Genomic DNA, 72089 nt, shown 5'->3' on the forward strand with positions numbered 1-72089 from the left:
TAGCCTCATTGTCCCGGGATAACGTGTATAGAAGTGGTAAAGTCCTTTTTAATCATTTAAGAGAGTGAGTAGCTTAAAGGATCCTTCTGGTTTGGAAATAAGAACCAAGGTGTGATGGACCAGGAATGAGGACATACGATCAGCGAAATAGTCTGAACTGTAACACCACCTTTGTGGTTTGTTTGCCTGTGTAATTGGATTTACAAAAGACAGCTAAAAGATAGACTCTCTGAGCGCAGTTATGTAATGAAAAGACAAAATCAGACTATGCAATGCAAAGACCGAAATCCTCCAGAGAGAGACTATTTGGATGTAAGAGTTTATCCATGCCTGAATGAAGAAATAGTTTTTAGTGTGAACTTTTTATTTCAGTTGTCTTCTCTGTTTGTTTTCTATGGTATGTTTTTTTTTTTATTTGATTCAATAACCACGTTTACTTTGTTTTGTGTTTTTCTTTTATTGTGTTTTGGAGTTGAAATCTCAGGGAAGTAATCTGAATGGCATGCACTCACGATCTCTCTATTGGGCTGCGGTCGAAAAGTCAAAACATTACGTCCTAATGTCTTTTCCTAACCACTTTTCCTTGACCACGATGGAAAACGTCTTGAGGTCAAGGAAAGATGAGTTCAGAAGGACTCAGGAAAAGACAACCGCGGTGTTCAGAGAGTCCGACCGCACTTTCACTATAGGCGCCATAATTATGAAATATAAAATACAATGTTCTGAAGATGGACTACAAAAGGTGCTACCCCCCCCGTGCATTCTTAAATAGGTCTTTCAATGACAGGCTGCTTCACCCGCGGTGTGTGAAAGACAGATACCACAGGTCCTCCTGCTGCTGGAACACTCTATCAACATAAATTATAATAAAGGACCTAACGTAGACAACTGGTGAAAAACATCACTTCATTACCACGGTTGGAATTGAAATAAACAAAGGAATATATGATAAATATTGAGTTAATTGTTGGAGTTATGGAGAAGGTGTAGGACCATATACTTCTTCCAAATTCTTTTTGGACATGTAATATTTATTGATGTTGATTATTTGTTAATTGATTGTTTACTGTTCATGTTATTTGTTTTTTACAGAGGTATTTGTTACATGTTCAAAATAAATAATTAATTAAAAATAAAGTGAAACGAAATGGTTGTCACTGTCCACTCATATTTAACATGAATCCCAATTAGTGTATGAGAATATGAAAATAATATGCAAGATAAGCATATCGTTTGTTATTATGATGGTGCGTCGCTTTAAATGCTGCGGCCGCAAGGAATTGTGGGATGTTATTCTCTCGTTTCCTTTGGTAAAGGATGGTCCAGTGTATCCTATGCTAAAGGAGATAATAAAGGAAACATTGAAGCTCCTTTCCTTAACATTAAGAGAATTCAAACAGCTCTTGTCATGGCTGCTACTGAGGTACTTCTGGGTCATTTCACTCCGTTAGGAACCTTCCTAAGCAAAAAGGACTATTCGACCGCAGCCCAGGTGTTGTGTCTTCATATGAAACCCTGATGAGGACAGGCTAAGGTTGAAACCGGTCGTTTGTGGGGGATTTTAATTGTCATGAACCAGCCATATAACGACAAAACGCTTTTTATCAAAACTCCTCACATTCCTCCTCCTCTATGAGTGCCTGAAGTGTGAAGGAGTCAGAGAGTAGAGCAAGCGCCGATAAGTAAAGTCTGTCTGCGTTTGTGTGTGCATATCAATGTGTTTGCATCCTGTGTGTGAGCGATTGTTATTTCACAGACGGCGACGGACACACAGCTGGCTGCGCTCTGATGTGGAACACATGCGTTTTGCATTTAATCTGATTGCAGTGTGTGTGTTAGTGTGACTATGACTCAAAGGGAGAGACTTAGACCGGGACATAAAGGGTGACCCCGGCAGTGTGAAACACAACTTGACAGGACAACTGGGAGGGTATATTACCACAAAGTCACAATGTGTGTGTGTGTGTGTGTGTGTGTGTGTGTGTGTAGGTGTGTGTGCGTGCGAGACTCCTAATACTGAGCTTCTGGTCACCGCAGGGCGTCGTTCTCAGTACAGCGGCCTTATCTGAGCAGCAGTCTCATACAAACACACATCTGATTATTGAGCAGTTCATAACAGGACTTCAGAGCTGCTTCAAGCAGAGTGGGAAAGTACGAGCACAGGACTTCTCATCAGCGAGAGTCACCCCCCACACACACACGCACACACACCGGCAGACATAATAAATGATGAGAATAAGGTGGTGAGTGTGTTTGGTGAATTATCTGGTAAAGGCTGCCCTCCAGTGGACAAAATGAGCATGTTTTTCTTAAGGTACCATTTCTCCTTTTTGAATTGCCAACCAGACATGCTTTACATTAACGTTATTCACTTTTCTTATTCTGGATAATGAACATCAATTGGCATATTTATTCTGTAAAATGTAGAATTTTTTTGTTAATTTTAACTACAGTTGAGCTAGAGTGAAAAGGAAGTGAAATGTCATGTAACTCTGTTTGCCTTGGGACCCTTTAAAGTGAAGAAAAGTTCACTTGTGACCACTTGTCAAAGGTTACTTTATTTATTCCTTTGTACATTTCTTTTTTTTTTTTACATTTTTTAAAAATATAATCAGAAACATAGAAAAACATGACAATATCGAAACTAAGACTGGTTTCCAGATCTTCAGCACAGCCCTGTCACATTCCCATATAACAAAGCTGCACTGTGAATTATGTTTCAAGGGAAATGTATTTTACATACGTATATTACATTTGTTTTTGACATATCACAAATACGTTTCTAATGACAATCTTCGTAGACTAAACACAGGACTTTCAGGAAGCTGCTGTTCATGTGAAACCAAAAGTCAACATTCACTTATTTTAATATACTGTATATCTGTGGCTTAATAACGTAACAACCGTAGTCGCTTTAAACTAAACCATGATGTTTTTTACTAAATCTAACCAAGCAGTTTTGTTGCCTAAACATAAATGTGTAATTTTGTTGCCTTTTGTTTTGTTCCGATTTCATAGTCATTTAAAGCCAGATGTGTTTTTATTAAGCCCACAGTAGTTTAGTTGCATTTTTGGTTTCAATTCACAACGTTAACCACATATTTATAACTGTTTAAAACTGAGACTGTAATCCGTTTCCCTCTAAACGTAATTGAGAGTGCAGTTTAGTTGTATGAACATAATTTTGGAGGAGACATAGTTGCACAGAATAAAGTGTCATGTCAAATGAAAGATAAAGTATTTTATTTTATGAGCTGTAACTACTTCAAGCAAAGAGTGTCATTGTTTGCAGGCCTGACGAGGAGTAAGTATTCCAGTATTTCAGATACAGATACAGATAGCTTTATTTATCCCCGAAGGGCAATTCAATTTCTACAGTCCACCGAGACATATACACATTCATACTGCACAGTCATCAATGGCAGAGGGAACACAGTAGGTGGCATATCAGGAGGTGCAAGATCAATAAAAGTACAAGAATAAAATATTTGAAATAAAAACAATAAATATAAGAATAAAAACAAGACGAGATAAAAGAATAAAGGAATAAATAGAATAAAGTGCCAAGAGTATTACACATTACAAATTACATTCCACGAATGTACCTAAATGCAAATATTATATGGTTAGTGCAAAATAACTTTACATTCAAAGTAAATACTTTTTTTTTTTTTTTCATTCATTCAAGATAGTTACTCTGCGTTCAGCAGTTTAATGGCGGAAGGAATGAACGACTTGGAGTAGCGGTTTGTCTTTCTGTGAGGTGGCAGATAGCTCCGTCCTGAATGCATTAGTGTAAACTCACTGGACAGGATGTGGTCGTGATTCAAAATGTTTTTGGCCTTCTGGAGAACACGTTTCTCCCAGAGAGAGTTTAAGTCGCTTTGCTGCTGCTCCGATGATTCTGGAGCAGACTTTCACAATATTGTTTAGGCAATTCCTGTCCTTCATAGACAAACCGTTAAACCAGCAGATGAATGAAAAAGTTAACAGGCTCTCAATATAGGACAAGCAGACGGTACACAGGAGAGATCTACACACACCAAAGGAGTTGATTTTCCGCAGAAAATGGATTCTCTGTTGACTTCGCTTAACAATGGACTCAGTGTTTAAATTGAACTTGAGATGAGAGTCAAACACTGTGCCCAGGTACTTATAAGATAATTAAACTAGGAGCGGGATTAACCTTGTTTTTCCTAAAATCAATCACAAGTTCCTGAGTTTTTGAAACGTTGAGATCAAGGACATTTTTGTCACACCACTCAACAAAGGCAGGAAGAGCGCAGACATGATCTGCAGTGTCGTCTGAAAATTTCACTTATAAGCTGCTCTCCTTAGAAGACCTGCAGCTATCAGTGTACAAAATAAAAAGCAGTGGTGAAAGGACGCAACCTTTTGGAGAACCTGTGTTTGAGACCCAGGTATTAGACATAATACTGTTAACTAAAACTTGTTGTGTTCTGTCTGTTAAAAAGTTTAAAACCAATGTTAAAAGCTGGTGAGGTAGGTTAAAATAAGAGGCAAGCCTCTCAATCAGAATGTGAGGTTGCATATTATTAAAAGCTGAAGAAAAATCAGCGAATAAAAGTCTTACATGAGCTTTTGGTGTTTCCAGGTGTTTATGAACTTTGTCCAGGATAAAGAGTTTAGCGTCTTCCACTCCTTTACTAGTTTGATATGCAAACTGGAGTGAATCCAGTTTGCACTCCACCAGGGAAAGATCCTCTTCCTTTAAGATTTTCTCAAGGTTCTTCACTACTAGGGAAGTGAGTGCTACAGGTCTCAATTGGTTTTCTCTTTGGAAACAACCTTCTTCTCCTGAGGGTTGCCAGTGAAAAATATATTTTTCTTATTATTAATAGCAGATTTAAGATCTTTGGTTACCCATGGTTTGTTATTGGGAAAAATAACAACCTGTTTAGAGGGGATTACAGAATCAACACAAAAAGTAATGTAGGATGAGTAAGATCCTATAAGTTCATCATAAGTTTCATGGTACCATCATAATGCCAGTAGTACACATGTTTTAAGACATTTTAAACATTTGACTTTGGATTTTTTGTGTATTTATCTTCAAAGGTTTTCAACACAAGCAAATATCTGGGTTGGGACTATACCATGTTAATGGGACTATAGCCCCGTTTCCACCGCACAAACTTTCCCCCGGAACTAAGAAGCTTTTGAGAAACTGCATTTCGACTGCAGGGACCAGGGTCTAAATTAAGTTTCGGGGACATTTTCCAGGACCTTTTTACCCCACTGTGCCTCATTTTCAAACTCTATCGTTTGCCTTGAGTGAAAAATTGCTACGAGGTAAAAAAAAAGATGACCAGGACCAAGATCGGGCCGCGTAGTTGTCCCTCCATTGTTGCGTTCTTGAAGTCTGCTCTTCTTTGTTTACTTCCGGGAGTTTTCCCGCATGGACATTCTGACCAATTCGAGAGCAGTTTCTTTGCGCACCAATATTTTGGTCCGATTGTAAATGCTGCCGTGTGAACACAAACCAAACTCGAAGCAATATGCAGCATTGTAACAATTTGGTCCCTGATTCAGACCAGAGCAAACGAACTACAGGTGTGAAAACGCCTTTAACGTTTAACACTAGAAGGCTGTTTTCATATTTATCTGTTGAAGGAGGAAGCTTTTCTCTGCTAAAAAGCAACTTCAACGACAAAAATGCAGGTTTCTTTCTTACGAGTTATTTATGGCCACACATACAAACCCATGACCAATTTGATCAGATGACATTTGACACTTCCCCCCACAGTTTATCAAAGTCCAGTCAGTCACTGCTCAGAGGACCTAATGATGCACACCTGTTTTCACTTTCACTAACGAATCTACACCAACATCACAGCCAGAGCAACACATCACACAACACAACACCACAGCAGAGATGAGTCTTTATTCTGTTATTTTGTATAATTTGACTGAAAAGAAATGACAGAATAACTGAAACACTGGTCTGAAATTAATGATTTTAACACACACACTGTTCACCTGAGGGCGGGGCTCAACTCACTTTATTGTAAAAGGCTGGCAGCCTTCTAAAACAAAGGCTCTAGGTAACCATTAATTACGCTTCGTCCACACTGGGAACGTTAGGAGCATGTGGCGGCTGCGTTGGGTGTTCACACCAGCTGCGTGTCAGCAGCGTTTCTGCTGCTGCTCTCAGCCCTTTCTTTCTACATATAGTTTGCCCTTCATAATGGCCATTTCATTTCATTATAAATTTTATTTATATTTATTTTAGACAGAGAAAGGTTAAGAAACATGTGGTAATATGTAAATAATAGTAATAATCCATCATTAAAACCCCGTACTATATTCATTCATGGAGCTCTCCAAGTCACTGCATGTTCCACATCACTGTCCTGCACATATTTCGGAATAAAAGCCTTGTGGTAACAAATGAAGGAATTCTGTCCACAGAAAAAAAATTCTTGAGGGCTTTTATTTTGAAATGAAAGCAGGAAATGCTGATTTAAAAACAAGTCTTTACTTTTTTTCATCTGCGTAACATATTCTACAGATATAGACATTGAAACTGTAGTAATGTTGCTGATATGATGTAAATATACAGTCAATAGATCACCTTCACTGTCTGTGACATGAGAGACGCGCGTCTCACGCGGGAGGTGTGGCTGCTCTAACAGTACGTGTCTACAGGATCTGTCCTTTCCACGCTTCACTGTCTATGTAAGCAGCCGTGCAATGCATTCTGGTAGCTTGGCGGCGCGATTCGAAAAACGGAGCGTCAAGATTGCCGTTCCTCATTTGCATAAAGTTGAGGTCCAGGCTACTGTATGCAAATCACGGGCGTCCGACGCGACTCGCTGCCTCTCGAAACTCCCGAGAATCTTTTAAAATAAACGTTGTCGATCCAAAATAAAGACAGATTCAGCAACTGCGTGGCTTATTTCAAGCCTCAAATGTTTACAGAAACACATTCGGTGAACTATTTTCGTGAAATAAGAGAAGAAAGTTTCCAAACGAGCCTCCATATTGGTTTGAAAGCTGGGAGCAGCAGCCCACAGAGGGAAAGCATTCGTCCAATCAGGTGCTGAGCGTGTTGTGTCTAATGGCGAGCCCTTGCAATAAAAAACGCCCCATCAGACACGTACCATAAAAAACGGACGCCGAAATAAAAAACAACAGATAACGCAGCCGCCACGCGCTCCTGACGTTCCCGGTGTGGCCGTCAAACAGTGTGTAAAGTTAATCTAATGGTTGTTGTAGCCTACACATTTGTCAAAAAGGTCTGGCACTAGTTAGTCTACATCTTAAGAAAATAAACTGAATTCATCAGCCCCTTACAAAAAACGTCATTGCATGTACATCTCTCCCGGCCCGCCGCCTTGTTCTTCACTTAATTGGAAATCATTAAAGCCCCCTTCATTCATACAATGGGTCAGAGAGATGTTGACCTCTCAGAAATTAGAAACAGTCAGGTGTTCAGTGTGTGGGTCCCGGAAAAAGTTTTATACTTGGTGCCCTATTTTGATTGTAGTTTGTAGAAACATTGTCTTTTGCTTGAATCAAGCCCTTCCTCGCAATTCTACCAAAAATGTTACTAAATTAATGTATTCTTTATTCAAGGGATGGTGAAGGGTCTCTAAACATTGTTGTACTGGATAAATAAACCTGACAATCTCAAAATCTACATTTATTTTCCTCTTCATATTTATGCGTTTGGAAGATTAATATCATCAGTAATCGTATCGGTAATCGGCCACAACAAACAGATAATTATCAGTTATCGGTTTCGGTCCTGAAGTTCCATATAGGAGCATCTCTAGTGGTCTCCAGTAAAGACATGTAGTGACGAACATGAAACTGTAAAAGAGAGGAAGTTGTTTGTCTGTTTTCATATTCATGAGAAAATTGAACTTGTGGTTATGAAACCTATGGGCAGCTCAGTATCATATGTCCACCATTGTCATGGCCTCCGGTTACCACGCTATACAAACCCCACTCAGATAAGTCTCATGGAGTAACACTGTGCCTTCTGCATTGTCAATACAGTGACAGACAAAATACTGTATGAGGTTGTGTTGAACATCCCCCCGGGCATAAAATACAATATAGAGGTCATTGTATACACACACACACACACACTCACACACACACACACAACTGCACACAAGGTGTCTTTTTATGTGGTTGTATACGACTGGTGTGCAGTTTCCTTTATGTGTTTTCATACCTCTCATTTTATCAATCTCATCATATCACTGTCGCTGGTTTCTATTTTGAAAACACTGTAAATGAATGGATGGACTTGCATTTATATAGCGCTTTTCTAGTGTTCCACCACTCAAAGCGCTTTACGCTACATTAGCACACACACATTCATACACTGATGGCAGTGGCTACTAAGGTGCCAACTTTGCCCATCAGGATCTAATCTAAATACTAATTCACACACCGATGGCTCAGCCTTCAGGAGATATTTGGGGTGACGTGTCTTGCTCAAGGACACTTTGACATGTGGACCAGAGGAGCCGGGGATCGAACCGCCAACCTTTCGCCATTGCGTCCAGGAAGGGATTTGATAAATGTGGTGCAATACCTCCAAACAGGCAGTGGTGCTGATTCTCTCCATGGTACCAGTTGTGGGAACCAAACCATCTCAAGGACCTCTTCCTTTTGTGATTTGGGGTTTTATTTGTCAATGCACAAATTGTCAGTCTTAGTGATTCTAAAGCTGGGCATACATTGTATTTTAGAAATGTTGTTGTGTAATTCCTACTCCTATACTGTAAAGATAAAAATAAAGATTTGTTAGCATTGTCATGTTAGCTCTCAGATGACTGATGACTGGTGGCAATAACTAAAAGCTCACTGTTTTCAGAAGAAGTATTTCTGGGTGATGAAAGAGTGGAGTTGTTTTTAGCATTCATTTCTCAGAAAGGGACTTTAGAGAAGTGTGTGAATGGTTTCAATGATGTGTCCTTTCTGTTGTCCGGAGACAGGGAAAAAGGAAGAGAAACTTCAGATTTTCTTCAGCAGACTGGAGAGTCTGTGCAAGAGGAACCAACCCATACCCCGTGTGAAATGATGTGACTTCCTTCTTCTTCATTTTGTATTAAATTTAATTTGATTTACTGCTTTGTCTTCATGTTAGGATCGACCATATTCATGTCAAATGGCGAGATTTTGTTATGCAAAAGACAGAATTCCTTACCAACACGTGGTTCTGAAGATGTTAATGTTAAGGTATTAAAATATGTGTGTTTCAAGAGGTCAAAGAACTAAACTTGAGCTTTCTTATCAATGAACATACAAATCAATGTCATCAAAGGAAACACTAAAGCACCAGCGCCGCATCTTTAACACAAAGTTGAAAATAACTGTGGTTTTTCTGACGCACTTGTCATGGAAACATGTCTGTGGTAAAGGGGGTTGCTAAAACACCACTTCACAATAAATTATAGTCTGTCTCTGTAGAACAAGTGTGCTTTGTTTTGTCTTCCCGTCTCTTTGCGGGCAGGTCCCAGACCCCGTTTGTGGACCGACAGGAACACAGCTGATCAAAGCAGACTGTGGCCTGACCGCTGTCGGCCCCAGTGTTCAGCAGCGCCATTCTGTTTGGGATTATCACACCTGTGGTTCAGGGATTAATCCCAGCAGAGACATGGGAACCAGGGACAAGGGGGCTCCGAAGGTCCAGTGTAGAAAGGGAGGAGGGGCGTACTGTGTAGTGCATCCCAGGACTTAGCCCCCCATGTGCCTTTTAACATTTGTGGGCCAACAGGTTGGAAAGGTGTTAAGCAGGGGCAGAGGAGGCTTCGTCACTTAAACCATACTGGCGCTTTGGTGATTGTTTTTTCACGTTACATGTCAGTTTTTTTCTGTTTTCCCACCAGAACTGAAATAAGACAGCCTCACATTGTGATATAGACTAATTAATCGATTACTAAATTAATAATAAAAGAGAGAGAAAGGCAGAATTACAGAGGCCTCTGTTGTCTAGATGAGTGAAAATGGTATTGACTGAGCAGGTAAGGTCTTTAATAATTCGTTATTTGCTAAAGGCTGACCCCTGACCCTCCAGTGTGACCCTAGCAGTGTCATATATCTGTGCTATATCGACTTTCTTCTTTTACTGACCATGCAGAAAATCCTCTTCTTGTGTATTTTACCCGTTCTTTTCCTCCTGAGCCAGTTTGTCTAACAGCTTAATGTCTCGAGGCTACTTTACCTTAAAGACCAAGAGCCATCCCTTCAAAGCTGCCGTCCATCGGACTCACACCCTCCCCCCATGACAAAATCCTCCAAGGTTTTTAGTTCCCATGTGTCCCAAAAGTGTGGTCCCTTACTCTAATGCCCTCTAAACCCATCCCACACACACACACACACACACACACACACACACACATACACATATACACACATGCACATACCCCCCAACACACAGACACACAAACAGTTTCAAACATCATTAATAACTGCTTGCATCTTAAAATACCTATTTTCCCAGTTCAGTTAAATTAACACACAGTTATTTATCTTAAGCAGTTCCGCCAGGCAATGTAGAAAACGTACGTACAGTCGGGTCAACCCAGAGCAAGAGGATGAATTATCTTACTTGAAACAGTTTTTATAAAAATATCTTTTTAACTGTCTTGGCCAGATGTAGTATACATGACCCCATTTACACTTAGTCACTTAAAGTGTCTTGGGTGGATCGGATAGCTGTCCGATCTCAAAAAAGCTTAGTGTCAATGCATCCAAAAGCATTCAAGACGGATTGAAATCAAATTGCTCAAACCACCTCCTAAGGAGGTTTGAGACGCATTCTGGCCAGATGTTGAAAAGGTGTAAGTGCATCCATCTCTCTAAGATGCATACGTAGGGTTGGGCACCAAAATCGATACTTTTAAGGTACCGAACAAATTACGTCGGTACTACTGATTACCGATTCATGTTAAATCAATCGTGCCAAATGTAGGTACCTGAGTACTGAATGATATCCCACAGGCTCAGTCTGGTGCTACACATTTATTTAAGATGTTCTGCAAAATGTAAAAATAATGCTTTAGGTTGACAATCGCTACACAACATATTCTGCTTCCAACTTGTACAGCACACAGAGATTCTCATTATCTCACTTATTCACAATAAATAGTAATCACAAAATCACAAAAATCAAAGATTACACCACCTCTCAACTCTTTAGAGGGTAATATGTCTCAATACTTCCTGTACAGATAATCTTAGCTCAGCAGCATAACAACATATTTCTTAATAAACAATAAACAACGACATAAAAAACAATAGTCATAGCGTTTAATTTTCTGTGCTTGGGATGCAAACCTCAACGTTGAACTATATAAGTGATATTGCTTAGCCACCAAACGTTGAATCTGGTTGTTGTTGGCTACGTCCAAATTCTTCAAACAGCACATACTATCAAAAATGTACTATAATATATCATATATATACTGATATATACTGTCACTATGTGCTGATAATATATATATTATCAGCACATAGTGACAGTAAAAACTATATTTATAAAATGGATGAGCTGGTGATCGCTCAAAATCGAAACTCACAATTCTTTACGTCACGTTACCATAGCAATAACCATATAAGAGGACATTTTATGAACAATATTATGAACAACAGGATGGATGGACAACATACTCTATATAGGCCAATTCAAATTCATATTTTAATAATTTTATGAATATACATATTTTAGCATTTTACCACGCATTCATGAGTTATCGGTGACGTGTTTCTCAGCAGTTGGATATGAAATGCTCTAAAATTGTCAATAAATAAGAACAACTCACATCTATGCAACCTCAGCTCAAGTTGAGAACAACTGCAGCCAATATCAGCACCGCGGTCCGGCCGGGGAGGCTCCTCTCTGCTCCACCTGTAGGCAGAGACGGACAGGAAGTATTTGCTGTGCTGCTTTCGCCTTCATACAAACATCTAAACTCTCTCTTGTTTTGTGACTCAGTCTGAATCATGTTGGAAACAAATGGTGTGATGAAACATGAAAAGTGCTTATATTAGACAGACTTTCACTGTTGAGTTGTCATAGTTTTCTCAGTCGAAGGATGTATTTTGAATAAGTCAACTAAACAAGCGATAGCGTATAGAATTCATGAATCAATCAATGTTTACTGGCTATGGTTTGGTTGTACTGTAGTTAGTCAGAAATGAAAATTTATCATAAGTAGGGATGCACCGATACCGATACCAGTATCGGGTATCGGGTCCGATACTGTGCTCATGTACTCGTACTCGCAAAACTGCTCCGATACAACGGCACCGATACCACTTTACGGCAGCGTGACATTAACCTCTCGTCACCATCTTTTGGGTCTTATCGCACGCGCTTACACTCCACCTCCCCGACGGTGCAGGCGAGACGGGCAGATGGTGCGCCCGACCCCGCGGGGGCGGGATCCCACCTCAGCCGACGCGCGCCAGCCCACACTTTCATTGCGCCACGGGGTTTCGCTTGCACCCTCTGACTTACGCGTGCATTAGACTCCTTAGTCCGTGTTTTCAAGATGGGTCGGGTGGGTTGCAGACATCGCTGCAGACCCCTGGCGCCTTATACGTGGGCCGAGCCCCGCCCTGGGGGCACGACGCCGCTGGGGCGCACTAAGGACAGTCCGCCCAGGTGACACTTTGGCCAAGGCCCCGGGGAGCACCTTCGCCCCGAGCCTTTCCAAGCCGACCTAGAGCCGGTTACAGCGCACCGCCTCGTATGCAGCACTCCCCAGCCTGCCGTGTGTCGCTCACACCCTCCAGCTGGCTGTTAACGAGGGTCTTTTGGCACAGAGAAGTACTATCGGTACTCGGTATCGGTGAGTACCCAAATGGAAGTACTTGTACTTGTACACGGTCTGAAAAAAGTGGTATCGGTGCATCCCTAATCATAAGTAATCCTTCTTTTCTGTAGAATCAATATCTCTTCATATGTTACAGATTAGGCTCTGTTCCTTACAAGCATCCGGTGAGAGTGACAGTGAGCCAGCATGTACAAGACAAGGACCCTGAAATCAGAGCAGCTAAATGGAATTCAGCCATAAATAATTTCATTATTTACACCTGTGCTTTCCCTTTACTGTGCCTTCCAAATGTCCTCTGTGGAAAAAGGCCTGTTGCATTACACTGTTTGCCCAGCAGGTGTCAGCAGCACCACATGACTACAGTTGACATGGACGATAGGTTTATGTTCATTGGTCACTGTCTAACACAATGTAACTTCCTGTATAGGTTATGTTAGGTCAGACAGTGAAGGCTTGGACATGCTTTCATTGTAATTATTTAATTTAATTGTGGAACATACATTTTCCTCACATCCTTCCACAGTGCTCTTATTTCCTGCATTGATTTGGCTTTAGATTTTAAATACCAAAACTCTGGATTCTGCTGCTGAAGAAATTTACTTTTTGACTCAGAGAAACAATATACAGAAATGTTTATTTTGAGGTTAGGAATTTAAGAGATTTTATGGTCTGCAGAATTTGCTCTTTGGGACAGTAAAATGATTTTAACCCCCTCTTGATGTGAATTACCTACTCTTTCAGTCTTTTGAAGGATGTCCAGAGATATCAAATGAGTTGCCTTGCTGATTGGCTTCTCTGTTCCGCAAGTTCATTGTTTATTCTAGTTTGTGTCACTGTTATGTATTACCCACTGGCATAAAGCATTAATTAATGATGATACACAGCTGGGTAAATGGCACCATAGCATATATGAGGGTCAATTGTGCCCAAGTTTTAACACAGGAAATGATATAGGAGAAAAGACACTGCACGACCATGTATTCTTCTATTAACTTACCTTTGTTTAAAATGTGGGTGGTGTTCAGAGTCACATTTAGGGTAGGGTTGTGGATGAGGCAGATTATGGATCGATATGGACCTCCAGAGATATCTGCAGTGCTTCTGATACTGTAGAGATGATCTTGAGGGTCCTGCACTGCTGTAGTGTGCACATCCCTCGCGTCTAAAAAGTGTTGGGGGTCAGAAAGGTTCTGAAGTCTCCACGTTAGCAAAGGCTTCGGGAATCCTCTGTGTGTGCAGACTGCAGTCCTCGTGTCTTCATTTACAGCCAGGTTGATTCTCTCGTAAGCAACTGTGAGTAAGAGTGTCATAATGGTCATTAACAAAAACATAATTTCTGTTATTACTATTAAAACAATAGACATTTTGGGAAATACTCTCTCTAGCTTCCTTGCTTAGAGGTAGATGAGAAGATTAACACCACCCTCATGTTGGCCTGCTAAATATGAAGCTACAGCTAGCAGCAGGTTAGCTTAGCTTAGCTTAAAGCTTCAGTAGGCAGTATATTTTTGGCATCATTGGGCAAAAAATTCTATAATAACCTTTCAGCTTATTGTAATTCAAGTGTTCTGAGAGAAAACTAGACTTCTGCTCCTCCTCATGGCTCTGCTTTCAGGGTTTAGAAAATCTAGCTCGTGACGGGAGACTGTGACCAATCACAGGTCATTTCATTGAGAGAGAGAGCGTTCCTATTGGCTGTGCTCCAGTCATGTGACCGGAACTTGGTGTTCCTTCACCAGATTTTACAATGGCGGCGGCATCACAAACTCCCTCATTTTACAGCTAAACCGTGATTCTGAAAACATTTAAGTAGAGAAATAGGCATTAACGTAACATAATATTGATTCATATTTGATCAGCTGTTTTGACCGTTTGGTCAGAGTTCGAGAGTGATTGACAGCCGGCTCTCATAGACGGCAGCTGGACAGCAGACCTCAGATCAGCTCTGACTGCTTGTTTTGCTCCGGTCTGTAAAATCTTGCAGATGCCGTTAGGAGCAAGAGGACACAGAGGCACATGATTTTTTTCAGGTTACCTGTCTCATGTACTACTGTCAGGATATACCGACCGTTTTGAAAAAATAACTTTTTTTAATCATATTTGCTCCAATCTCGCCTACTTCAGCTTTAAATACTGGAAACAAGGGGAAATAGTTAGCTTGGCTCTGTCAAAAGGTGATGAAATCTGACCCCCAGCATCTCTAAATCTCACTACGTAACATCTTATCTCGTAGGGTTACAGCCAGCATGTGGTTAGCTTAGCATAAAAATAGTAGAAATAGCAGAAATAGCATTAGAATGTGTCTCCAGTGACCACTTGTTATCGGATCTCACTTATCCGCTCTTTATGCAAATAAACGAGGCCATGTGCGGCCCAGACCGGCTCTGAATGTGGTCTGAGTGATCGGATCTCAATGCGTCTTGAGTGCGTTCACACCTGTACTTAGAGCTGTTCACGTGTGATCCGAAAACTCGGACGCATTAATACCAGGTCTGAACAGGGCCATAGTCCAGCACATAAACCCCCTAACCAGCTGCTGGCTGTAGCTTCATATTTAACATCTAGATGTGGTATTGATCTTCTCATCTATCTGACCATTTCTGTAAAAAAAAGTGAAATCTCCATCCTTACCTGCAACATGTAAAGTTATTTGGCAGATTTCTCTGAGTGGAAGAATGTATCCCCCCGTCCCTCCGCTATCAAGAACTGCTGCATAAGCCTGGAAAACCTTTTGGTTATCCTCAAGTGTTATGTTTTGAAGTGTGACTGAAATATTCCCAACGATCATGTCCCGTGGGAAGGCTGTGACCCTGCCTCGATAAAGTCCATTTACATACTCTGGCCTCTCCCTTCCTCTATTAAAAGAGTACAAAACGTACTTTCTTTCGTCTTGCCAGGAAAAGCGTAGATTCCTTAAGCCAATGGTAGCTGGGACCGCCAGGTTACATGGGAGTACCGTTGATTCGCCAACAGTGGTGTTGACATCGAGAACCACTGTTGCATCAGACACTGAAAAATCACAGGAAATAGATGGTTTTTCAATTATTTCCTGTGTGGAGCCTCACGCGGTGCCGTCATTACTGAGACGGAAAACTGAACGTCATACTCATGTTTTATGCTCATTTCAGATCCCAACCTAAACATTTCACAAATGTCATAGATGATAGATTCACAGGGATTAACACAGGAAACAGTGTACTAAAAATGTGACGTTCAAATGCAGCAAACTTACCTAACAGGAGAAAGTATGCCACTAACACAGAGAACATTCTTGCCACACACCAGAGAGGAAAAAGTGTTCCACCGCTGTCACTGAAGCACTACAAAGGGTCGGGTTATCAAGATCACAATAATGATGATGATAAAAAAGTTAAGTAGTTTCCTTCTGAACAGGGTGTGGACAATAAATAGCAAGGCACGGGTGTTCGCAAACTTGTTATGACTTCAAGTGGCAATTTCTTTTTTAAGTAGCGTCACTAATGACGCATGCTTGCTGGAAAGGGGGGGTTGGGGTACAGATCCAACTACGTGATCTGGAAGTCATCTGAGGGCACGCTTCCCTAAAATACACAATGTCACAGTTGAACAAAATGTAATTTATTTTTATCTGCCTTACATGTGGCCGATTAGGAGGAAAATAGACAATTGCAGAGTAAAAGACCTCTTTTAAAGACGTATTTATAACAGGATCGATTAATGCAGGCGTTGATAGTGTGAGCTTAATTTACCATATACCAGTTCTGCAGTGTTTCAGTATGTTACTATTACAGTGATTGAGTTTCAACACCATCTAGTGGTGGCATATATTTTTTGTTTAAAGCTGCAGTATGCAGTATAATTTTAGCATCATTGGGCAAAAAAAACATAATAACCTTTCAGCATATTGTAATTCAAGTGTTCTGAGAGATAACTAGACTTCTGCACCTCCTCATGGCTCTGTTTTCAGGCTTTAGAAAATCTACTACGACTTTGACCAATCACAGGTCATTTCATTGAGAGAGAGCATTCCTATTGGCTGTTCTTGGCGTTCCTTCACCAGATTTCACAATGGCGGTGGCGTCACAAACTTTCTCATTTTACAGATAAACTGTGCACTACAAGATGATTCTGAAAACATCTGAGGAGAGAAATAGGCATTAACATAACATAATATTGGTTCATATTTGATCAGCGCTGCCTAGTTTGACCGTTTGGTCGGAGTTCGCGAGTGATTGACAGCCAGCTCTCATAGACAGCAGCTGGACAGCAGACCTCAGGTCAGCTCTTACTGCCTGTTTTCCTCCAGTATGTGAAATCTTGCAGATGCCGTTAGGAGCACCAGAGGACACCGGACGACACAGAGGAACATGATTTTTTTCAGGTTACCTGTTTCATGTACTACTGTCACGATATAACAACATTTTATAAAAATAACTATATTTAATCATATTTGCTCTAATCTCGCCTACTTCAGCTTTAAAACCAACAGCTTCAGCTTTCTAACATGACCCAGACCCTGTGCTTATTGGACCATGAATGACTTCCAAACAAGTTGTGATGTCACAAAATCCCGCTCGCTGACTCAGATTTAAGGTGCAGCACAGAGAAACTTTCTTCCTTCACAAGATGAATGTGAAAACAGCCTTCTCGTGTCAACATCATTTCAAACAGGAGAGCCCGGCTTAAAGAGTCATTTCAAAGTTTGACAGCGATGAGATGACTGGCTCAGAGGTTAGACGTGACTCCTTTTTGTGCGTTCTCACCCTCCAGTCCTCATTTTATTCTGTCTGGACCAATTCTCTACCTGGAATTAAGGCAATCATTTCAGTCATGACAGTACGACAAAACAGAAAGAACAGCGTTAGACATTTTTATCTTATCTTTCAAAGCTATTGTATGATTTTTTTTACCTTTATTTATTCAGAGGGAGGTTCACGCTCTCTTTTTCAGGAACGCCCTGATCACACAGTTACACATTCACACCTGGAAGCTGTCCAGTACAACCACAGTCTGATCTGCTGGCCACTGAAGCGGTTGGGGTTAAGTGCCTTGCTCAAGGGCACCTCGTGGTGGTAATGAGGAAGGGGCAAGCGCTGCTTTTCACTTTCCCCACCCAGATTTATCCTGCCGGTACGGGGGATTGAACCGGCGACCTTCTGGTCCCAAGCTCGCTTCTCTATCCTTTCATGCAGGATAGATGTGCAGAATTTGCTATGAAAACCACAAAATATGCAACAGAGAATAAATGTACTCACGTTTTCTGTACAACACAAGTAATGAAATGACAACATTGACTGCAATAAGTGCAGTTGCTACAATAACCACATTATGGCGCCGCTGCTGGTCCTCACCAAGGGGAAATAACAAAAAGCATCAAAGTATTTGACATGCTGCTTTACCCACAATTCCAACACCAAAAATAATTATGCTTTAAACCTGCTATAACCATATTTTTAATGAATGGGTTAGATAAGTAGTGTAATTATGATCAAACCTGCAAAACTGATGACATTCTCATCAGCCTCAGCTGTACTTTGTGTTCAGTGCAAATTTGCAAATGTGAGCATGCTAATGTACTGAACTAAGATGGTGAACATGGTAAATTGTAATTGTGAGCGTGTAAGCATGCTGACGTTAGCATGTAGCTCAAAGCAACGCTGTGCTTAAGTACCTTACAGAGCTGCTAAAATGGCATCTTTTATGTGAATGAGCTGCTGCACTCACGAGGAGCGTCAATCTCTGTGGTTTTCTTAATGCTTTCGTGGGAGTGAATGTTGTAGATGAGGCAGGTTACAGACTATAGCTCCTTCACACTGACAGAGAAGGTGTCCTCGGTTGGATCCTGCAGCAGGGATGTCTGAGCATCCTCCAGCTGTGCAGCACTGGATTTGTTTACACCTGTCCAAGACACTTGAGGTTCAGGGTATTCCCCACGTGCCGTGCAGATCGCACTGTTTGCTGCTGTCTTGTAACTGACAGGACTAGATCGCGGTACGGAGCTGTGAGTGTGACAGAAAGAACAACTGCTAACACACTAGAGACTTTTACAGCACTTTAATATGAGGAGATTTGTATTTTGGTTTGGATGAAAGAAGTTGTTTTACTGACCTGAAGGTGAGCGACGGACGAAAACAACACGGATGTGCGGCGAGACTTTGAGGTGCGGGAGCTGCTGGTCATGCGCGGTGGGGAAGAAAAAAGCGGTAGATGACGGTGAGGGACAACGCAGTGTAACGTTAAACGAACATAACAAGGCTGCCTGAATGATCATCCGCCGTTGCGTTACACGGAAACACACCGCGTTAGTAATAAGCCGACCACCTCACGGTACCGCCAGCTGTCCATCAAACCCAGTCCCAGTTCATTAAATCACTAAGAAATTAGCAAACTAAATGAAATATAGCCTCATTTTATTATGTTTGGATAAACTGTTACATTATCAAACACTTGCCGCTGAAAATCTTTAGTAGGTCGACTATATGAAGCAAATCTTTGCTGGGATGGTGGAGTGAGTGAAATATACATTTCAGTCTTCAGAAGTTCTAATCCTTTTGTAAATGTAGCCTATATTATCATATTAGATAGCACAATGTAGTCTAATATATGATAAATGGGTACTGTAGATAGACAGAGGAAAAAAGGTTCATGAATAGATACTGAAAATCTGTACAGTACGTAGTCTGTATGTTTTTGCATACATTACAGCTCCATAATTAGTGTAAGTAAATTCCAGGTTTTGATAGTGGATATAGCCCAGGGATGGGAGCTTAAGGGGTGGCAGTTTTCCAGATAGGGCCAATATGTTTTCAGGTGGAGATAGATATCCACAAACGCTCTCTGTCTGGTAGAAAACACCAGACTGTGTTTTCGTGTGTGGTGTTCAGACAGTGACACACACACCCACACATGCAAACACACTCAGATAAACTCACCTTACTTCTTGTAAATGGAGAGGGGAGGAGCAACACTTAGCAGGTGATCCAAGTACATGAACAGGAAGAGAAGCCTGACTCTTAAAGTGTTCAATGACTCCATTTAGAGCCAACAAAGCAGTAGGATGAAGACTGAAGACTGAAGCAGGGTGAGTGTTAATCCAACATTTTATTATTTCACTGTCAAAGTCTCTGAGTCAGTTTTGTCCCTGTGGACTGTAGAGGAGAGAAATATTAGAATGAACTCAACAGTTTGATTCATCTGTGAACACAAAGTCATGGCTGGCTGAATAATACTCATTAATCCTGCTGTAACCCAAGAAAACAAGCAGCGATTTAAAGAGAAGTGACCAGGTGGAGTTCTGGGTGGTTTTATTATACCGTGTGTGGGTCTTACTTCCTGTTCTCTCAGTCTTGCCTGTGACTCTTGAACAAACTTGTTTCCTTTAAATGATCTGAAGTCACAGTCAGTGTTACTGTGTTACCTCTCAGAGTGACTTCAGATCAGAAGATGGGTGATTCTGTGGAGGAAAAGGAGGACAGAGCAGAGCCTCTAGTCTCTGGCTGTTTGCATATGAAGGATGACGGGTCCAAAGATCATCCTCAATTCTTAAGTGATGAACCGGGACCCTCACAGTCAAAGTAAGAGACTGTTTTTACTGTAAGCTGAGCTGGTGGAAAATTATGCACTGAGGATGATATACTCATTTTTCAGCTATCTCCGCCAATGTTTTCTGTTGATTATGTTTTGTATGTTAAAGTTTTTACTGAAGTTTATTTGCTAACTAAAATTGAACAAACTTTGTGACACAGACAGAGTTAAATCATTTGTGCCATCTTCCTCTTAGTATCTGTGACAGCTGTCGGTCACTTAGAAAAGATGTAATGTGATCAAATAGGAAGGCTACAAACTTTTAAACCTCCTAATTATTGACAGTAACAGTAGTTTGTGTATTTAGAGCTAATTAGATGGCTTTAACATCAGAGAATTTATTAAGGATTAATGTGATATGAGTCCAATCATCTTGGTGTTTGCAGAGTTCAGTACAGACCGAGAGCAGAGTCTCCAGTACCCAGCCGTCTGTCTATGAAGAGTGACCGGTCCATACATGCTGTTCTGGACTTCAGTAATGAACCTGGACCCTCAGAGTCAAAGTAAGAGACTGTTGATGCATTGAGGATGAAGACAAAACGTTCTGTTAAAATGTTTATATTCCTCAAAATGTAGCTTCATGTTGTACTGATTGAGCAAGAAGATGTGTCATTTCTGGCCACCATCTATGTTTGGATTATGAAAAAGAGTTGCAACTCAGGAAAATAGCTTAAATATTTTTTTATTATGCAACAGACAATAGTTTTTTCTTTCAGATGTTGAAGAAAAATGATTAAGAATCTTAGTCATATAGTTCTGAAAAAAAACAGAAATATTACAGAAAAAGCACCTTAGCTTTTAACCAAATTGATTTAAACATAAAATGTCCTGTAAATGAATAACAGAGCAGAAGGATGGAAACTGAAGACTGAGGCAGGGTGGTAGCGGGGCAGCTAAGCTGAAATATCTGTAACATTTGTGAATTTTGCAATAGAAGCAACAAATTTGGCACAGATGTAGGTTTATATGTAATGAAAAGATGTAGATATCGGGGCACTGCAAATTTGGCCCGGCTGTTAAAACTAAAAATTTATATTGAGATATCGCTGGACAAAGGTCTGGGTCACCAGTAACTTCTAATCATAGTTAAAGCGATACTGAACTTTGGTAGAACTTTGGGTTGTATTGCTAACTAGCCATGATATATGACCAACTAAAGGAGAAAATCAGCATCGATTGCTCCCGTGAGCGGATTACAGTTTGTTATGCTTTTTTTTCTCTCTCTCTCTATTTACTCCTTTGCTAGCGAAACAGGTCACTAAGGTTGCTTTCACTCATAACCCGTTCTGTTCAGTTAAAACAAACTCAGGTCTGTTTGCCTGGTTAGTACAGTTTGTTTGGGCCGGTGTGAAAGTTCGTTCAAACTCAGGTGAAGACCAAACAACCAAACTCTGGTCCACCTTAAAAGTTTGGTCTCGGTCCGCTTCCAACCGAACTCTGATGCAGGTCGTTTCTGGTGTGGAAGCAAGCAAACCAACCACCAGTAGATATGTGATTTTAGCATGATTTCAAAAGCCAAACTACTAATAAATCCATCTGCTGCTGTGCTTGTATCCGACTCTGTGTACTCTGTCAGTTCATGAACTAAAAAGTGTGTGACAGCGATTCCACAGTAATACGCCTCATGCACGTGTCCTTGCGCTCCCTGATGTTCGCACTATGCATTCACGTCATCTGAAAGCGTGCAAAGGGGTTTTTGTACAGTCCTGTCTCTACCATTGTTCATCACAACATGTGGCTGATTTGCAGTCTAATAATACTAATAATGTTTATTATTAGTATTTATTAATCAAAAAACACAAATATACACATCAGAAGCATTAAAGTGCTGCATAAATTTCTGTCAGACACAGAATTAGATTTCCCCTTGTGGGTCCTGATGATGCAGGATGACAACCAGTTACCTGTCATTATAACTTCATGTTTACTCCTCTGGTTGGTTTGTAAAAAGTCAGTGTGCCGGACCAGAACTAAACTACAACAATGTATAATTTTGTTCACTTGGTCCAGACCAAATGAACCCAACTACAGGTGTGAAAGAAACCTTAATCACACTTTTAGCACATAAACAAACGGGAACAAAGGGGACTCTGCTGAATTTGATAATAAAAATGGAATCAACTGTAAAATTTGGAATATCGTGGAATTTGCCAAAATGTGGATACAATTGATAAAAATCTGGGTTTTCCCTGCCATTACACTCATTTTTCAGCTATCTCCGCCAATGTTTTCTGTTGATTATGTTTTGTATGTTAAAGTTTTTACTGAAGTTTATTTGCTAACTAAAACTGAACAAACTTTGTGACACAGACAGAGTTAAATCATTTGTGCCATCTTCCTCTTAGTATCTGTGACAGCTGTTGGTCACCTAGAGAAGCTGTAATGTAATCAAATAGGACGGCTACAAACTTTTAAACCTCCTAATTATTGACAGTTACAGTAGTTTGTGTATTTAGAGCTAATTATATGGCTTTAACATCAGAGAACTTATCAAGGATTCATGTGATATGAGTTTGATCATCTTGGTGTTTGCAGAGTTCAGTACAGACAGAGAGCAGAGTCTATAGTACCCAGCTGTCTGTCTATGAAGAGTGGCCAGTCCATAGATGCTGCTCTGGACTTCAGTAATGAACCTGGACCCTCAGAGTCAAAGTAAGAGACTGTTTTTACTGTAAGCTGGCCTGGTGGACAATGATGCATTGAGGATGAAGACAAAACGTTCTGCTAAAATGTTTATATTTGTCAAAATGCAGCTTCATGTTGTACTAATTGAGCAAGAAGATGTGTCATTTCTGGCTACCATCTATGTTTGGATTATGAAAAAGAGTTGCAACTCAGGAGAATGGATTTAATTATGTTTTTGTATTATGCAACAGACAATAGTTTTTTCATTCAGATGTTGAGAAGGATCTTAGTCATATAAGTCTGAAAAAACAAACAGGAATTTTACAGAAAAGGCACTTTAGTTTTTAACCAAATTGATTTAAACATAAAACTGAGATACCATTTGACCAAAACTAATTTTAATTCAACCTGTTCAAGCCAAAAGAGATTCTCATGAACACACCGTGTTAAAAAGCTGATTTGTGTGAGTAACACACACACCCTCAAAGATAAACTCTAAGTTCAAAGGTTTCCTGTAAATGGAGAGGGGAGGAGCCACACTGACCAGGTGATCCAGGTATTTGAGACATGTGTCTAATCCCAGTCTTCTGCTGGATCACTGCTACAGTTCTGGACCACATGTTGACTACAGACCAGAGAGGAGAGCTGCCCAAGACCCTGACTGACCTGTACTCACACTTCCTGGTGGTTCAGACAAAGAGGAAGAAGCAGAAGTATGGTGAGGGACATGAAATGAGTCCACAGGAGCTGACAGAGGCCGACAGGAAAGCTCTTCTGAAGCTTGGGAGGCTGGCGTTTGAACATCTGGAGAAAGGAAACATCATGTTCTACCAAGAAGACGTGGAGCGGTGTGGTCTTGATGTCACAGAGGCCTTGGTGTACTCAGGAGTTTGTACAGAGATCTTCAAAAGAGAGAGTGTGATCTTCCAGAAAACAGTCTACTGCTTTGTTCACCTGAGCATTCAGGAGTTTCTGGCTGCAGTCTACATGTTCCACTGTTACACAAACAGCTACACAGGGGTACTGAAGGCCTTCCTGGGAAAAAAATATGTCTATTCAACCCTGGATGTCTTCCTGAAGAGAGCCATAGAGAAATCCCTTGAAAGTAAAAATGGCCACCTGGACCTGTTTGTTCGCTTCCTTCATGGCCTCTCTCTGGAGTCCAACCAGAAGCTCTTAGGAGGCCTGCTGGGTCAGACAGACAACAGTCCAGAAATCATCCAGAGAGTCATCAACAACCTGAAGGAGATGAACAGAGATAATATCTCTCCTGACAGAAGCATCAACATCCTCCACTGTCTGACGGAGATGAACGACCACTCGGTACATCAGGAGATCCAAGAGTTCCTCAAGTCAGAGAACAGATCAGAGAACAAACTCTCTGAGATCCACTGCTCAGCCCTGGCCTACATGCTGCAGATATCAGAGGAGGTTCTGGATGAGTTGGACCTGAAGAAGTACAACACAACAATGGAGGGACGATGGAGACTGATTCCAGCTGTGAGGAACTGCAGAAAAGCTCTGTAAGTCCAGATGTGATCAACTTTATAGATCAGTGTAGGTTAGTAGTTTAGTTCTTCAAATACACACACTATACAATTATTCTTAAAATATAATATTCTTATAAGTGTTCCACGTGTTTGTTACATAACAAAATCGAGTGTGTTAAATCGAGCAATGGTGCATTTTATTGCTAATGAATTCAAGTTGTGTTCCATCATCTTGTTTTTAAGTTTTTCCTTTTATTCTGTTACTCACAGAAGGAAACTCAGGTGTTTCTCTCGCTTGTTGCTTTAGAGAAGAGTAGTAGCAGGAAATACACAGCTTCCACCAATAACAGAGGTCTGATGAATATATAACAACAGAATGGTAGAATTCAGACTGTTTAAGAGATCTTTCACACACCAATATGTGTGATGCTCAGAAAAGAGTGTTAATGACAAAACGCCATGCAGTCATCAGAATATCTAATTATATGAATGTTTAATTATGTACAGGTCTAATATTATTATGCGATTTGTTTCATTTCTCTATCGTTTGGCAGCAGTCACTGACTTTTCCCATTTATGGACGTGCACCTGACAGCAGCAGGTAGCTAGCAAAGAGAGGTCAACTTTCTAAACTGTATTATGTAAGGGATAATGTACAGCGAGCTGGTCATCGCGTCGCGGTGCAGCATCGCCCTGTCGGGGATGCTTTCACAACAATGACCCGCTAGGTGTACATCATCCCACTTATTACATGGCTCCTTACTTAAAAAATCAATATTTTGAAACAAAAACAGTCCGCCAGAGTCTGACATCAGAGCTGCGCCCATAGCAACGGTCTGTTATAGAGAAATTACAGACCGCAGAACGCCGTGATTGACCAATCAGAATCGAGTATTCTACACAGCCGTGTAATAATATTACGGATTCACTGAGTTTTAAAAATGCTTTTCTAATCAAGAAGGCCTCATGCTAACTTTGTGGAGACAGACCTGGGATCAGATCACACCGCCAGACTGAACATTAGGGAAGCCTCAATGTAACTACATTTTCTCTCTCTTCATCTGCAAGATTGAAAACAAACAAAGATTAAAAGTCTGCAGGTTTGAGAGAGAGTGATGAGAATTATTGTTTCATGACAAACAGTGAGATACGATTAGCTAAACCACTGATGGGAAAAGCAAAATGTTAATCAAAGAAGTATATATGAAACTGTTTAGTCTTCAAATGCATGAAGTAAATATAAACTGTCCTCTTTCATAATAACATATTTTGTCATTTTTGTGACATGACAGATTTTCTGACTGTTGGATCTCAGATACTCACTGTGAAGTTGTGGCCTCAGCTCTGAAGTCCAACCCCTCCCATCTGAGAGGGCTGGAACTGAGTAACAATTACCTGCAGGATTCAGGAGTGAAGTTGCTGTTTGCTGGACTAGAGAGTCCAAACTGTAGACTGGAGACTCTGAGGTCAGTTCACTGTAGTTTATGTAGTTTGTACACACACTCTCTATGTACTGGCTCTGCTCCAAATGGCTCTCAAACGCGTTTTCGCGTCGGCCACTGTAGCTCTCCAACACGCTTTGCACACAGGAGAGGCTTCAGTTGGTTGCAATCTCATTGCGTCACTGCTAGATACCGCCAGATCTTACACGATGGACCTTTAACCACAGACCTTATTTCAGGCATATAACTAAAAACCCATTGACTTCCAGATGAGGGAACAGGAAGTGCTAAAATGCTAACTCATTTCTGGGTTTTAGGACTCATTCCTGCAGCACTCTATTTAAACATGTCTAAAGGTACAGCACTCTTCAACAAACACGTATTGCACCAACTTAAAGGCACGTAAGTGATGATTATGAACGACACCATCAAATTAGAGGTTTCTATCGTTCTAAACTATTCCAACGTTCTATTTGACAGCAGATCTAACTGTGCTCTGTCTTCGTGTCAGCATTTCGATTACATCAAAAACCAAATAAATATTCTGCATCAGAAACATCTGTGCGGGTTCATATTTTTTTCAAGTCTATCTCCATACAATACTCACATGTTCATATGTACATTCAAAGAGTTATTGATGTCTGTCATCATTCCTTCTGTCTGTGAAACAAGACGAGATGAGGACAAAATCCAGTCTTGTTCTGTGTAAAATGACCTGTAAAGTTGATCTTAAACTAATCGGAGGCTTCAGCATTCTGAGTTATATGTATTATAGCTGGATGACTTGGAGAAAATCAAATATCACAATATTTTGACCAAATACTTTGATATCGATATTGCGATGATATTGTCGGATTCACCATTAGTGCTTTCACAAAATATTTACACAACGAGATTTTTGATAAATAATCATCAGTAATGTGGATCTCATGACTAAGTGTAAATGACAAATAATAGAGCAGCTAGAACAGTCTGGTAAGTTCAGAAAATTACATCACTTTATCGAAATGTAGCCTTTAAAACCAGGAAAAGACAAGTCTTATGCCATATCCCGATATTACGATATCAAAATCTAAGATGATATCTCGTCTCATATCACAATATCGATATAATATCAATATATTGCCCAGCCTTAGTATGTATCGAGTAAGTATGTTGTGTTTGACAGTTTCCTTGTTGTTGAGCTGCAGGAGGATTAGTAACACAAAGAGGAAATTTGGTACAAAACAGTCTGTGACTCTTAAAACCGATGTGTTAATGCCGGAATCGATATATTTGCTCCATTTGAGTCTATGTGGAGGTTGAAGGAAGTTACTGCTTTTATTGTTGTAGTCTGAGTAACATGACGTCATATCCGATCTAACCAAAACAAAAATACAGCGAGCTGAAAAGAGAAAGTAGAAAACGGCGGTGGTAAACACTACACATCCAGTAAAGTATGGACACACTTTGGGTTTCACACATTGCAGGAAAAGCAGACATCATCATGGCTAAAGCTGCATGCTAACTCTTTCATGGACAGGAAACGTTATCGTATTGCGGTAACGTGTGGTCAAGCCGGCCGTCACTCTCATCTCCGTGGTCAAATCAGCCAATGCTACTTTAGAGCACCCATATACTGACACTTATGTTAAATGCATTCAAACGGCCCCAATGGAGCTGACTGGGTGTATAAAGAGAACGGAGATGACGGGAGAGCTAGAGACCACCTTGGAGAAGTTAGAGGAAGTATACACTTGTGACTACGTCCGGTTTTCAAAATAAGGTGTTAACAAAGGGAACTGTATATACAAAAAACATATATGGAAATAAGATTGATTGGATTATATTCACCAGAAGTATAAAACATTACATGTTCCTAAAAAGAAAATACCACTAATTTGTGAGGGAAATGTCTTTATTCTTTGATTTTTGAGTTGCTGGAAAGAATGTAATAAATATCTTCCTGACAATGACTGATATATTTGACTTCAGGACATCTCTGATTACATACATGATGAAAATCAAACATTCTTACTGTTCTAATTTAGATATTTTCCAAGTAAAAGTCCCTAGAAGTGTACGATTCAACTTTTTCCCATGGTCTAGTGTTACAAAAGTTAACAAAAATCACAATAAATCGCAAAATTGAATCACTTGTAGAATCGCAATACTAAAAAATCACAATACATATTGAATTGTGAGAAGGTTGAATCGTCCCAGCCCTGGTAAACACTCATTTGATTTGTCGGACTCAGACTGCTGAATCTTCATATTAGTTTCAGTTGAACTTATGAAGTAATTTCTTACAGTGTAGTGGTGTTATGAAGGGACCACTTCACAGGAAGAATGATTACTGCCACCAATAACTCTTTTAATGCACATATGACATGTGGCAGTTGTTTACAGACACACTTGAAAAAATGTGGACCTTTCCTGTAAATGACATAAACCTACTAAGCTACCAGATACAGTGAGAAGAAGGCCATGTCATAAATGAAGTAATGAAGTCCAACAAGTCTGATTTAATATTGATCCTCTAATTCCAGACTTCACTGAGATCAGCAGCATGTTATTGATGTCTGTTGACATGAATAAGTGTATGGATGTTGTGGTGACATTTGGATGATGTCTGTAGAAGGCTGACATTATGATGATCCACAATAACACAATGACAAAGTCACTCTACTCATTTTAGGGAGAAGCTCATTGATTAGGACATAGTAATGTTGAGCTACACATTTAAAACCTGAACACATCTGATTGGATTATTAAGTGATTTTTATCTTCATCATTTATTCTTTATTCAGATCGTGGGACTGCAGGTTGTCAGAGATCAGCTGTGCTTCTCTGGCCTCAGCTCTGAAGTCCAACCCCTCCCATCTGAGAGAGCTGGATCTGAGTATCAACAAGCTGCGGGATTCAGGAGTGAAGTTGTTGTGTGGTTTTCTGGAGAGTCCACACTGTAGACTGGAGACTCTGAGGTCAGACACCATTTTTTACTTCTGCACTGAGATTAATATGATGTGAAAGTTGGGGTGACACTAAACTGCAGACATAAGGCCGATATTATACTGATCCACACTGAGGGCCCTATCTTACACCCAGTGCAAAACGACGCACAGCAATGATGCAGTTGTCATTTTCATGCCCAGCACCCACATTGTGTAAGTAGCAAATGCACTTTGCTGATTTTTTTTGTTGCCTGATTTTCAGTATTAATGAGAGCTCTGTTTCACTTTTCGTATTTTACAGTTTTTTAACCTGCATCCTGTTGGCTTCAGGTGTTTGGAGTTTACATTTTCTAAACTTCTACGTTCTAATCCTTCTTTAGCTCTGAACAGATTATTAAACATTGAATGATTTCAAGCAGGAACATTGTCTTCTAAAGTTACATAATTTATTCTTTCTTCAGATTGTATGACTGCAGTTTGTCAGAGATCAGCTGTGCTTCTCTGGCCTCAGCTCTGAAGTCCAACCCCTTCCATCTGGGAGAGCTGCAGCTAGGTGGAAACACGCTGCAGGATTCAGGAGTGAAGCTCCTGTGTGGTTTTCTGGAGAGTCCACACTGTAGACTGAAGACTCTGAGGTCAGACACCATTTTTTACTTCAGTACTCATTCAGTTAATTCAAATCACTTTATTTGTCCCTGAGTGGCAAGTGTAGAGGCTCATAGAGTAGTACAATTACCAACACAATACAGGAAAAATGTAAACATATTGAAAGTTAAAAATAATGATACTAATATAGTACTAATAAATTATGATACTAGTAAGATACTTATAGTAGTGCAAAATAGTGCAGTATACGGTACGTATGGAACATGAGCGACATATAGAATAAATAACAGACTGATAGATAAAAAAGAAACTACTCTCCGAGCCGACCAGTCACCACACGAGCAGGAAGTAAAATACTGAGATTAATATGATGTGAAAGTTGAGGTGACACTAAACTGCAGACATAGGGCTGATATTATACTGGTCCACACTTAGTATCTTAATGCTAAGGTACATTTTCTTCTTCAGTGGTTTAGTCCATTGACTGTGGCAGAGCAATGTTGAGCTACACATTTAAAACCTTCATATATCAAAACTCTCGACTTTCATCATGTTTCTTTTTTCAAAGAAATTATAATAAAAAAATACATAAATATAAAGAATAAATAAATAATCTCTATTTCAGCTATCAGACAATAACAAATATATTCAGTATTTGTTTTTTTCTAAAATATGTATGAAGCTATATGATGCTTATACTGACTGAATAGTTTAAACCTAAGATGCATTGATTTTATGACTCAACTATTCCTAAAAAACACTGCTCAAAAACATTAAGGGAACACTGAAATCATACATCAGATCTTGATGAACGAATTATTAAAGTTGAAAATCATTACTGATGTACATTGTATAATTTGTTGAGAACAAAATTACGTGACAACGGTCAATGGAAACCAAAATCATCAACCCATCAAGGGCTGGATTCAAAATCACACTGAAAATCAAAGTACAAAAATGTAAATCACAGGCTGATCCAACTTGCGTAAATTTCATCACGGCAACTCATAATGTGACTCAGTAGTGTATACGCCCCCCGCGTACGTGTATGCACTCTTGACAACGTCTGGGCATGCTCTTGATGAGTCAGCGGATGGTGTCCTGGGGGATCTCCTCCCAGACCTGGATCAGGGAATCAGTGAGCTCCTGGACAGTCTGTGGCGGCACTTGGCGGTGTTGGATGCAGTGATACATAATGTCCCATAGGGGCTCAATTGGATTTAGGTCAGGGGAATGTGAGGGCCACTCAATGGCATCAATGCCATCAATGCCTTCGTCATACAGGAACTGCCTACACACTCTGGCCACATGAGGCCGGGCATTGTCCTGCACTAGGAGGAACCCGGGGCCCACTGCACCAGCGTAAGGTCCGACAATCGCTCTGAGGATTTCATCCCGGTACCTAACAGCAGTCAGGGTACCGTTGGCTATGACATGAAGGTCTGTGCGACCCTCCATTGATATGCCTCCTCAGACCATCACTGAGCCACCGCCAAACTGGTCATGCTGGATGATGCTACAGGCAGCATAACGTTCACCACAGTGTCTCCTGACTCTTTCACACCTGTCACATGTGCTCAGTGTGAACCTGCTCTCATCTGTGAAGAGAACGGGGCACCAATGGTGTACCTGCCAATGAAGCTGAATGCCAATCGAGCTGCACAGGTCCCACTAGAGCAGGGGTTCTCAACCTTTTGCAACTGAAGGCCCACTTGTGATTGTCAAAACATTTCCAAGGACCACCTTCCCAAATAAATGAGTAAAAAATCTAACATGTTTATACAACAAATAATAAACTGGGCTGTAGATATGTGTTATGCCACTGTCAGCTGTAATGACCAAAATACATATTCTGCTTACCCTCAGTGAGACACTTGGGCTTGCCTCTGGGAAATAATGAGATCAAGTCGTGGTGGGATGGGTGAGAGGCTGACACACAGAGTAGCATTCAAAGTTGCTTTCAGTTTGTTCCTTGCCTTTGATTTTGTGACAATCACAATGGAAAACCCTGACTCACATAAATAGGTGGTGGTGGAAGGCAACAGAAATTTGATTTTCCGTTTTGACAGAGAGGGATATTAACTGGCAGCCAGTATCCAAAATGAAGCAAGGTCTACTTGTGTGAGCTGAAGCTTCAGGCTGCTGTCTGCTGATAGTTCCATCAGTTCATTTTCCAACACAGTGGAGAGAGCTATGTCTTCTGAAGCAGGATCCACAGAGAAAGGGTCCAAAATCCAAAGGTTTCCATCTGGTGCATCTTCTGGGAAGTAGTATGTAAACTTTCCTGACAACTGAGTCAAATGCTGGGTTATAACACTGGATATGTTGACATGAGGAGTGGCTTCCAAAGTTTCACTTAGGAGTGAAAACACGTCAAATCGTCCCTCCTTGACTCTTTTTGTTCCACAGAATACGTTTTTTCTTGAAGCCCTCAATTTTGTCTGAAACCAAAAACACTGTGCTGTTTCTGCCTTGCATTGATATATTGAGCTGATTTATCTGGTCAAATATATCTGATAAGTAGGCCAGTTTTGCACAAAAGTTACCATCAGTGTAATGCTCAGCAAGAGGGGAGTGCTGCTCTTCCAGAAATGTGTGCACTTCTTCTCTCAGTTCAAAAAGGCGATTAAGCACATGTCCCCTTGAAAGCCACCTTACTTCACTGTGGTACAACAGCTGCAAATGATCTGCATCAACGTTAGCCAGCTAACAGTGGCAAACACGTTTGTCTCTACCTGATGATGTTTGGTGTTTTTACACAAGGCCTATTGAAGGAGGTTGGGTCACACTTAATCAACGCGCCTTCGGGGTACCGCACATGCGCAGTAATATCTGCTCTGCACTCGCCGAAATTGAGCCGATCGCAACGCACGACCGCAGCTCCAGTTACACTGCACATATGTTATACCCAATACAAGACCCGTGTCCACCCGTGTCTCAGCCTCCTTCAATAGGCTTTGGTTTTACGGCAGCTGGCATCTTACCTCCTTTAGGTTTTACCTGTTCACTTTGCTAAATAATGATAAAAAAAATAATCTAGTACCACTGCCTCTGCGGCCCACTAGATGGCGCTCTGCGGCCCACCGGTGGGCCACGGCCCACTGGTTGAGAATGGCTGCCACCCGCATAGAGTCTGTTTCTGACAGTTTGATCAGAAACATGCACACCAGTAGCATTAACATTGAATGATTTCAAGCAGGAACATTGTCTTCTAAAGTTACGTCATATATTCTTTATTCAGATTGAGGAGCTGCAGTTTGACAGAGATCAGCTGTGCTTCTTTGGCCTCAGCTCTGAAGTCCAACCCCTCCCATCTGAGACAGCTGAAGCTGGGTAACAACGAGCTGCAGGATTCAGGAGTGAAGCTCTTGTGTGGTTTTCTGGAGAGTCCACACTGTAGACTGGAGACTCTTAACCAATCAGAATCTAGCATTCAACACAGCCATGTAATAAATAAATATAAAGAAAAAATAAATAATCTCTATATCAGCTATCAGACAATAACAAATATATTCATTATTTGCTTTTTCTATAAATTTTACGAAGCTATATGATGCTTTTACTGACTGAATAGTTCAAACTGAAGATGCTTTGATTTTATGACTCCACTATTCCTGAAATATATATTATAGATGTCTTATTCACATTTCCCCAAAATTTATCCTGACATATTTGACATCTTTGGAAACTTTGAGATCTTGAGTCGAATCTTGAATCAATTTCTGTGGTTTTTATTTGTGTTTTGCTGCATAACATGAGTTTTTATAGATGGATCCACAGGTAGAGCTGTCAGAGTTTAAGAGGTGAAGTCACTACGTCTTTATTGTAGTAGCAGCACGTTGTCATTAATATTAATGAGAGCTCTGTTTCACTTTTTGTATTTTACAGTTTTTTAACCTGCATCCTGTTGGCTTCAGGTGTTTGGTGTTTACATTTTTTACACTTCTACGTTCTAAACCTTCTTCAGCTCTGAACAGATTATTGAACATTGAATGATTTCAAGCAGGAACGTTGTCTTCTAAAGTTACATCATTTATTCTTTATTCAGATTGTGGGACTGCAGTTTGTCAGAGATCAGCTGTGCTTCTCTGGCCTCAGCTCTGAAGTCCAACCCCTCCCATCTGAGAGAGCTGAAGCTGAATGACAACAAGCTGCAGGATTCAGGAGTGAAGCTATTGTGTGGTTTTCTGGAGAGTCCACACTGTAGACTGGAGACTCTGAGGTCAGTTCACTGTCTCTCTGTTACTATTATAGATCTTGTATGTTTAATTAACAATATAACCTGATTTATGTACAAACAAAATGGTCACATCTCGATACAGAAGATCCTCTGAACTAATATGTATTTTAAATTGATCAAGTTAATTGTTGAAGTAGAAATATTTCTCTGGTTTCTGTTCATTTCAATTTGTTTTCACTAATAATGTCTGTCATGATCATTGATATTGAATCTTCAGCACACACACATAGATGAACACAGAGATCAGCAGCATGTTATTGATGTGTGTTAACATGAACAGGTGTATGAATGTTGTGGTGACATTTGGATGATGTCTGTAGAAGGCTGACATTATGATGATCCACAATAACACAATGATACACAAAGTCACTCTACTCATTTTAGTAGACACATCTGATTTTTATCTTCATCATTTATTCTTTATTCAGATTGACTTACTGCAGGTTGTCAGAGATCAGCTGTGCTTCTCTGGCCTCAGCTCTGAAATCCAACCCCTCCCATCTGAGAGAGCTGCAGCTGGGTGGAAACAACCTGAAGGATTCACATGTGAAGCTGCTGTCTGATCTGGCGGAGAGTCCACACTGTAGACTGGAGACTCTGAGGTCAGTAGAGGGTCGGAGTCGGTCCATGCTGGTTTCAGCAGTATTGTTGTGATGTGTTTCCACCGTTAAGCTGTGAGAGGAGAACGGTGACACACACAGAGAGAGAGAACAGTCAGCCAATCAGATCAGCCAGAAGCTTGTTGTGATCATGTGTTAGAGTTGATGTGAAGAAGATATTGTTGTTGTGCTCATGTCTCCAGGAAATAAAGCTGGATTACAGCTGACAGCATCACAACATGTATAGAGACAGTGGTCCTCATCCATCAAACTGTCGTACCATCAAATCTGATCAGAAAGTCTTTGTTCTTTCATTGATCAGTTCATCTCTGTCACAGCTCTGAGATCAGTCTGACTGAAGCCTCAAATAACTGGCTCTTATTTCATAGAACCACGGTTACATTTAGTAACCATGATGTGGTCTGCCCAAAGAGCCATTAAAGGAGGGTAACGGGATGAGGGTTTGGAGTTTTAGCGTCTTTTGCAACTCGTTCCAGTCACTAGGAGCAGCAAACTGGAATGGATGACGACCAGAGGAGGTGCAGACTTTAGGAACGACCATACTAATGAATTTGCTAGAACATAAATTGCGGTTACTGTTGGAGATATTGAGTAGTGAGCGGAGATATGGAGGTTGTTGCTGCCAATGATAGTTTCATAAATGAACTGTGTGCTGCATCACTGACTGACTGCTGATGAAGAGAGTCTCTGTAAACTCTGATTCATGACTTCTGTTCTATTTTTCTGTCAACAGCTGGTGGTGATCTCTGTCAGAGTCTGAGTGATCAGAAACGAAGATGTGTTGAGAGGATCAGCCGTGTATTGATGTTTCACAGAGGTTCACCACCCGGACCTGGATCTTATTTTGTCTTTTTTTTTTATTCATTCATATATTATGAACCCCAAATGCTTCTGCAGAATAGTTCAGTTTATGGCAACATAACTGTTGATTTACACATTTAAATAGATCTTTCTGCTTTGCTCCGTGTCGCAGCTCCACCCTGTGGAACGATGGAGTTTTGCTGTTTATTTCCACATATTTCTAAATAACAGTGGAAGTTAATAAAGTTACCCTATTAAAACCAAGCCCTCAGGAAGAGTGCCGGGCTTTGATGCCCATTTTCATAGTGGCCAAACGGCGGTACTAAAACTTCCGTGTGCTTCACGTGATGCCATTGGGCCCAAAAATACTTTTTCCCATAGACTTACATTGGGAAAGAGACGTCTGTTACTCAGAATTCAGTCAAGGCTTCACTTAAGTTTCTCAACTGACTACAAAGAGATTATATACTTGGATTTTGGTATAAAGTCAGCACCTTAATATTTGATATAATGTTTGAGGCAAAATAGACAAACAGAACTGATTAACATGCATACTCTAGATTTTATATTTACTAATCATGTACATACAGGAAAATTCCAGTTTTATGTGTGACTTTGCTAGTTTTCACATTACATGACTTAACACAGAACCCCGTGGAGCTTTTTCCCCTCAGAAATCCGTGTTGAAGCGGTAGTTATCACCACCGCTCATGTTCTGTTGTTCCTGCTGGAGCTGCTTTCTGCCAGCAGATGTCACCATTCCCTCTGTTTTACCACAAAGGTGGTTTATCTGAATGGATGCAGTGAACACTGAACTGATGATGTGAATGCTTTCTTTCTGACTGACTTGGTTGTGTAAAGGTTAAGTGTCATCATAATGTAGTTAAACTTGATTTAAAATGATGGAAACTGGATTCGAAATTAAACTCAGCACACAACTTGCACAAACGTCCACATGGACTCAAGTATGAACTGATTAGAGTTTGGTGGTCAAAGGTCACTGTGACCTCACAAAATACATTTTTCGCCATAACTCAAGAATTTAAATGCTAATTATGACAATTTCACATGAATGTTTATTATAATAAAATGATGAAGTGATGACATTTTCAACAGACATGGATGTAAACTGCAACTTGACTGTTTGGGGGAGGCATACAACCGTGAGGCGGTAATTCTTGTTTTTTTCTTTTCGAAGAGAAAAACAAGTTTATTTATTTCATCAATGTTTAAGTATTTTGAGTTAACTCATTTTAAAATAAGTTAGCTAACTTTGCGATATTAACAAAGAAATGTAGTTAGTAGAAATGTGTTAACGGTCGCTTTCATTTTTTAAAACTTAGATATGTTTCTGTGGTTTTCTGTCCACATTTTAAGATGAACTAATATCTGTTACTGCGCTGGACAGTGAACTCATCATTGTAGTAAAGAAGACACTGCAGGTATTTCATCATATTAGTATTCAACAACTGGTTTTGACAGAACCTCTTCAACATCTCACACAATAAATAAAAGTTCACAGTGTTCCTCAGCAGGGAGAGAAAACTGCATGTCCACATGTTATAATAAGTGCAGGAGTATATTCTAGTATACTTTACAGACCCAGTAGCTACAGTTTGTGCTTCTCATGTCTTACCTTTATACTCAAGTCACAGAGCTAAGCAGACTATTTTCTGACTATCTTTGAGAAATCCATAAAGTCCTTCATCAGCAACACTTAGAGCTGTTTTGAAGACACACTTCTGAACATCTGTTGCAAAATAAAAACTAAGTTTACCAAGTTGTGATTGTATTTCCAAATCCAGGTTGTTAGAAACTGCACGTCCTTGCTCTTTTTTTGTAAAACACAAGCAAACCGTTCACACCTTTTGTACGATATTGGAATTGTATATTGGAAGAAACATCAATAAAAACAAATGTAACTCAAATGATAATATAATAATTTTTTTAAATTGTGCCTCACATTGTACTAATTGAGCAATAAGATGTGTCATTTCTGGCTAACATCTGTGTTTGGATTATGAAAAAGAGTTGCACAACTGCAACGCAGGAAAATGGCTGAAATTATTTTTTTTGCTGCAACAGGGAGAATCATTTTTCATCCAGATATTCAGAAGAATTTTATTTGTATAAGTCAGTAAAAGAAAACAAAACAGGAAAAAACACTATTTTATACTAAATAGATTTATTAACATGATTTAAACATAAAGCTGAGATCTCTCCATTCCTACACCACCATGTTCTTGTTTGGTTGGCTTTGGCTATGTTACTAGATTAGGTTTTACACCCTTCATTCACCACACAACCACTCATCCATCTGCTGACACACTGATAACACTGATTCACACACCTCATCACCTCACTATGGTTTTTGGGTTATTGTATGTTTAATAATAAACTTGTACGCACCGCTCATGAGCCGGCTCATGACACTCATAAACACATCAAGTTAAAAAGCTGATCTGTGTGAGCACACACACATACGTGTTTATAGACAATATCAGGACTTTCGAAAAAAACGTGACAAATGGGGATGTGCCTTTCCCAAGGTCCTAGAGACCTGGGAATCAAAGTATTTCCGAGCCATGCTTCTACAAATACATCAATCTGTTGAGATTTTGTCTAAGGCTATATTTTGGTCAGACCTGATTTTAATGCTACGGAGGCTCCAGAACACTGTGGTGAGCTCAGAAAAATGAGGACGCCAAAATGTCCTAATTTTTTCGAGCGTCCTGATATTGAAGGTGTGTTATCATAGAATTGTCCTCATTTGTCATGAAAACAAGTACACGCACACACACACACACATGCACAGGTTACACTCACATAACAGCAAACTGTGAGAGGATGCTGTGCTTTTCATGTTGGGTTAATAATGAAACAAACAAACTGGTGGGGTTACCATGGCTACGGATAGGGGAGAGAAAAACAGAGGGTAAAAAGAGAGAGACAGAGAGAGAGGAGAGCGGGTTACAGAAGAATAGAGAAGGGGAGAAGGTATTCAATTGCCAACTTGACCTAACTTGACTTAACTGACCCTGTGGAATTTCAGCTCAGCTCCTCAGAGGTTTGAAAGCTCCTCACGGGAAAAGATGAAGGAAGGTGAAGTCGTCCGGGTTGATTTTAGAGAGCAGGTACTTCTACAGTGAAAGAGAAAGCAGGAGGAAAAAGGAGGGAGAAGAGAAACACAGAGGTACGTTGAATTTTATGTTGACTTCTTATAAGCTGAAATGGTGTTTTGATGCATGTGGCTTGTTCTCATCATCAGGTCACATATTCAGTTTGTCCAATGACTTTAGTTTATGACCAAATACCTGCAAGCCTCAACTGAACTGTGTATTTAGTGCTGATTATGAAATGTTCACAGGCTAACACGATAAACTGAGATGATGAACATGGTCAACATTATACTAGCTTAGCATCAGCATGTTAGCATTGTCACTGTGAGCATATTAACATGCTGGCATTAGCATTTAGCTCCGCTGTGTCTAAATACAGCCTCACAGAGCTGCTAGTGAAACCCTCCGCTCACTTCTCCCTATCCAAGACTGTGGTAACGCGAGCCGCCGAGTGCAAAACCGGGGTAACGCCGTTGGTGTCGCTCAGAGGCCGTCCATACCATAATAACACTACTTTAGGAGCAACGGAAGTCACGGTAAGATGGCGGCTGGTGGTACCACGGTACATATATGAATGTGACCTCTGCGTTTAACCCATCCTAAGCATTAGGCGCTTCTGCGTTGGCTTCATTTCTCAGCACTGGAGCTTTTGATCAAACCTAAAGGCCTTTAATACGTGCACGCATGGCGTCACTCCTAGTGAGAGAGCGCCCTGTAATGAGGTACATGCAGCCTCATAAAGAAGTAAAGACAATCTTCAAACATCCTCTCCGTGCCAGGTTTCAACATCCTCCACTGCAGGGGATCTAAACAAAAGGGAAACTAACAAATAAGTGAACTGATGACACTGAATCCTTTCCTCTGCAGGATTATAAATGCTTACAATATCTGTTTCTTAAAGTTGCAAAACTATGATGTTACATTTCATACAGATTACATGCATGTAAACCTTTAATACCACAATATCCATCACACAATTAGCTGTTCGTTAATGTCCCGTCTTAATGTTACGTTTAATTTTCACTTTACAAACGTAGTTGTAGTAGTTCTAAGCCAAGCCATGATCTCTTTTCCTAAAACTAAGTGGTTTTGTTGTCTAAACTTAAGCAAGCGTTTGTTTGAATTCACAATGTAAAGCACTTTACTGTTTACTGCGACCGTAAAGTGACGCCGAGGGGTCCGACGAAGCGTCAGTTTGTGACGAGTTGGGATGAGAACGTGTCGCAGCTTCCGGCATGGAGGGAGAATGTTGATATTGGCAGTGGCAAAAGAAATACTTTATATACTCTATATAGGTCTTTTACTTAGTAAAAGTATCAATACCACAGTGTGATACAGACACAGTGTTAAAGCCCTGTATTCAAAAGTTTGACTGAAGTAAAATTGCAGAAGTATTATCAACAAAATGTACTTACATTTACTTAAAGTCTTTTCAAGGTGGAGATCCTTTTAACTACTTTATGATAATTTAATCTATATGCATCACATTTTACATGTTGATCACATATTTTATGTGTACAAGGTAACCTGTCACAAGCTGTCAGATAAATGTAGTAGAATAACAATGTTGTACAATGTTATACAATGTTCATTTCTCTAAAATAGAAAGGAGCGAGTCCCAACGAGTAGAAGTGGAGGAGATGTATTTAGTTGTATAGAGTGGAAATATTCAAACAGTACCTTACAACTGTAATTAAGCATAATACTTCCTTGTTGCCACCACTGGCAATAAAGAGGTTACTGTCATTACTACCATAAAAATTACTTCACACATCAATGGTCTCCTCATAGTTGTACTACAACACTTAGTTTGGAAAAATATGCTTTTGCATAATTTTGGTGGATTTTTAATGGGAAAAATATTCAATAACTTCACTTTTATAAGTGTAGTGCCATCAAATGTCTTAATTAGTTTTAAAAGTATAATCAGGAAGAGACCATTGATGTGTGAAGTAATTTTGGTGGTACTACACTACATAATACTGACGTTATTGAATATTTTTCCCATAACAAAATTTAAAAGAATTATGCAAAATAATATTTTTCCAAACTAAGTGTTGTAGTACAACTATGAGGAGATCATTGATGTGTGAAGTAATTTTGATGGTACTACACTGTACATTACTGAAGTTATTGAGTATTTATCCATTACAAATTCACCAAAATGATGCAAAAGCGAACTCGAGGGAACGAGTTACTAACTTGAGGAAACAAGTTAATAAAAATGTTCTCCTAGGAGTTTTAGGGGGGCTCCGTAGTTGTCCTTTGGGTTATAGTAATGTTTTATTTACCTGGTAATTGATGAGATTTTGGAACATGGCAATGTTGGTAGTGTTGTGAAACAGGCCGAGAAACACAAGTGATAAGACGATCAGACAGGTTTTCAAGCTTTATTGGAAAGCAAACAATAAAACCCTCTGTCTGTTGTCTGCAGATGACTTCCTGGTTCAACCACACGTCGGTTTCACAGAGTGTTTGTGGTTGGCATAAGAAATTCTGAGAAATAGAAGAACTACAATACAAAAGCTGTCTTTTCCAAGAATCACAGAAAGACGTCCACTTCCAAAGAACTTTGCATGACTGGAACCACAACGTGTTGGTGAGTGTGTGTCTGTGTGAGTGGCAACTTTCAGTGCCAGTGTATGCTGTTGGTGATGGAAACAGAAAATACCCTACTTTTCTTGTCATGACTATTGCTTACAATAATAAAAAAAACAACAGCTAGATGAAGCTCTGGATCCTGCAAATAGATAGACTGATAGAGAAATAGTGGACTGGAGGGAGATGGATTGATGTTTGACGGTATGGTGAAATTTATTGTACCCCAGAGAAGTTAAATAAGGTTGCATCTACCGAGCACACAGATTTTTTTTTCCCCAGGTCCAATCTTTCTGCCAAGGCTATTCACATTCATGTTTGAAGTGACCCATATCTGATATCAGCGTGAAAGGATCTCTGCACTGAAATGCCTCACATGCAACCAATAACCTCACACACCTGGAAGACTGCCGTCTGACGGCCCGTTGGTCCGAAAATACACACTGGAGTAGTTGGAATCCAGTGACTGCCAGACTCCATTAACATATTGCTCAATTTAACAGATCTGGGTTCCCCCGTTACACAGATGATACTGCTAAATCCTAATGTATGACTTTGTATGTCTCTTAAAGAAAGACGTTTCATTTCAGCTGATATTAAACTTTAACAGCTCTTCTGTGAACTAAGTTAAATAAACTAAAGTAAGATGTGTGATGTTACTGTTTGACATCCCGAAACACCACCAGTCAACATGTCCATGCAATTTTTTTAGAACATTTTCTATAAATCAGAGTTCTGTTTTGTGAAACGAATTTATCAGAACAATTGAATAGTGAAAAGTCAGTTTATTAAGTTAATTTACATTTTAAATGAGTGACGAGGCAAAGAAAGTCTTCAACTGTTTCCTACTGTAGGAGGACAGTTTGCAGTTTATAACCCTATTGCCAATGTGTTTTATTTTGGTTGAAAAATGAAACGTTCAACCGAGTTAAGCTGGTTTACTGAAGGGATTTAGTTTAGTTTCTGCCAGAAAGGGTCTATTTTCACTCATAGGTGTGAATGTGAAAATTAATGGTTGTCTGTCTCTATGTGTCAGCCCTGTGATAGTCTGGCGACCTGTCCAGGGTGTACCCCGCCTTCGTCCAATGTCAGCTGAGATCGGCTCTAGCCCCCCCGCGACCCTAAATAGGATAAACGATTACAGATAATGGATGGATGGATGGATGATCATTTCCTAAATCTAGCCGAGTATTTTTGTTGCCTAAACCTAAGGAGATTTCTGGTAGAAAGCCCTGAAAGCTATCTCCTCCCATGTGCGGAAAAAAATCGAGAAGGTCTGATAACGTCATACTGCATAATAATTAGCCATTAGTGCTTCTGTTTGTTGTTTGCTCCAATGGGACATTTTTCAGACTATTGGGGTTTCTGAATAATGGGCTGTCGGAACAATTTCCATTGTATTTTGTGCTGTACTAGTAGTAGTATTTATGTAGTAGTAGTAGTAGTAGTATATTATTAAAGCTAAACACAGAGTATAAAAGAATAGACACAGACAATGGAATTAAACTGTTTTATGTGGTAACTGGATGTTGTGACCTGATCATTAGTTTGAGAAGAGGAACCTTACATTACATTTAAAATATATATTTAGGTAAATAAAGACAAGAAAAAGGAGATTATGTGAATATTTCAGTAAGTAACGCACCAGCTGCCCGCCGCGGCTCCACCCAGCATCATGGTTCTGGGAGTACTAGGTGTTCTGGTGTCTTTGTCTGTTCTCGCCAACACGGGAACCCAACAGGAAGTGATCTCACTGCCTTATAGAAACAAGAGCCAGTTTTTCCATCTGCTCTATTCCCTCTCTCTTACATTTTTTTGGTTCAGTTTCAGTTCCTACCAACAACAGCTGCCGTGGTGCAAATATGAACGGGTTGTACTGCATGACCTTAGCTCACACTCTCACCTTAACTCCAGTGTCCCAAACAGAACAGCCTGTTCTCTCAAAGATGGAACACACACACATTCAAAGCTTTAAACTTTTCTGAAAGTGTTATGTGTTATGCCCTGGAACTCCTGTATTTATAGTCTTTTATCTTCTTTCTACAATATAATGTCTTCACAAGGCAAACCCCACCCATCTTGTACACTAAGTGGAGCACAAAGAAAAAGACAGAAAAAGGTCAAAGTGGGACGAAAACAATATAAAAAAACACAAAATAAAATACAAAAAACGGGAAACTGGAACAGGAAGTTAAATATAAATATAAAATTTGTTCTGTGACTCATTCTACAGATATGGACAATGAAACGGTAGTAATGTTGCTGGTATGATGTCAATATACTGTAAATAGAACATTTTCACTGTCTATTTTTGCTGTGAACTGGCATGGCGATTTTTCAAAGGGGTCCTTTGACCTCTGACCTCAAGATACGTGAATGAAAATGGGTTCTATGGGTACCCACAAGTCTTCCCCTTTACAGGCATGCCCACCTACTCACACAGGCCAAACTCACCATCATTGTGACAACTGTCATTCGGTCTTCAAATACACACTCATAGCTCCACAGCTCCATCACAGATACTGAAATTTGAAATTTGTTTTTTTGTCGTTGTGATAGTAACAGCAATCATCAGTAATAACATGTTGGGCCACTAGAGGACAGCATATACAGCCATTCTACGTGGAAAAAAATGGAAAATGAGAGGCGGGTCCCAAAATAGGAGGAGAGTCAGGCTGAGAAGTGAGGGAATGGGAAGAAAGATGAGAAGAAAGCAGGGGAAAACGGAGTGTTTGAGTCTGTCATGCTGTCACATCTGAAGCAAAAGGTATCCATCCAGTGTCCAGAAAGTAAGACCTCTCTCTGTTTTTCTCTCCCTCTTCCCTCTCTCTCCCTCCATTTTAACAATCTCTCTCTCTCTCTCTCTCTTCTGCTGTCAGACAGACAGATGAGGTTTTCCAGTCAACCTGCAGACAGATGTGGAAGCTGCAGCTGCTCTCACCGCATGAGGAAGCTGGATAGATCAGCCTGGAGCCAGACGGCAGCAGCATGCCACCTTAGCCAGCACTGAGTTGTCCACGTAAGTACGCTATATACACTCACGTGCACATGTGCTGTCATATGGTGGGCTTGTTTCATCAGTCGTTTTTCTGCTGCATACACAGAACACATGTGTGCTGCTTACGGCTCACACTTGGTACACATGTTGTTTGTGCTTTAATGTTCAATCTATAATTGGTGACCCCCACACTGACCTTCAATTGCAACTATATATTTGGTGTGGGAAATTATCCTGGTTGTATTTCTCTAATTAGGAACATATGGCCACTGAAATCACAGTGTCCATATCACAGACAGCTGAGTTGTGATGTAATCTGTCAGCCCAAACCGCACATTGTGCGTCTATTGCCTGAGAGGAAAATGATCTGTACTGGTAATCCACTGCTTATTTTTTTAAATTTAATATCTTTAAGGGTCAGTTCACCCAAATCACAAAAACAAACATACTTTACCTCTTAGCGGTTTGGGCCGTTTTTCCAGAAAGTCATTCATGGTGATATTTAAACTACCACTGTTTTCATGATATGACTATTTTAACCACATGGATAAAAATATAATCTAATAATGTAATGGTTTTTAACATGTTTCCCAAATTGCGACTATATTTACTAATCTGAACAAAGATGGTAGCCAGAAATTAAACTACTTGCTTGTATTGTGCTGTATACAAAACTAAATGTGTTATCGTGTATGGAAATATAAAATAATGAAAGGTATGAATCTAGACAAATATAACAGAAACTAGAATTGCACTTGGAGAGCGCAGACCTCCATCAAGGTGCGTGACTTTAAAAAAAGATCACAGATCACAGCTCACAGCTGGCGGTACCGTGAGGTGGTCGGCTTGTTATTAACACGATGTGTTTCTGTGTAACGTATCGGCGGATGTCTCTCTCATTCAGCAGCCTTGTTATGTATGTATAACGTTACACTACGTTGTCTCTCATCCCGTCAGCTACCGCTTTTTTTCTTTCTCACCATGGATGGCCAGCCTCGCCACACATCCACACACGTATGCCTCTGCTCGAAGAAAGAAGAAGGCGGGGTCATGCGTCATCAGTTACACTGTGCATTAAGACCTCAGGGTCTTAATGCTCAGGCTGATTGGAATCCTGGAAAAAATTCCTGAATCTGGATCATGATCCGGATCGCCACCAAAATCACTCCCCACACCTCCAAAAATGTCATTAGAATCCATCGCAAACTTTTCGAGTAATTCTGCTGACAGACAGACAGACAAACAAACAAACCAACGCCGGTGAAAACATAACCTCCTTGGCCCAAAGCCTTTGTCATGTCATGTTATTATGATGTATTTTTTGTGGTGGTGGCAACAATACCCTGCCGAACATTTGACCCAAATTGTATTAATAGCACGCCATTTTGACGTGACATTTTAGGCTTTTCGCGTGTAATTTAATGCCACATTGTTACCATTAAGCGCACACGGTTATGTTTAGGCAACAAAACCACTTAGTAAGGTTTATGGAAAACAATATGGTTGGGCTTAAAATAAGTAAGTAAAATATGTACGTAAACAACATAAGTACGGAAAACATGTCACAAATGTCACTAACGTCACTTTAAAATAACTCAACAACATTTTGGGACACGGACAGCGGTCTCCTAGTTGAAAGTTGTTGTGTCTTTGACAAATCCACCTCCCCTCTACCCCGACCATAAGCAGTCTTTCTCACTTTTTATTCTACGTCACTAGCTCTGAGCGTAGCACACGGATGCGTTTGCATTGCAGTCAGTAAAGACTATATGGTCTGAAACGACGCGCCAAAAGCAACAAAGGCGTTGTTATTGCACTTACAAATTACCGTGTCATTCATCACCATTTAGTGAGTCCGGGCTGTTTGACCATAATGCATGGTGGAAAGCATGATCAATTTAGTAAGTTGCCATGGACCTGAATTATTTTCAGACATGCCGTCATTCTGAGCACCTCCAGGATTTCTCATCTATGCGTGTGTTTTATAGCAATACCTGTGCCAAATGATTCCAATACATTACAGTAATCCAGTCTATTCTAAAGTAAGGGAGACTTGTTTGTGTCTATGTTCTGACTCAGACAGACACATGCAGGCTGTCATGTCAAGCTGCTATTCATTGAAATACTACTGCTGCTGCACTGTGTCTCATACCCAAGAGAAATAGTTTGGGAAAATCAAGTTTTGCTCTGCATTCTATCCAACCAAACTAACAAGTGTGGTCTGGAGATTAGCAGTATTATGAGACTCTGGAGTTTTGCTTTACAGCCTGCTAACCTGATTCTACTGTACAACAGTCAATAAAAATAAACCGTCTGCAGTCCTAATGCAAGACAAATGCTTCAGCAGCTGCCACTGTATACAAAGATTTTTAGCTGATCCCTGCTGACATTGGGTGAAGGCGGGGTACACCCTGGACGCCAGACTATCACAGGGCTGACACATAGAGACAGACAACCATTCACGCCTACGGCCAATACATGTCTTTGGACTGTGGGAGGAAGCCAGAGAAAACCCACTCTAACACGGGGGGAACATGCAAAGCCTCCACACAGAAGGGCCCCAAGCCAGGTTAGAACTTGCGCCCCTCTTGATGTGAGGCGGCAGTGCTTACCACTGCACCACCGTGCAGCCCAGCTTTAGAGATGCTGTATGTTTATAGTATTTGTGAACTTTGGAATGAGCCAGACTAACTATTTCCCCTCCATTTCCAGTTTTTATACTAAGCTAAGTGCATCTAGGCTCTAGGCTCTAGGCTCTAGGCTCTGGCTCTAGGCTCTAAGCTCTGGCTCTAGGCTCTAGGCTCTAGGCTCTGGCTCTAGGCTCTAAGCTCTGGCTCTAGGCTCTGGCTCTAGGTTCTAGGCTCTAGGCTCTGGCTCTAGGCTCTAGGCTCTAGGCTCTGGCTCTAGGTTCTAGGCTCTAGGCTCTGGCTCTAGGCTCTGGCTCTAGGCTCTGGCTCTAGGCTCTAGGCTCTGGCTCTAGGCTCTGGCTCTAGGCTCTAGGCTCTGGCTCTAGGCTCTGGCTCTAGGCTCTGGCTCTAGGCTCTAGGCTCTGGCTCTAGGCTCTGGCTCTGGCTCTAGGCTCTAGGCTCTGGCTCTAGGCTCTGGCTCTAGGCTCTGGCTCTAGCTCTAGGCTCTAGGCTCTGGCTCTAGGCTCTAGGCGCTGGCTCTAGGCTCTGGCTCTAGGCTCTAGGCTCTAGGCTCTGGCTCTAGGTTCTAGGCTCTAGGCTCTGGCTCTAGGCTCTGGCTCTAGGCTCTGGCTCTAGCTCTAGGCTCTAGGCTCTGGCTCTAGGCTCTGGCTCTAGGCTCTGGCTCTAGGCTCTGGCTCTGGCTCTGGCTCTAGGCTCTAGGTTCTGGCTCTAGGCTCTGGCTCTAGGCTCTAGGCTCTAGGCTCTAGCTCTGTACTATATACAGCCACAAGCGTGGTATTGATTGTCTCATCTCACTCTTGGAAAGAACACAAAAAATTGTATTACCCAAAATGTTTCCTACAATGATTTCAGTTGGAAGCAATGCACTTGGGGCTGAGTAGGGAAGTACTGAGAAATGTTGTGATTTGTTGTGACTAACAAATTGTTAATTTTGGACGAACTTGGCTCTGCATCATTAGATGTTTTAACATGGGAAGCAGGAAGAGACCACAAGATTTGTCAGAGCTCAGGGTTCAAATGAGTCACAGGGACACCCATGCTAAAACAATTTTATAAGCTTGTGCTGCTGTTTTATTCTAAATTGGTTTCTATTTTAAGTCAATTAAATGTGTCATATATAACATATTCATAACAGAGTAATATAATAAGCTCTACATTTCAGGACATGGGGATATAGGGAAAACCTTTCGATGCATATTTGTCGTTTTTTGGAGTGAACCCCCATCATCAGTTCGCCTCTGTAGTCGTGTGTGGAGCTGCAGCTGCTGAGAGAGAGAGGGAGAGGAGCGAGAGACGTTGAGAAGAGATGGGTGACATAGAGGAAGAGAGGGACTGTAAGGGAGAGGTGTAGAGAGAGAGAGGAAGGGAGGATTAGGGTGGGTGCCTGCGGTGGAGCATGATGTCAGAGGAATGCGTTGAGCCTCTCCTTTAACAAGCTGGAGCCGTGTGGAGCGCCGGCCACCTCGCGCTCTTTCTCACACACAAACATCTCTCACCCTGTTTAACTCTCTTTCTGTCTGCCGTACGCGCACGCACACACACACACACACACACACAGGATCAGAATCAGAAAGGCATAGCATAATGAACTTTTTATTCAATAGACACACTTCAAGCAAGTTTATGTGGTACATTTCTTCTCACATAAATGCTTTAGAATAAGATTCAAATACATACGTATGGTATGAAATCATAATATAATTCATATATAATATCACATTGTCATAGCTAAGTATTGAGGAATGTGTTTTTATGTGGTAGATTTTCATCTTTGTTCAGCCCTCCCTCCCAGCATCCGGTCCTGCAGCTGGAGCTTGTTGCAGGGATTACAGAGATGGAGACGGAGGACAGGGAAGCAAAAGGGGGGAGAAAAAGGAGGAGTGGTGAAGAGAGCAAGGACAGACAGATGGTAAAAGAGAGAAAGTGACATGTATAACGTGTGGGAGAGCCAGACGCTGCTGGGAACAGCTGGAAAGACGATGACTAATATTAGCAGTGAGGTAAGACGGTGGAGGATGGAGAGGACCGGCTGTGTGTATGGAGGGCAGCTGCTACTGTAAACCAACCACAGTGAAGTCAAGTGTATTTATAGCAGCATAGTCATGACACCAGAAATGGGACTTTAATGCCAAATTTGTAGTTTAACCCCTTAACATCTACTTTCCCTGCTCTTTTTCCCCTCATTATGTACCTCTAAGGTTAAAATCTAATTATTACCCTCAGCATGTTGTGTATTAGGTGGAAGATTTAAAATCCCTAAATAAAAACAAATAAAAGAAGATAAAATATACAATGAAAAAAACCTGAGTGGAAACATTGCGAACAAGTTTTTCCACTTGGCTGAGGTGGAAAGTTGGTGTATCGATAAAAGCAAAATGAGAAGTGCAATGGAAACAGACTTAGTGACTAAATCATGTTGTACACAAAGCACACGTCATGCAGTGGCCTCTAACATTAGTGAAAAGTTGCTTTAACTGGGTGGAAATGTCACCGTTATTTTGTATGTAAAGCAGAAAAGGGGAACAACATCACACACAGTGAAGTACAAATTCTAACTCACACAGGCACCGACTCTGAACTCATGGGTAATACTCTCCTCCAATCATGCGCACGCATACACCCACTGAAAATTCACAAAAGTATAGCCGGCCAATCAGGACGCGCCTACCCGAATAAGTGCGTACCCCCACAGTATATAAGGCAGCACACGCCGCTGTCCGTCATCCTTTTTCTCTTCATCGAACGGCCCGCTGACCGCTCATCTCCACGGATGAAGATGGAGATTCAAGAACCTCGTCAGTGCTCGTCATGTCCCGGCCTCATTGCTGGGACGGATCTTCATGACACCTGCTCATGTGCCCCGGTGCAGTCCACGGCGAGAGCGGCGTTCAGCAGTCACCAGCCTGCCAAGCACTGGCCAAGATTCAACGCAGCAGTGGTGGAATCACTTCAAGTGGAATCACGCTTCGTTGTGATGACAGCAAGCCGGTGCTCAAGATCGATTCCTTTGAGGTTCCCGCCCTGGGCGCTAATGTTCCACTGCAGTTCACATCAGCAGATGATCATGATGATGACAATATCTCATTGGTGTCCTGTACATCAGCATCCCGTGGAAGTCTACCGCCAGCATCTCTCCATTGGGACTTCCCGCTATAGTGATGACCACTGCAGTAGAGCGTGTTGGGCTATAGCTGCCCCCGCCGCTTTTCCACCCAAGATTGTGAGCCATCACTGCCGTGGCTTTTACGGCCCGGGTCGCTCAGTTCACGGGGTTCCTACGCAGTGTGAAACAAGTATGGAATTTGATTTTAGTAATTTCCAGGTCTGGATAAGAATGGAAAAAAGAAAAGAGAGTTTGGGAAAAAAACATTTCTGTTTCCAGACTGTTGCCCCTAGTCTGTTTTCTAAAATATAAAATTCAGAATTTATCAAAATAAATTGATCATACAAGCAGAGTGTTTTTCATGGTGTTTGGAGCAGCCAGTGCAGCCAAAATGTTTACTACTGTGTGAGTGTGTGCGGGCAAGGAGTAGGCTATGGCGTGCGACTTAAGGCACACTCCTACACAGAGCTGCCTCTATATGCCTGTATGTCACAGCCAGGGCTGGCGCGTCCGTATTGGTAAACTAGGCAGTTGCCTATAGTGTGACACATGGCAAGGGCCAACTATTCATTACAGGCAAAATAACATAATAATATAATAATAAAACATAACCAAAAGCTGCAGGCTGACAGCACGGAGCAGAACGCTGCCTGTCTGACTGGGACAATCTAATAGTTTACATATTGAGGGGGAATACGAGCGGCCCTTCCCAATTTGGACTGATTCTCATTTTGGTTGAAATTATGATGAATGATCAGCTCAGTCATTTTCATCCTGAATGTGACAAACTGAAGGTCTTCAGCATCACCAGATACTGTATATATCACAAAAACTGTTAGTGTTAAAATTACTGCCCAATATTTTTCGGGCGTTCGCATAAAAAGCCTCTCCATCTCAAAGTCCCTGGATGGATTTCTCCCCCGGCCTTCCCCTCTTGTTAATAGATGGGCGGCATAATTGTTTTTCACCTAGAGCGGCATTACCCCAAGTGCAAGATGTTTGACAGTGGAACGTCAAACCAACTTTCTTCATAGCGCTGTGGACTGAACGGCCACAACGGGTAAATGCAGGTTTTCTGAGGGCTGGCTCGACGATCCCAAACACAAAGCCAGGTTGCTTAACAATTCCAAATGTGAAAAGAGAGCTGGATGCAAAACTTTGTGTAAAATCGTTTGACATCTCAGCTATGAGGGAGGCGCCAAAGCATTGTAGTCTTGTCACAGCATCCTCTGCTCCCCGAGTCACAAAGTTACAAAGTCAAACATGGCCTGAAAAATCTACCGAGAAGGCTGGAAATTTGAGTCTGGAAACGATGGAATTTTTAAATGGAAAATGTGTAGGAACCTTTAGTTCAGGCGGCTTTCGTCTCGCCCCCTCTACCAGATATCTGGCAGGGTGTCGAGGTGTCCTGGCAGCAGCCACCTGCTTCCACAGACAGGAAGCCTCTACCGCCGCTGCTGCATGATATTATATTTATAATATTTCAACTGGGGGCACAGCTGGCTGCAGCTGGTAACAGTCTGGGTGTGCCACACCGTCTCAGACTGACATTTTGACCGCAGCATCGGCCGAATGATTAATCTGATTCAGAGTGTTTCGACGGCTGGGGGGCCGTGTGATGTCTCTGGCCACTGTAGGCTCTTGCTATGTGTGGCCGGGACTCACCACCCTCCAGAGGAAGGACCAGGATGATCTCCTAGGAGCCCCCATCGCCACATAAGGGCTCTTTGGATAGATTTCATTGCTTCATCACTCAGCGCTTTAAACGTCTGGATGAGGAGGAATCACAGCTCAGCCATCACCTGCTGCTCGCTCACCCTCAGATGAAACATGAGGCAAAGGTGAGGAGGAGAGCATCGGCGATGCAGAGCACCCACACCTCCTGCCACCTCCACTTCTCAGGCTGCCTCGGCAGAGGCCTAAACGGTGCCTGAACCGATACTGTTTAAAATTAGACGGTCGACGACATTAAACAATGGCATTTTTATTTATTGCTAAGGCGAATTTGAACTTGAAATTGATCAAGAGAGCACTAGCACTGCCGGGCTCTCAAATGTCACGCCAAAGAACGTCTTGTGTTCGCGCTGATAGGCCATTAATGCCTCATCAGTCTCCATCCGTTTAGCGTATTGTGATGGCTGTGTTTCCATAGCGCAGCAAGTACATCAGTCGATATGCAGCCTCCACACACACAGTTACAAACTTCATAAAACTGGTATACTCTTAGCAGTGTAAAATGTGCTATTTTCATATGATTTCTATTTTTAGAAAAACTATTTTCACGCTGCCTCCCGATGCAGTAATAGTCCATGGAGGAGCAAAAGTATGTTATGAATTTTGGAAATGATTACATCCATCTTTTTTCAATACATTTTGACTTTTGGACTGAAGACTGAGGCGATTACAGAGAGAGAAAGAGAGAGAGAGAGAGAGAGAGAGAGAGGGAGAGAGAGAAGGTGAACTGCACGCAATGTTTCTGTAAGTTATCAATAATAATAATTAGAACGTCAACGTTGTGAATGAAGCACTCAAACTATCCCTTTAAAGTGTGTGCAGCAACCATTTCTTCCTGCCAAGAGGGTTTTGGCGAAATACCGGTCTTTGGCGCACTCACTCATGAAGTTGGTCTTGCAGAGTGTCAGGAGACAACGCCCGATGATGTGTGCCTCCTCCCCGCAGTGGGAACCGCCATTGGGGCTCGAGGCCTTGGTGAAGGGTTCCTTTGAGCATCTGGAGCGTTCCTCTCTGAAGGAGTTGTCATTCAAGACAGCTTTGCTGCTTGCACTGACCTCAGCCAAGAGAGTGTGTGCACTAACCTTCCTGTCAGTGCAACCCAGTTATTTGATGCTTCGTGGTGACCGCAGCGGGCCCTATACCCTCAGAGCTAATCCCTCCTTTGTTCCCAAGAACTGAAGGAGTTAATTACTTATACACTTCATGTGTACGTAGGGGCAATCTGGACTGGCAGTAAGCAATACACAGACCATGAAGCACTGCAGACAGGAGCTTTTAGTCTTCTCCAAGCCAGTGCTTGTTAATTACTTATATCATAATATTTATATCCTATTCCTATCCTATATTACTCACTCACATATCTCAATATGCATATCTCACTTTCCTGACGATAATGGTGTGTTCACACCAAATGTGAAGCAAAGTTTGACATTTACGATACAATTACACACAAAGTCATTAATGCAAAGACGCAAATATTCACGGTGGGCGACGCGATTAGACAGAATTCACATCATTTGCGTGAATTGAAATATTTCAATTTAAGCAAGAAATTTGCATGACGCTGTGCTCCGAAAGCCTATCAGCGTTGAGATTCTCTTCCTGACGTCAGTGACATCCTGATGTCCTGACGTCACTGACGTCCTGACTTCCTGACGTTGTTGAATCAGAAATGTAGGAAAAAAATATTGCAGCCGTCTGTGGGCACCCAGAGCTACGACAGTACATCATAGTAACGATGATGATCCATGGTCTGTCTATCGTATAAACAACATTGCTGCTGTGTTTATGTCAAGATGACATTCTTTTGAGTGTTGTTGGAGCAGCTACAATGTTAGCATAGCCTAGCACTGATCTGAACTCTAAAAAAAACAAGCATTTTAAAAGTTGGTTGCTTTTCTTATTGCAGACAGACCTGACAAAACATGAATTCAGACTTTTGACACATCGGCATCATTATGTCAATATTTCAGCATCCTTTTAATCCCTCTATTGCAATTAAATCTCAGGAAAATCAGTTTATTTTGGATTCACAATGCTGTAGAAAACCAGATTAATTCAGCCGATTTTGCTGCTAAATACAGTGAATACAGCTTGGTGAAATTCACAGAGCGCCTCCGGATGATGTTATGAACCCAGAAATGACAGCGTTCTGTTTTCCAATGTATATGGGACTTCCACAACATGTACAAATCAGCAATAGTGGTTATTTAGTCCTTTTTACACGGCTTTGTTGAATACTTAATTCTGATTGGTCAATCACGGCGTTCTACGGTCTGTTATTTCTTTATAGAAGACCATTGCTATGTATAACAGACTGTTGCTATGGGAGTAGTTCTGATTTCGGACTCTGGAGGACCATTTTTGTGTCAAATGATTGATTACTTAAGTAAGTAGCCGTGTAACAAGCAGGATTATGTACAACAAGCCGATCATTTTTGTGAACCCCTGTCAGGCTTTATTTCACAACAATGGCTCGCTGTACATTATCCCTTACATGGTACATGGGATGAAATGTTGTAGGTATCTACATGGAGGTAAGACGCCCTCCTCTGTGGCGTGTCTAGTATGAGTAACATAAGGCAAAAAATTTGCTTTGAGTTTGGTGTGAACACAGCATAAGATATTGCAAAAACATCAACAGTAACATTTATCAGTAATATACACAGTAAAACCGGACAATACACATCCACTTTTACTCCTGCAATAAATTTCATTAACATGTACACACATTCTTACTACACTTATTCATCCCTAGCTTACCACACCAATACAACCTTCCTAAAACTTTCCCAGATGCCACACTGTCTCATACAATGTCAGCAGATGAACACTGTGGCAGCGACTGACTTCATAACTCTTCTTGTGCTACTGCTGCACTACATGTTGGCGTTTATCATTATCCTGTAATTGCAACTTGTAGCCACAGCAGTTTAGCAAATGTTACATAGTCTCGCTTCAAGTATTAAGAAAACTGTCAATATGCTTTTCATTAATGGCCAAGCACTTAGCAGAAGATTCTAAAGTAAAATATCTTGTTCTTATGTTGGACTGTAAAATTGGATTCAAACTATTATCTGTACCTAAGAAGTTTGGACACTTTCAGTGTGCGATTTTGTGCTTTACGATGAATAGTGCACTAAACAATAAAAGTAAGGACAAGAGGTTAAAATTCTACAATTCTTTCAAAATTCTGCATACTCAGGGAACATATCTATAAATAATGTCCCATGTGACGAGCAAACAGGCTGCAGAGAAAGGGGAAGTGCTTCCTGGATACACAAAGTGTAGAGGCACCTCAGACAGATACAAATGTGCGTACCGTATGCCTTTTTAAACCCGCTTATTATTTTCGTGGTTATCCCGACTGTCTGCAGTCCAGTTTCACATGAGTGAGGAAAAGGCTTATTGAGAAAGTGGTCAAGGCCAATGAGCCAAATCCCACACAGCATATAAATGCACACACAGTCACTGAGTGAATGTTTTAGGGTACATTACATGTTACATGCTACATCACTCCCCAAACTCACTGTAGACATACATTGGTTTCAGAATCAGGTTTACTGCTAAGTAGGTTTTCACATACAATAAAAACTATTGAAAATATATTAAAAATACCAAATATATCCGTTTTTAAAAAATAGCGTACATTGTTTAAAATGAAGAGGATGGAATGTGTAAATGTGCAAAAAATGACAGTATAAAGAATATATGCAATGTACACAGATAATAATCCAGAGTCAGAAACAGGGTCTGAAATTAGCACCCGCCAAATGCGGGTAAATTGTTGGCAGTGGCGGATAAATCGTCAGGCCATCCGTCACTTTGGCAGACAGGGAAAACGCTAGGGGTGGGAAGAGAGAACCGTAGTTATACAATTCATTGGCATCTCATGCCTCTGTGACTAGCGATTCCTCTGTATTGATGCTTTTTGACAGTTAAGCATGCACAATGACGCATACGTTACATACATCACATACATCACTTTGTTTGGGACCGGAGCCACGGTGGAGAGAACAAAAAAACGCCCAAAAGCGTGGAGCTACTAAACCTGAGGGGACGCACCTTATTTTCTCCTTGATAATGTGACACGGTGAACAACAAATCCGTGTTGAAATCAGCAGGAGGAGAGTTAGTAACGTTACCTGTTAGCAGCCGGTGTGCAGCACAGTCCTGCTTGGCTAAATAATGTAGCTACTAACGTTAACGGAGGTGCCATTGAGTTATTATTATGAGGCGAAGCAAAGTAAAGTAAAGTACTGTGTACAGTAGCCTCACACCCCACAAAAATAGGGCTCCCCCAGAAGCTAGACAGATAGATAGATAGTAACTTTATTGATCCCGAGGAAAATTCAAGTTTCCAGCATTACAGTTCCATAGTGTAAACATATTAGTAAAAAACGGCACAATTAAGTAGTACACTTATTAGTAAAAAGACACAAGTAAGTAATACACAGTATAAAAAAATATACCAGATATAAAAATAACAGGAGATGAAGAAACTGTTAAGAATGAATATAGTGCAGGGTAACAACTGAGATACAGGACTAATAAAAATGTGAATATAGTGCAGAAGAAACTGTTAAAAATGAATATAGTGCAGGGTGACAACTGAGATACAGGACTATTACAAACGTGAATATAGTGCAGAAAGTGATATAGTGCTGGATAGGAGATACGGAATATAATGCGGGATAAGAACTGAGGTAGAGAAGTTTTTTTTTTAAATCGACTAAAGTGCAGAATAAAGCTGTACATTATTTGTAGAATACAGTAAAACCAGTATATAAGGGTGCAGAGCAGAGCTGTTTGTAGTGTGCAGAATTAAAAAGTAGCTCAGTCTATTAAAGTGTGCTGCATTAACTTCGTCCCCCTCCTCCCTAGAGAGGTGTTGTACAGTTTGATCGCTCGGGGGACAAAGGATTTCCTGAGTCAGTCTGTGTAATTCTGAGTCTGTCAGTGTAATTCGAACACTGGAATTTACCATGTATATAATGTTTTTATGTGAAATATATCGAACATTGAATGACTTCAGATCTAAAATGTTATTCCTTCATTTAGTGCAGAGATCTGAAAAGTGGCAGATCAAAAAAAGGTACAAAGGTAAAAAAAGGTCATTTCAGACCCTGGTCAGAAACAAAGGAAGCCTTCAGCGGCACCATCTTCTTTCTATCAATACTAACAAACAAAAGGGTGACTTTAATAACTTTAGTGAACACTAAGATATAATAAATGGAAGTCACACTAATAAACTGCAGTACTGACAGTCAGTAGGGTGGCGGTGTCAACTCATTCACTCACACCTACCGATAGCCCACTGAAAGTACATCCACATCTACACTACTTAGTAATGTTACATCAGCATTATAGCTTGCCTGTTTATAAATGTCAGCCTGCCTTTTTCCATGGTTTGTCCCAGCTGTTTTGTTGCTACTTCCTGTCTAATCCGCAGAAGGATTTTAGATCAATGTATTCCATAAATCTGTTACTTTCTTACTTTCCAGCATGAGTAATGTTGGCAAACAAAAATTGCAGTACTACTGTTTTTATCACAGAAAAAAGATTTTGAACGAATATATACTGTATATATATATAACAATAACGATCTAAAATGTAAAAATGGTGTCTTTGGTACCAAATGCGTCACATGTATTTTGGACGGATGATGGATCAGGCCTGTTTTTCAACAATCAAGTAGACTTTGTCCAACCTTTACTGGAAAGTCCTCCTCCCTTTCAAAGAAAAAAAAAGTGTGGGGAAAAGTTGACTCTGGAAGTCAAGACTGCTTATTCAGTCCACTTTTCCACCGTCCCTGGATGGGGGAAATAAAGAGGCCAGTGTTTCATTTACTCCTGAACATTTAATGTGACTGTGCCGCTGCCTATTTCACCACATCGCAGCGTGGCGCAGGAACTTTTACAAGCAGCCGTACGCCATCCGCAGTAGCCTGGGGCCTGGAAGGACCTCTCCCCAGTAAAATTGGAGAGCAAAAAATAAGTGGCTCAATTATGTGTGTGTGTGTGTGTGTGTGTGTGTGTGTGTGTGTGTGTGTGAGAGAGAGAGAGAGAGAGAGATAGAGAGAGAGAGAGAGAGAGAGGGCTGGACTGGAAATAAAGAGCTGAATTCAGTTGGTTGTTGGTCTTAAGCTGGCCTCCACATGTTGTAAAAATACAGTTTAGAAGCAGGTTACTATAGGGCACAGAGAGAGAGAGAGAGTTTCTTTGTGTGTCATGTGCTTTTAGTGAAGTACTGGAGTGAGTCATAGTGGGGTGAATAAATCTGGGATACTGCTGAGCTCTGGTCTTTGATGAGAGTTAATGTCAACATCTAAATTCTCAGTCCTCTGTCTGTACACCATTCATTACTTGTACATGTGCATGCTAACTTTACTCTTTCTATCCGCTTACAGCTTCGCCCATGTCTCCACAATCCGGTCTCTCCACTTGGTGAAGATGTAGTCTCTTCTGATCTCCATGGAGATGTCTCCAAACACTGTCTCCTCTGTCTCGTTGCCATGGTCACTGTGGTTGCTGTTCTTCCTGACCCCCATCCCTCGGACGACGAGCTCTGCCCCCGACTCTGAAACTCCCCTGCCGGTCAACACCACGCTGTTGTTCGACAGCGGCTCCCCGCCGGGCCACAACCTGCGGAACTGCAGCTGCTCCGTGCCCGTCCGGGACTGTGACGAGGCTCTGGCCAACTCGCTGTGCAGATGCCATACTGTTTTGCGCTCCGCTCTGCCCCCCGCTGGGCTCAGAGAACCCAAACGACTCGCCGTGTGGGTGAAGGAGCTTTGGGTTCTGGAGGAGCTGCTGAACGGAAGCACGGTTTGCCATTTGCGGTTGTCTTTTTGTGGAATAAAACCGATGGACAGTCAGTACCTGGCTCTGCTAGGCCTACGGACCCTACGGATCCACAGCGCAGCACCAGAGGCTCCCTACCCCGACCAGGAAATTACTATCTCCCTTGCAGGAGGGGTTGCAGCGGAGCTAGACGCCTTGTCCTTTGACTTCTCCTCTTTCTTCCACATGACCTTTCTGGATGTAGCAGTTCTCAACGGGCTCTCGGCCCTAAAGGCGTACAGTGTGGTGGGACCACCTGCTCACAGCCTCTCCCAGCAGTTCCCCCACCTCGCCTTGCCCCTCGCTCTGCCATCTTCTGCTACTCCTGATGACCCTACGGACCCCAGCGAGCAGGCTGCAGAGACTCTGCAGAACCTGCTTATTACGTTTGTCTACTAACAACAATAAGTTCACAGTCATGGTCTGGTTTGCAGTATACAAGTGACAAATGATGCACAGGAATTACATGGGTTGTCTCCAATTCCTGTGCATCATTTGTCACTTGCTGGATGTTTTTTTGTTCTCCTTTTGCATAGAAAAAGTTGCACATGTAGAATATAATAACTTTTGGTATGACTGGCTGCTGTACGGTCAGTCTGGCCCAAAGGTGGCTTTGACGTTGTTCTCACCCTGATGCATTGCATTGACTTCAGAACTGTGCGTACGTGGGTACTACACTCCTTCTGATGCTGCTTTTCCATCTCTGAAAGGAATTTTCTGAGAAATGTTCTGCCCGGACAAGCACAAGCTTTTGGGAATGTTTACACCAGCTACAATTTCAAGTCTTACTACAGCATATTTTTGGTATCATCCCATAACATAAGTAGTGTTGATTTTGCTAACAGGAAGCTGTAACGACCCTGATTCTCACGTCACAAATGATCTGCTCTGGTCAGAGGCGACGCTTTACTTGTGCTCATTTTCTGGAACTGTGGCCCATATCAACACCACGGGGACACGGTGTGTTTACATGCATAACTATTATCTCATAGCCTTGTTATGGCTATATACAGGTGATCGTTTTACATTCTGTACAGATTCTGATTACAAATGTTAGCACCACTTAAAACTGAAGTAGGTGAGATTGGAGCATATATGATTAACAAAAGTTATTTTTATAAAACGGTCGCTATATCGTGACAGTAGTACATGAAACAGGTAACCTGAAAAAAATCATGTGTCTCTGTGTCCTCCGGTGCTCCTAACGGCATCTGCAAGATCTCACAGACCGGGGGAAAACAAGCAGTAAGAGCTGATCTGAGGTCCGCTTACCATGAGAGCCGGCTGTCAATCACTCGCGAACTCCGATCAAACGGTCAAACTACGCAGCGCTGATCAAATATGAATCAATATTCTGTTACGTTAATGCCTATTTCTCGCCCAAAATGTTTTCAGAATCATCTTGTAGTGCACGGTTTAGCTGTAAACTGTAAGCTGTGACGCCGCCGCCATTGTGAAATCTGGTGAAAGAACGCCAAGTTCCGGTCACATGACTGGAGCACAGCCAATAGGAACTCTCTCTCTCTCTGAAATGACCTGTGATTGGTCAAAGTCTCCCGTTACGGGCTAGATTTTCTAAAGCCTGAAAACAGAGCCATGAGGAGGAGCAGAAGTCTAGTTTTCTCTCAGAACTCTTGAATTACAATATGCTGAAAGGTTATTATGGAATTTTTTTCCCAATGATGCCAAAAATATACTGACTACTGCCACTTTAAGTCACCCAATAATTGAATTCAATAAAACACACTTCATAAAGGGGTTGAAAGTAGTAACCGATGGCATAAATGGTTAACAAACCGTTAATTAATGCTTTATAGATCACAGGGCTGTGAAACGACTTGAAACAGTCTATTGTGCTTGTATACTGTACATTTTGAATTCATTACAGTTTGATTATTTAATATCTTCCCATGTTCCAACAGAGGTTCAAATTTTTGTATTATATATAATGACTTTCACGTGATCTATAAAGTATTAGTAAATTATTTATTAACCATTAATAAAGTAATTCATTACTAAGTGCAAACCCTTTAAAAGGGTGCCTTAGTAGAAGGTGGTACCCATATATCTTTATAGGGATGAATGACTCAATGGAAAAGGAGCTTATGCACAGTAAAAGTAAGCTGTTAACTTGGCTCAGTATTCAAGCTAATGTTAGCACATTCCAGCTATCGCATCAAACTTTCTAATAGTCTGGATGAGAGCTAAAACCTTTTACACATAACTCTTATATGGAGTATAGCGACTCCCAAAATCACTGGTCTGCAGACTAATATCAAAACACAAGTTACATATACAGTATACATCAGAGGTTATGGAGATCGCATTTCTGTGTCCACATCTGCCCTTCAGAATGGTGTTTCTGCATAATGTCGTTCCATCTGCCACCTTTCACATTTGATCCAGAAGGTCTCCAGACACACTCCGGTCTGATACGCCACCTGCTAGCTACAATATCCCGAGACAAACCGCACGCCTGTTCCCAGAGAGGGATGAGATGTTCCAGATTTTCTGCCAAGTGGGTGTTAGCTCTTTATCATCCAGGTGTTGTCAGATATATCAGGGACGCAGGATAGCATGGACAGTAGGGAGGAAGACTTTGACTAGACTTTGGCCACGCCAAACAGCTGCAGTTGTTTCTTGAGTTTTACATAAAAAATGCAGATGCTTCCATACAGGACACAAGGACTCACTGAATGGACCAATGCATAGACCACCACCATCATCAAAACACCACATGAGAAAATATATTTTGGAAGAATGGTGTTCATCCCTCCAGTGGAGTTCTAAAGATCTGGAGAATCTATGTTGAGGAGCATTGAAGCTAGATGTGGATGATGACAATCCTGTCCCCAGTTTAAGACCAGGACAAAGTCTGCTTACTCAATAGGGACCACCAGACAGATCCCAGTGGGACTCAGAGTCTTACAAAGTAACATGGAGTCAATAGGGGGCCCCCAGCCCTTTTTGCTTCCCCCTAGTTGGTTAACTTGGCCCTGGGTTAATGGGTGAAAAGATGTCTACCCACTTAGGTTAAAGGCCCCATATTGTAAAAAGTCAGATTTTTCATGTCTTTTATATTATAAAGCAGGTTTAAGTGTTATATAAATACTGTTAAACTATCAAAATGCTCAATATATGGAGAAATACACACAGCCCGTATTCAGAAATTGTGCGTTTGAAACAAGCCGTTAGGATTTCTGTCCATTTGTGATGTCACAAATATACAATATTTAGACCATTACACGGTTTTAAATATAAACATTCTAAATGTGTCCCAGTTTATTTCCTGTTGCAGTGTATGTAAATAACACCAGCTGACAGGAAGTAAACATGGACCTAAACTGTTGCCTAGCAACGTAATTCCGTTGAATTGCACAAAAACGGGAGTGTTTCAGAATTCAGGCAGACAGTATGAGGAAAATATTTTTTTATTTTTTTTTAACATTACAGCATGTAAACATGTTCTAGTAGAAACATAAAATACAAGTATGAACCTGAAAATGAGCACGATATGGGACCTTTAAAACCAGGCCACAATTGGTGAAATCTAAAGGGCTTTTTAGATGTCTGGGTTACGTCATCTAACAGCATTTCTATGGGTGGATTTCAACATGCAGCTGTTTACCTACGGTCTGCCGTCTCAATGATGGAGGTGCTGTGAGGAAATGAGAAAGCAAAGACACAAATGTCTGCTTCGGGGATCAATAAAGCATCATAATAGAATGTACTGTGACAGCTGACTGCAGTGAACACTGGCTGGAACTAATCCAAACAGTCCAGTATGGAGGTCAGAGTCTGCACCAGAGCTGGATGATACCATTGTGTCTGGGAGGGAGTGTTTGTGTTTGTGTGAGGATATTTAAAAAAGTAAATTATATCAAAAGTTGTCCCGATAAGGACAGCTGCCCGCGGCAAAAACACCGAAGAATGTATAAGAAAACAAAAACTGGAAGACAAGGACCGTGTCAGTCTGCTGTGGTACGAGCTGACGGAGAGGCGCAGTAGGCTCTCTGTTATGAAGGCTGCAAATCTGCTGCTGCGTTTTTCCAGCTGGTCTTATTGAGTGCAGATGGCCCTAATAAAAGAAGTTGTTTTGAAACAGGTTAAAATGGACGCCCAATGAACAAGAGTCCCAGGGTTAGGATCCTCTCTCGCCAGCCAACACATCTCACTCTGTTTGGATCAGAACAATGACTTTGACTGAGTCGGATGCAGCTATTTACCCGTTTAAAGCCAAGTTGGCAGGGCTCTGTGAGGGAAGAGGGGGGGAAGTGAAAGAGAAATTTGTTCAGAATCATGTTGACCTGACTGCTGTTTGTCAGAAGTCAATCTGAATTACCCTGAAGGGTCTGGGGTTTATGTTGTTTCTGGATAGTTTTTGCAGGACTAGCTAGAGGACTGTTTGAACTGTCTCTCTTGGTTTCATGCCGTCTTTCTCTTTCTGGTTCCAGCTCATATCCTGTGAGAGACTTTGTTAAAGCTGCTCTCACAAACACGATCCAGGGCCAACACTTCTGTTCCTGCAGATCATTCAATGACTGTTCTGGGTCTGTTTGTCTATGCGCGTGTCTGTGTGTGTGTGTGTGTGTGTGTGTGTGTGTGTGTGTGTGTGTGTGTGCGTGTGTGTGCGTGCGTGTGTGCGTGTGTGTGTGTGTGTGTGTGTGTGTGTGCATGCATGGGTGTGTCTTTGTGTTTGTGCATGTGCTTCAATATATCTCACTTTTGCCAACATCACAGTGAATTTGTCACTCATGATCATAGTTCCTTTAGATCAGATGATAGTAAGTTCTCCCCGAGGCAAATTTGTGATTTGTGATTTTGGGCTATATGAACAAAAACTGACTCGACTGTACTTGACTAGTACCGGTATCCATCACCGCTGCACAATAGTAGATGCAATCTGTTGCATTACGAGTGTTGAAACAAAGTTGCTAAGAAAACTTGTGCTGTATTACTTTAGAACTCCATAGTTGTCCAGTATTTTAGCTATCTACAACGCCGTTTTGAATTCATCCAGAGTTTTAAATCTGTTTCATAAATCCAAAAAGGAAGAAAGAAGTTCCTATTTTTTTTTTAAAGAGGAAGAGAGCAGAGTTCATACTTGCAGAACTTCTGCTGCTCAGTTACTCCCCACACAAAACACACTGGCTGAGGGACTTTGCACCATGTTTAGGACCTCATTCATATGCTATCAAGATGTGGTAATAATGAATCAGATAAATGGAACTTTAGATCATAGAAAAGCATATTTTGCATATTTGACATAACCCATAAGTCTCTGAAGGATCATTGTGACGTGTCTGTGCTCCGCTTAGTTTCTGTGATCAGCGGATTCTCTCACTCGTGTTTTTAATAAAGGAAACATGTTCCTTTAGTTTACTATCCATATTCTGAAAGTGCATCACTTGATATTAAAATTAGATTTCTATCAAATTTGAAACTGCAATAACTGATTTTTTAAGTCATAAGTCATGGCAAATGTAAGTCCTTATTCACTCTCCTTTTAGCTCTGGTCTCTACCAACTCCTGAGGGAAATATCTGTCTCTTTAGCTGCTAAATGCTCCATTATGTTCACCAGCTAGTCTCTCACCGTGTCTGTCTGCTGTCTGCTGGCAGGCAGGTAGTGTTCAGTGGTACTGGTCTCCTAAAAATTAGGTTCCCATTCAACAAAGCTACATTGTCAATGACGTCTCGAGTGAATGTATTTTCTCCTGAATTAGATTTGTTTTTGACAATAAGCTGCATTTAATCAATTTCCACGTTAAGTAGGGAGGCGGTTTGGGGTGGATGGGTGAATCAAACATGGGACTTTCCTCAGGAGGCCACTGTTTGTGTCCCTTGTGAAACACAAGTGAAACATAAGTAAATGTAAGTGGTACTTATTTTAACCCAAGCCATGGTCTTTTCTTTACTAAACCTAACCAAGTAGTTTTGTTGCCTAAACCTAAACGTAATTGACAATGTAGTTTCTAAACTGTTAAAGCAACACGAGCGGTTAAAACACTACAATGTTGATATGACACGTATCCGTGGTATGCAGAAATGTTCAATGCTACACTCTAAGAAAAGTCCTTAAAAATACGGGCCAATGTACCGTGTTAATATGAAGGAATTTTCTGTATCGATTTTTCTGTATCGAGTTTGTCCTGTATTTTTTAAATATGCATTGTGGGAACAAGAACCTCCGCTAGCGCGGAAGTTGGAAGAGGCAGAGACCATCACACAAAATTTAGTTGAAATTTAGAATTTGGAGAAACCTTTCTCACACTTCTGTGGTAAAAAAAATCAACAATTAATGTCTAACCAAAATGATTTATGTTACGGACTCAACGTTAGCTCAGTATCGTTTTGTTGGAAAGCTGTTTTGTTGTTTAGTTCAGCTGTTGTCGACCATTAACGTTACCAGATACGCCAGGAATATTTTGCTGTCTCATTTTGAGACTAACGCAAGTTTGGTATTGTAATTTATGATTTACTAAAGCTTATATTTTATACTTCAGTGGACGTCAGGTAGAGTTATCCCCAGTTTTAGCCTCAGGCGGACTGATAGGTAATGTATAAATGCTAGCGTTAGCGTCTGTTTTCCCTCCAGAATGTAAAGGTTGGGCCTGCTATTTGGCTTGGTTCAGAGGATATACTACATATTTACAGAATTTTCTGTTTTAGGATTAACAGAAGTGTCCGTGAATGGTGCATCCTGGAGGACATCCTGTAAATCAACAGAAATTTCCATTTTAGGGTTGAAGAAAATGTCCTGGTAATTTTCCGCCAGGACATTGTCTGCTTTTCTACGGATTTTTTTCTTAGAGTGTAACATTTTATTCTGGTGACTGGGTTGAGCTTTTTTTAGTGAAAACAGCCTCCAGCTTTTGCCAAAAACTACACTATGAGAGTGAATCAAAACAGTAACAAGGGAAAGTCACCAACGTGCAGTTAATGGCACTTTGTTTGAGTCCAGCTGTGGTGATTTAAACGTGATCTTGAACTTTTCCCCCGTTGACAACATCATAAAGACCTTACTGTGTTAGTCAATCTTTCTTTAGTTTGATGTAATCTTTGTTTTTCCCTGCATCCATCCTGGCACTGAATGCATTTTCTCACTGTGTCTTCAACACATGGGTATGGAAACAGGATGGTGACTAAAGCGCCTGGGCTTGGGAAGTTTTTTTTAAAAAAACACCCGTACCCCTTTTCAAGAAACAGGACTTAACTGTGGCTCTTTCTTTGTTGAATGGAAACACATTTCATTATGCAACTGGCTGAATTGAATTCCTGTGTAACTGCTGCGGGTGCCATCTGGTTTAGAAAAAAACAGCCAGTGCATGCCAAGTTCATTTGCTCTGTAAATAATAGAAGAGTTGGTACTGAAAAGCCTTCTGCACACCTTTCGGTTGCCTTTAAGCCAACATTCACACTCAGTATTCAGCACAGGAAAAGACTGGGAGCTCACCAACCCATAACATTGGTGCTCTTATACCGAGCATTTTGTGCAGCCAGAAATCCGCCTTTAGTCTCTCCCATCTGGTGAACGTGGTGATCACACACCTCCACAAGCCACCCTTTTAATGGTTTTCAGACAGGATGTTCAGAATAGGCCGCGGTACTTTGTGCTAATGCTCCCGTCAGCGCAACATCACACAGCCTTAAAACGTCTGGAACATTCCACCACAAAATGGGTGAGAATGAGATCACTGGGTTTTTTGGGTTTGACATCACTCTCTTGTGTTAGAGCCTCGACTTCCTTTTCTTTCCTTTTCTTCTCTCTCGATCTTCATTACAGCACCTTAAGTACTTGCATCAAGGAATGTAATTGTTCAAATGTAAATCACAGATGTGTTGTGATGATGTAACCCACGGCTATGTGCCTTTAGATGATTTGTACAAGTCGCAGCAGATCTGCATTTATTCGGCCTTTGACATGTCCGGCGGCTCATGGGTGAATCATGTACTGTTTAAGGAACAGATTGTGTATTTGGAAATAGCTTGGAAGGTTTGATTTGTATATTTTTTTTTATTTTATTTAAGCGAATTTCCGGAGCTTATTTGTGGAAAGACGATGTGGATTGTTTCTTTTGTCCACAAACTTTGTCCCTCTAGTCTGAGATAAAAATAATAATAAAAAAAAATACTGGTATTGTGGTTGTATTGTGTTAAAATCTTATTCCTACTCAACATCTTTACATAACAGAAGATTCTCCTCACTTGTTTTCACTTATCTCCATCTTTGTTGCCACAGCTTCATATAGCTGAGAATCCCACAGTGTTGCAGTGTGATTCTCTGTGGCTTTTCTGTCCTCATTTCAGTGTTTTTTTTTTTTTTTTGTTCAACCATTTTGCTGCTAAGCATGCTAAATATACATTTCTGTAAATTCCAAACATCGTGCCATATTTACAAAGTTGTGTATCTTATCTTTGTAAAGGATAAATCCGGTTTATTGCGTTCTTTTTGGCCATCATTTCCATCAGTCATGATGACACCGTATACTCACCAAAGTACTTGTTTAGATCAAGGCAACATCATACCAACAAAGTATAACAGGACAAGAAACACGAGCAGTCAGATTATTAGACAGGTTCTAAACAAGCCGACAGTTTAGCCGAGACTGTCCCTACTAGAGAAACAACGGCGTTGGCTCTTTAGAATGCCGCCAACCTTGTGGTTAAAGGACGACTACTCTACCTACTGAGCTACTGCTGCCATTACTAACCGTACCATAGTTTATTTGCCATGACCACAATCTCTCCTAACCTTAATCATGTCATAGCTGCCATATGCACATTGTGGGAAGGAAGAATTTTAGGGCGTATTCACACCTGCCTTGTTTAGTTTGGTTGAATAGAACTCTGGAGCGTTTACCCTGGAGCGTTCATCCTCTCGGTGCGGTTCGTTTTGGCAGATGTGAACGCAGCAATCGCACTTGGGGTGCTCACCAAAACAAGTGAAGGGGTGTTCTCGTTTCACTTCCAGATGAACTGCAGTATGGTTCGGTACGCTTCGTTTGTGGTGAGAACATGATCTGACCCCCCAACTTGAGAAAGCATTGCACTTTTTTGGATTAAACCAGCTCCGGTAGCAAGCTGCGCTCTGCATGTCAAAACCAGACACCATTACTACAGTAGAGCCTACGCTTGCCCTCGCTATTCACACCAGTACTAAACAGGTGTAACGTCAGGCTGTGCTGAAGACCACGGACATACCTAATGGATCTTCGGAAATATTTTCGGCCGATGAGCATGTCACAGTTTAGGAGAGTTAATGCATGCCTCCTCCTGAACTCTGTCTTGATGTGCGCCTTCGGCGACTCCAGTGCATCAATACATTGTTTTCCAGAGAGCAGTTTCTTTGCGCACCAAAATGATTGGTCCGATTGTAAATCCTGCCGTGTGAACACAAATCAAACTCGAGGCAATATGCAGCGTTGTAACAATTTGATCCCTGATTCAGACCAGAGCAAACGAACTACAGGTGTGAAAACGCCCTAAAAAACATTGTCTTTGGATGCTCAAAAATATTTTGTCATTAAACACATTCCAGGGTTGCCAGCTGGGTGGTGGTGGGGGGCGGAGAGAGTGTCCGGTTTGGGGACTTCAGAATTGCATCTCTGTATAATGTGGTTCTTTTGGCTCCATCAAACCGTGACCAGTATCTCAGGGTTTTGTGTCACGAATGGAGCAGGAGATGGACAGGCGGTTCGGTGTGGCGTTAGCAGTAAAGCAGGCGTCGTACTGGAGCGTTGTGGTGAAGAGGGAGCTGAGCCGGAAGGCAAAGCTCTCGATTTACCAGTTCATCTATGCGTTCCAACCCACACCTATGGTCATGAGCTTTGGGTAGTGACCAAAAGAACTGGCCACCCAGCCCCGGATGAGCGGATGAAAATGGACGGATGGAGGGTTGCCTGACTATAAGGTCACCAGAGCAGGAAACGTCTTTTAATCGTTGCATTTCCTGTTCTCCAATAACTTGGTGAGGTGAGTATTATTATTACCATAAGGAATGATGGCTAAATCTTTAATAATAATTATGTTTTAATAATTATAAAATAGAATAGAATGCCTTTATTGTCATTGCATCATTAAAAACCATACAACGAAATTTGGAGTACTACTCCTGTAAGGTGCCGCAAGTTAAAAACACAACCTCCACCCATTCATTCATACATGTACTGTACCACACAATAATAATAATAATAATAAATAATGAAAAAAAAAAATAATAAATGTAGTAGCTAAAAACTGCTGTGAGAGATGCATGTTAAGATTATTTCACATATAAAAAGAAACATTCATTTTGTATATTTGTGTCTGTTCAAGATGCGTATTGCTGTTGGGAAAAAGCTGTGATTGAGTCTTTTAGTCCGGGTTTTGAGTGATCTGTAGCATTTCCCAGAGGGCAACAAGTCAAACAGATGGATGGTTATACATGAAACTGTAAGAATAACAGTAATAAAATAATACAAATAATAATGAACCATATTCATAACTTTTCAAAACATGTTACAAAGTGCTTACGAGGGCACTGCAGGGAGCTAGCTGCTGGACCTGACGTAGTGCTGACAGCGCTGTGCAAACTAAACAGATGGATGAATGTTTTATCAATGTGTGTACTTATTCTTATTCTATATTTGGATTTGGGATTAGTTGTATTATGTAGCTTCCATCCACACCCACCTGTGTGTCTGACAAATAACCTACATGTTGTTACCACAGCAACTCAAGAGAAACAACAACAGAAAGGCTGGTATGTTTTCTCAACCATCAGAGAGTGATGGGGTGTGAAATTGGTCATTTCGGCACAGGTTACAGATGAAAAGTTGTCTAATGTGATGCTGCTATATCTACGAACAGTAACATGCATTGTGAATTATGATTGGATGAAAAACTTAAGATGTTTCTGAATGTAAAGTGTAAAGACAAGAGCAACGATTTGCTGTTTAAGAACAGCAAATATTTGATCAACCAGCTGTGATCTGAATCACTCGCAGCGACATTTAGCACCACAGATGTCACAACAGGTGGTAGTAGGGTAAAACTTTGAACTAATAGATATCACCATGAAACTTTCCTAGTTGATTACTTACATGAAGACAATTATTTTTTGTATCACAGGTTTTCTGAAATGTTATGTTTAAATATGCAAATGATGCATTATCTTATTAAATATGTGCTAATTTGCATACATATCCACAACAGAAATGTGAACATTGGATAAAGCCAGGTTAGAAACTCGTGTTTAATTTTTTTGCCATATTAGAATGAAAGGTTTCTCTCTCTTTTTACATCTCTTTTTATCACTCCGTAAATCAAAAAATACTGTCAACAGCCATTATAAAATTAAATAAAATATTCTATAAATCAGGCTGTGAATGATATATGAACAAAGCCCTCTGTGAAACCTTAATACAAATTCCAGATTACAGCTTTAAACTCCTTTAACTGAACTGTGATTCTCTCATTGCAGAGCATTCTTCCAGAGATTATGCAGGATATGTTTTTGCATATCTGAACTGATAATGCTCAATCTCTTTGTGGCTTTTACTATTGCAGTCAACTGAGGTGTCATACAAAAGGCTCTCTTATAGGAGGGTAAGAGAAATCCTGCAAAGTCTGGGGGATAATTCAAATATCTCAGGTAAACATGCAACATATCAGACAAACACATCCCCACTTACACTGATGCCCCTGGGACTTGACTTCTCATAGGCAATAAGTCAGTATACATAATATATGTAACGGCTTTGCAGGAAGCCAGGGAGAGCGGTCTCAAGCTTTTACCTTTTCTTTCATCGCCCTCTAGTGGCCCCTGAGCTAATAAAAGAGCGAAACACACACTGCTCAGCCTGGAAAACACCGAGTGACGTTTGGCAAGTGCACTCACTCACACAGGAAGACCACATTTGGGGAACTTTAGTGCCATCTAATACAATAATTTATCATTTTGTGAAATGCTGACATGCTGAGGGATAAGATAACATAAAATATCGATCGATGAATTGACTGTATTTCAGACACATACAGTAGGTCCATATCAGTGTAAAAATAATGAAATAAATACAATATGAGGACAACAACACAGAAGATATAATCATTGCCGTTCAAAAGTCCACAGTGAGTAAAACACATGCAGACATTCTGCACACCGCAAACAGCTCTACTCTGCACCTTTATAGACTGGTTTTACTGTATTCTACAAACAATATACAGCTTTATTCTGCACTTTAGTCTATTTATTTATTTTTTTTAAACTCTCTAACTCAGTTCTTATCCCGCATTATATTCCATATTTCACATTTCTTAATATCTATATCTCCTATATTCTGTTATCCAGCACTATATCACTTTCTGCACTACATTCATATTTTTTATTAGTCCTGTATCTCAGTTGTTACCATGCACTATATTCATTTTTAACAGTTTCTTCATCTCCTGTTATTTTTATATCTGGTATATATATTTTGTTATACTCTGTATTACTTATTGTGTCATTTTACTAATATGTTTGCACTATGGAACTGTGTAGCTGACACTTGAATTTCCCTCGGGATCAATAAAATTACTATCTATCTATCTATCTATCTTAAGTAAAAGTATTAATACCACACTGTGAAAATACTCCACCACAAGTAAAAGTCCTGCATTTGAAACCTTACTTAAGTAAAAGTATGTAGGCCTGAATGTTATCAGCAAAACAAAAGTACTCATTCTGCATAACAATCGTCCCTGTCAGTGCTTTACTATTATATATGATGTTTTTTAATGTTTTTAATATTAATGCTGCATTAATGTGTATGTTGCATTTAAAAAAAATAGTTTTTATGTTATTATGTAGGAGAATTTTCTCAACCAATAAAGGAACACTTCAAAATCACCAAATGTAATCTGAGAAGTGTTGGCTAAAGCAGTTAGATAACTGTAGTGGGGTAAGAAAGATACAATATTTCACTGTGAATGCAGTGGAGTAAAAGTAGGTTATAAAGTAGCGTAAAGTGGAAATATTCAAGTAAAGTACAAGTAGGCCTAACGTTACCTCAATCAAATTTGTACTTAAGTAGGCTATACTAGTATTTGAGTAACTTAAATGTCGATAGTATTGTAACAAGGTTCTACGTTTCGCCCACGCTCACCAAAACTAAGCCGTAAAAATGACTGGAACCTACCGAACAGTCTGCTGGTAGGTCCTTTAGGCTAGTGGGAAGACACCCAAAATCTTGAGATAGCCCTACTGGAGGTATAGAACAAAGCACAACAATGTTTTTCATATCCTCTTAGGTCTCCTACATATGAAATGGATTCTTGTATAAAAATATTTTACTGCAAAAGTGGTTAAATTGACAGATATTGTGACACACCACATAAATAAAAGAAATGCAAAATAAAGCCAAGCCGAATGGGAGATGATGCACCTAAACTTGATCCCAAATGTGGTGTGATGGTGGACATGGGGTTTCTCTACACGTGTGAAGACACCAAATGTGACTATATTGATGCATTGAGGAAATACAGTACTACAAACGCATAAGTACAATAAGCGGAAATATCAAATTTGAAGGTCTATGATGAATGTATTCATTTACTTTTAGGTAGCGTTGGCTGCGATTGTCCCAGAAACACCAATCAGGGTTTCATGATGATTCATGACTGTTCTGAATCTAGCAATATATGATATGTAACTGTAGCAGGTATGCTCAGTGGTCTACATTAAGAAATGTATGACGTGTTCCAAGCATGAAATGGGGGTAAATGGCATGTCTGCAGTAAATACGTATATCCCCTGACAGGGTGATGTGGCACCCCGATGTGAAGCTGCTAGCTGTACAGTATCGCTTACTTAAAGTTTTAAGTGTAAATCATTACCTGCAATTGCATCAAGAACATTTTATTTACTCCTTAAATTAAAGTTAATAC

The 72089-nt window shown here is 40.8% G+C and overlaps 2 protein-coding genes and 1 long non-coding RNA gene across 7 annotated transcripts in view; 1 reads left to right on the forward strand and 2 right to left on the reverse strand.

The window, feature by feature from the left end:
- LOC119499677 (T-lymphocyte activation antigen CD86-like) overlaps positions 1-16264 on the reverse strand; it is a 17810-nt gene extending 1546 nt beyond the window's left edge. Inside the window, exons 1-4 of one of the 2 annotated variants that reach the window (XM_037788832.1) lie at positions 16054-16264; positions 15453-15830; positions 13819-14112; positions 11805-11890 (exon numbers count right to left, since the gene is read on the reverse strand). In XM_037788832.1, coding sequence (XP_037644760.1) covers positions 11817-11890; positions 13819-14112; positions 15453-15830; positions 16054-16090 — 783 coding nt within the window. In that variant the 5' untranslated portion in view covers positions 16091-16264 and the 3' untranslated portion in view covers positions 11805-11816. Of the gene's footprint in view, positions 1-10989; positions 11891-13818; positions 14113-15452; positions 15831-16053 lie in introns of those variants that run through there. The other variant, XM_037788831.1, reaches the window with a different exon arrangement.
- Positions 16265-28588: 12324 nt separating this feature from the next.
- LOC119500897 (uncharacterized protein C21orf62-like) lies at positions 28589-59242 on the forward strand. Of its 4 annotated transcripts, XM_037790893.1 has the most exons (4): positions 28589-28599; positions 37420-38334; positions 43738-43877; positions 57751-59242. In XM_037790893.1, the coding sequence occupies exon 4, from the start codon at positions 57815-57817 to the stop codon at positions 58580-58582; it is 768 nt and encodes a 255-aa protein (XP_037646821.1). In that variant the 5' UTR covers positions 28589-28599; positions 37420-38334; positions 43738-43877; positions 57751-57814; the 3' UTR covers positions 58583-59242. The 4 variants fall into 4 exon arrangements, with proteins under 4 accessions (XP_037646821.1, XP_037646823.1, XP_037646820.1 ...); XM_037790895.1 differs by lacking the exons at positions 28589-28599; positions 37420-38334 and adding an exon at positions 40699-40859; XM_037790892.1 differs by lacking the exons at positions 28589-28599; positions 37420-38334 and adding an exon at positions 43556-43647.
- Positions 34292-42641, reverse strand: LOC119500898. The gene is made up of 3 exons (XR_005209710.1): positions 42504-42641; positions 38179-38281; positions 34292-34350 (listed from the first exon to the last, which is right to left on the reverse strand). It is a non-coding gene; the product is annotated as an uncharacterized LOC119500898 (long non-coding RNA).
- Positions 59243-72089: the final 12847 nt, after the last annotated feature.

Source organism: Sebastes umbrosus, chromosome 13 (assembly GCF_015220745.1).
Source record: "Sebastes umbrosus isolate fSebUmb1 chromosome 13, fSebUmb1.pri, whole genome shotgun sequence".
Taxonomy (NCBI): Eukaryota; Metazoa; Chordata; class Actinopteri; order Perciformes; family Sebastidae; genus Sebastes; species Sebastes umbrosus.

Bases quoted from the DNA above. Each gene is read 5' to 3' on its own strand.
- LOC119500897 (XM_037790893.1), top strand. From the start codon at position 57,815: ATGGAGATGTCTCCAAACACTGTCTCCTCTGTCTCGTTGCCATGGTCA.